General features: G+C 45.5%; 3 protein-coding genes across 3 annotated transcripts; 1 reads left to right on the top strand and 2 right to left on the bottom strand.

Annotated features, from left to right (window-relative positions):
- The first annotated feature begins 18,323 nt into the window (after positions 1-18,323).
- Positions 18,324-39,246, top strand: Tmem192 (transmembrane protein 192). Its single transcript, XM_006987550.4, has 6 exons — positions 18,324-18,475; positions 25,351-25,497; positions 27,836-28,100; positions 31,788-31,922; positions 33,111-33,213; positions 36,640-39,246. Exons 1-6 carry the CDS (start codon positions 18,449-18,451, stop codon positions 36,761-36,763), a joined length of 801 nt encoding a protein of 266 aa, XP_006987612.1. The 5' UTR covers positions 18,324-18,448; the 3' UTR covers positions 36,764-39,246.
- A 4,194-nt stretch (positions 39,247-43,440) lies between these two features.
- Trim75 (tripartite motif containing 75) lies at positions 43,441-44,943 on the bottom strand. The gene has a single exon (XM_006987560.4). It carries the CDS (start codon positions 44,842-44,844, stop codon positions 43,441-43,443), a length of 1,404 nt encoding a protein of 467 aa, XP_006987622.1. The 5' UTR covers positions 44,845-44,943.
- Positions 44,944-57,513: 12,570 nt separating this feature from the next.
- LOC102906544 (E3 SUMO-protein ligase TRIM60) lies at positions 57,514-58,917 on the bottom strand. Its single transcript, XM_016006059.3, has one exon. It carries the CDS (start codon positions 58,915-58,917, stop codon positions 57,514-57,516), a length of 1,404 nt encoding a protein of 467 aa, XP_015861545.1.
- Positions 58,918-71,576: the final 12,659 nt, after the last annotated feature.

Raw genomic sequence — 71,576 nt, 5'->3', positions numbered from 1 at the left:
AGAGTACTGTGAATTCAAGACCAGACAGAGTTCTGTGCAAGGTCAAGGCTAGCTTGGGCTGTCTGACAAGACACTGTCTCAAAAAGAATAACTGGGGTAAGGGATTCAGTGGGAGGGGACAGACAGGAAGGGCGATCGAAGAAGGAAGGAATAAGAACAAAGGAGAGTGACATATATGTATAAAGAGGCCACGCTGAAACACTGGATGTTAACCTTAAAATCTAATAAAAGACCCTTATTCCTTTTTAAAAAAGATATCATTATTACTCCTTAAGATAGACCCATGTTATGTCCTTCAATAGCAAAGTATTTGCCTAGTGTGTGCCCTAGTACCATGGTAGTGGGAGTGGGTGTGGGGCGTGGGTGTGGGAGTTGGGGCAGGTGTGAGAATACCTCAAATTTTAAAGCAGATAGGCTTGGTTAGTTATCTCTGTCTCTCCATTGTCTCCTTTGAAGCTGAAGTGTGGAAACTTGTTTTTTTTTTTTTTTTTTTCTCGCTAGTCAGTTCTAAGGTATGTTACCTTAAATGCCTTATCTGAATGCCCCAGGACCATCATGCCTCTGTAAGAATCCCGTGGGTGGAGAGCTGGAACCTCTCAGACTAAAGTAAGTGATGAAACGTCTCATGACCTGAAAGGCCCGGAACAGAGCCTGATTTTATTCAGTGTGAGGGCAAAGCCGCTTGAGCATTTTGAACAAAGGAACATCCTAATTTGATTTTCGCTTCTCACGGATCACTGTGACTAATGTATAGAAAACAGGCTGGCATGAGAATTGGGACTGAAACAAAGAAATCACTAACAAAGCCACTGAAATACCCAGGAGCGCTGGGCACTGCGGCACGGGCTGTCATCCCAGCCCTTGGCGCTGCAGGCAGAGGTTCAGGCCAGCCTGGGCTGTGTGAGAACTTGGCAAAATAAACCACAAGCAAACAACCAAACAGAACTAGCCCAGGTAAGAAGTGGTAATGGCCCGGGCTAGGGTGATAGTCGAGGGGGAGGGGGAAGGGAATCAATTTTTGATGTATCTCATGACTAGAGCCAATCGGACGATGTGGCTTGGATATAGGCTAGCTCCAAGTTTGTTGACCTTCAGAGCTGTTAGAAAAGTTTTTGCTTTTCTGGTTTTCACCAAAAAAAAAAAAAACCAAACAAACAAAAAACATTTATAGTCACATAGTTCACAGATTTTTCCAAATATTTTGAAATTATGTGTTAGATGTGGGTCAACTTTGGGGTGACAACGGTTTTTTTGTTCTTTTAACAAACTCACTAACGCATTGTAAGTGGTCATTAGGTCCTAAAACTTGAACATGCAAAGAACCACCTAGGTGCTGGGATGCATAGGGAAACACACGTTGCTGGGCCTCAAATCAAGTCTCGATCAGGGGTGGTACACAGCTGTAATCCTTGCACTTGGGAGGCAGGATCTGCAGGAAGCTCGGGACTTCAAAGTCAGTCTCAGCAAGGGAGTAAGATCCAGGCCAGCCCGGCCTGTGTGAGACACTGTCACAAAAGAAAACCCCACTACCACCTCCTCCTCCATCTCCGCCTCCTCCCCACTCCCTTTCTCCACCCCCCCACCCCACCCCCCACCCTGCCTGCCCTCTCCTTCAAGAAAGAAAGAATACCAAGTTTCTAAACTGAGGAATTCTGAAGCAGAACCCAAGAATTCCTGTCTCTGACAAATTTCCAAGCAGTGCAGCTGCTGCTGCTCTTGTTCCTGCTGGACCAAAGTCTTGGAGAATGAAGTTTGAGGGGAGACAGCTTGTCATGGCATGTCAGCAGGTCACACCACCCCTGGGAAGTCAGGATGGAGAGAGCAAAGGGCGACTTTTCTATCCAATGAAATGGAGGAATCCGCAGGAAAGAAGGACAGAAAGCAAGGGGCTGAGACATGGTCCAGCAGTGAAGAGCACTTAGTGCTCTCGCAGAGGACCAGGGTTCAGTGTCAGCACCCACACGGCATCTCACAACCTTCTGTAACTCCAGCTCTAGGACATGCGATACCTCTTCTGACCTCCCCCAGTTCCTGTGTGTATGTGATGTGCATTCACACTCAAGAACACACATACATATTAGATATATAAAAGTAGAAAGTTGAAGGATTTTTGTGTTTTTTTTTTAGTCATTTGGAGCAACAGAAACTAGCTAACTCTTCCCCCTAAACCATAGAAACTGCAGAAATGTGAGCCCCAGCCCTACACTAAATATAAACACCATGTTTCAAATCTTGCAAATCACTTCCCTTTCCTTCCTCTTTTGGAAACAGATGACAGGAAATCTTAAACATTGTTTCAAAAGTAGATGGAGCAAGCAAGTGTTTATAATATGAGAGTCCAAACAATTCTGCTCTCGATTTTTCTTGTCACTGTTATCTAATTATGAAGGGTAAGTATTTGAAAAGCTCTTCAGGATTGCTCTGGGTGGGGCTGGGGATAGCTTGCTTGTTAACTCATTAAGGGCATTTGCTGCTCTTTCAGAGGACTTGGGTTTGATTCCCAGCACCCACAAAGGGCAGATCACAACTGCCTGCATCTCCAGGTCTAGGGGATCCAACACCCTCTTCTGGATGTCACTGGTACACACACACACACACACACACACACACACACACACACACACACACACACAGAGTCTCTAAAACAGGTAAGGATATCTAGAGATATCTTGCAGGCAGGACAAATTGTAGGTTGAAGGTTTTGTGGCTGGTGTTCAAATCCCTCCACCAAAAGCCTTGCCTGGTTACAGAAGACGGGCCACTTCAGGCTCCCTATCCCCCATGACTAGGAGTCTTTGCTGAGGTCACCCTTATGGATTCCTGGGAGTTTCCATTACACTAGATTTCTACCTCGACCCTGAAATGCCTTCCAATTCCAGTAATCTCAGTACTCTCTCCCTCCAGCCCCTACCTGATCCCATCTGTTCCCATCCCCACCTGCCCCTAGTCCACCTGCAAAATCTGTTCTAGTTTCCATTCCCAGAGAGATCCATGCATCCCCCTTGAGCCATCTTGTTACTTAGCCTCTCTGGGTCTGTGGATTATAGCATGCTTATCCTTTACTTTACAGCTAATGTCCACTTATAAGTGAGTACATACCATGTTTGTCTTTCTGGTCTGGGTTACCTCACTCAGGATGATCTTTTCTAGTTTCATGCATTTGCCTGCATGGTGTCATTTTTTTTTAACAGATGAATAATACTCCATTGTGCAAATGTGTCACATTTTCTTTATCCATCCTTTGGTTGAGAGACATCTAGGTTTGTTTCCAGTTTCTGGCTACTGTGAATGAAGCTGAAATGAACATGGTTGAGCAAATATCCTTGTGGTATGATTGAGCATCCTTTGGGTATATGCCCAAGATTGCTAAAGCTTGGTCTTGAGCTAGATTGAGTCCCAATTTTCTGAAAAACTGCCATATTAATTTCCAAAGTGACTGTACAACTTTGCACTCTCACCAGCAACGAAGGAGTGTTCCCCTTGCTCCACATCCTCTCCAGCATGAGCTGTCACTTGTGGTTTTGATCTTAGCCATTCTGACAGGTGTAAGATGTAATCTCAGAGTCATTTTGATTTGCATTTCCCTGATGGCTAAGGAAGTTGAACATCTCCATAAGTGTTTCTCAGCCATTTGAGATTCCTCTGTTGAGAATTCTGTTTAGATCTGTACCCCATTTTAAATTGGATTATTCAGTTTGTTAATGTCTAGTTTCTTGAGTTCTTTATGTGTTTTTGGAGATCAGGCCTCTTTCAGATGTGGAGCTGGTGAAGATCTTTCCCATTCTATAAGCTTGTTTTTTCTATTGACAGTGTCCTTTGCCTTACAGAAGCTTTTCAGTTTCATGAGGTCCCATTTATTGTGAGTTTTAGTGCCTGCACAATCAATGTTCTGTTCAGGAAGTTGTGTCCTGGGCCTGTACATTCAAGGCTATTCCCCACTTTCTCTTCTATCAGGTTCAATGCATCTGTTTTTATGTTGAGGTCTTTGGTCCACTTGGCCTTGAGTTTTGTGCAGGGTGATAGACATGGATTGTGGTTCTCCTTTCTTGGGAATCATTGGCCACTGGTCCATGAAGGGGGAGAGAGCAGAAGTGAATGAACAGAGTCGGGTCAGGAGGCATGTGAGTCAATGGAGACAGCTCTCTGGGGAGACAGTTTAAGTGTTACCACTCCACTTTATTCTAGAAAGACAGAGGGACACAAAGGCTGGGGAACAGTGGCCGGGGTGTCACCTAATTCACCTTAAACAGCGCGTTCCTATCATCAAGCTCCTAGTACAAGTCTTAGTTACCACATGGGCAGTGGGGGCGGGGGGGGGGGGGGCGAGCTCTAACAGGGAACAATGCCAAGGGTCACACTAGAGATAAACCGGCCTCCAGGCTTAGGGACAGCTTTCAGATAAGGTCAGGCCTCCAGACCTAGAGATATTCTCCAAATAAGGGCAGGTAGAGAGCAGGATGTCTCACTGGGGAAGAAGTCATCCACGTTGCCAAGCTTGGAGAGAGCTGTCAGGCATGGTAGACTGCGACCTTTGACCAGCAGGCCCTCCCAACATGGACCTGCTTGCGTTCTTCTACATGCCAACATCCAGTTACACCAGCACCATTTGTCGAAAAAGCCTTCTTCTTTCCATCGTATATTTCTGGCTTCTTTACCAAAACTCAGATGTCCATGGGTGGGTGGAATTATGTCTGAGTCTTAGATGTTATTCCATTGATCAACCTATCTGTTTTTATGTCAACACCATGTCGTTTTTATTACTATAGTTCTGTAGTACTGCGTGGAGTCAGGGATGGTGATTCCTCCAGAAGTTCTTTTATTGTACAGGATTGTTTTAGCTATCCTGGATTTTTGTTCGCCCATATGAAGTTGAGTATTGTTCCTACTAGGTCTGTAAAGAATTGTTTTGGTAAAAGGCGAAAGATTTATACGATCTGAAGAGAAACCAGAGTATGGCCGGGCGGTGGTGGCGCACGCCTTTAATCCCAGCACTCGGGAGGCAGAGCCAGGCGGATCTCTGTGAGTTCGAGGCCAGCCTGGGCTACCAAGTGAGCTCCAGGAAAGGCGCAAAGCTACGCAGAGAAACCCTGTCTCGAAAAACCAAAAAAAAAAAAAAAAAAAAAAAAAAAGAATTGTTTTGGAATTTTGATGAGGATTGCATTGAATCTGTAGATTGCTTTTGGTAAGATGGCCATTTTTTACTATGTTAATTCTGCTGATCAATGAGCATGGGAGATCTTTCCATCTTCTGATATCTTCTTCATTTTTTTTCTTCAAAGACTTAAAGTTCTTGTCATATAGGTCTTTCCCTTTCTTGGTCAGAGTTACACTAAGATGTTTTATATTACTTGTGGCTATTGTGAAGGGTGTTGTTTTCCTGATTTTTTTCTCAGCCTGTTTGTCATTTGTGTATAGAAAGGTTATTGATTTTCTTGAATTAATCTTGTATCCAGCCACCTTCATGAAGGTGTTTATCAGCTGTAGAAGTTCTCTGGTAAAATTTTTGGGGTCACTTACACATACTACCATATCATCTACAAGTAGTGATACTTTGACTTCTTCCTTTCCAATTTGTATCCCCTTGATCTCCTTTTGCTGCCTTATTGCTCTAGCTAGAACTTCAAGTACTATATTGAATAGATATGAAGAAAGTGGACAGCCTTTTCTTGTTCTTAATTTTAGTGGATTTCCTTTGAGTTTCTCTCCATTTAATTTGATGTTGACTATAGGCTTGCTGTAAATTGCCTGATCTCTCCAAGACTTTTATCATGAAGGGGTGTTGGATTTTGTCAAAGGCTTTTTCAGCATCTAATGGGATGATTGCATGTTTTTTTCTTTAAGTTTGTTTATGTGGTGAATTACATTGACAGATTTTCATTGAACTATCCTTGTATCTCTGAGATCAATCCTATTTGATCATGGCGGATGATCTTTTTGATGTGCTCTTGGATTCAGATTGCCTGTATTTCATTGAATTTTTTGCATCTGTGTTCATGGGGTAAATTGGTCTGTTTATTCTCTTTCTTTGTTGAATCTTTGTGGTTTTGGGATAACAGGGTGACTGTGGATTCATAAAATAAATTTGGCGATATTCTTTCTATTTCTATTTTGTGGAATAATTTGAGGAGTATTGGTATTAGCTCTCCTTTGAAAGTCTGGTAGAATTCTGCTCTAAAATCATCTAGCCCTGGGCTTTTTGTTTGGAAAACTTCTAATGACTGTTCTATTTCATTAAGGGTTATAGGTCTATTTAAATTGTTTTTCTGATCTTAATTTAACTTTGGTAAGTGGTATCTATCAAGAAAATTATCCATTTATTTTAGATTTTCCAATTTTGTGGAGTACAAGTTTTTGACACATGACCTAATGAATCTTTGGATTTCTTCTGTATCTGTTGTTACATTCCCTTTTTTATGTCTGATTTGTTGATTTGGATGCTCTCTCTCTGCCTTTTGGTTAGTTTGGATAAGGGTTTGTCTATCTTGTTGATTTTCTCAAAGAACCAACTCTTTGTTTCACTGATTCTTTGTGTTGTTCTCTTTATTTCTATTTTATTGATTTCAGCCCTCAATTTGATTATTTCCTGTCATCTACTCCTCTTCGGTGACTTTGCTTCTTTTTGTTCTAGAGCTTTCACGTGTGCTGTTAAGTTGCTAGTATGAGATCTCTCATTCTTTATGAAGACATTCAGTGCTGTAAACTTTCCTGTTAGAATAGCTCTCATGGTGTCCCATAAGTTTGAATATATTATGCATTCATTTTCATTGAATTCTAGGAAGTTTTTAATTTCTTTCTTTATTTTTTCTTTGACCCAGTAGTCATTCACAGAGAGTTGTTCAGTTTCCCTGAGTTTGTAGGTTTTCTGTTGTTTCTTTTGTTGAAATCCAGCTTTAATTCATGGTGGTCTGATAGGATACAGGGGATTATTTCAGTTTTCTTGTATCTGTTGAGACTTGCTTTGTGACTAAGTATGTGGTTAGTTTTGAAGGAAGTTCAGTGAGGTGCTGAGAGGAAGGTGTATTCTTTTGAGTTTGGGTGAAATGTTCTGTAGTTATCTGTTAGGTCTATTTGATTCATCATGTTTGTTAGTTCCATTATTTCTGTTTAGTTTTTGTCTGGATAACACCTGTCCATTGGGGTGTTGAAGTCTCCAACTATTAATGTGTGAGGTTTGATGTGTGATTTAAGCTTTAGTAATGTTTCTTTTACAAATGTGAGTGCTTTTGTGTTTGGGGCATAGATGTTGAGAATTAAGACATCATCTTGGTGGATTTGTGATCTGCTAGAGCATGTGAAGGGGCCAGTCCTGCTGACCTAAAACAGCAGGGTCTCCATGATACAGGGCAACAACAGGATATCCCCAGTGAGAGCCCATTATCAGTGATGTAGCAGAAATCAAATGCCTCAAGCCAGATCAGTGACTCGTGGTCATGAACACTTGCAGTAAAGATGAATAGACTAAAGGGTAAAATGTGTGACTCAATGGGCCATACTGCAGCTTCCAAGACAAAATTCTTCTTCTTCTTCTTCTTCTTCTTCTTCTTCTTCTTCTTCTTCTTCTTCTTCTTCTTCTTCTTCTTCTTCTTCTTCTCCTCCTCCTCCTCCTCCTCCTCCTCCTCCTCCTCCTCCTCCTCCTCCTCCTCCTCCTTCCTCCTCCTCCTCCTCCTTTTCTTCTTTTAGTTCTTCACTTTGTTAGTTTGTTTGGTTTGTTTTTTGGGTTTTCTTTTACATTTGATTTTAATTTGGAGAGGAGTTTTCAAGGACAAAGGGCAGATTCAAGGAGACAGGGAAATAAGTGGGATCAGAATGCATGATACGAAACCCACAAAGAATCAATTAAATGTTAAAAAAAAAAAAGTCATCTAAGATTTCTCTATAAAGGCAGTATCGGTCGAAGAAAATGTTAAATCCAAAAAATTCTTAACACAAAACATCCAGGAAATCTGGGACACCGTGAAAAGACCAAACCTAACAATAATGGGGATGGAAGGAGGAGAAGAACCCCAGCTCAAAGGCCTTTAATCCTAGTACTCGGGAGGCAGAAGCAGGTGGATCTCTGAATTCGAAGCCAGCCTGGTCTACAAAAGGAGTTCCAGGACAGCCAGGGCTATGTAGGGAGACTATGTTTCAAAAACAAGCAAACAAAGCACACACACACACACACACACACACACACACACACACACACACACACACACACCTAAAGAGTGTGTGTCATAATTAAACCTATTATTTTGCCTGGCATGGTGATGTATACCTATAATTCCAACACTTGGGAGGGTGAAGCGGGAGGCTTGATACAAGTTTGATGCCAGCCTGCATCATACAGTAAGGTTGTTTGTTTGTGTGTGTGTGTGTGTGTGTGTGTGTGTGTGTGTGTGTGTTTCAGTTTGAGTTATATAGTGAGACTCTGTAGCTAGAGTTTTCCTGCCTTGCCCACAGTCAGGACAAATCTTTGTCACCTGCCAGTCCCACAGCCGCTCAGACCCAACCAAGTAAACACAGAGACTTATATTGCTTACAAACTATATGGCCGTGACAGGCTTCTTGCTAACTGTTCTTATAGCTTAAATTAATCCATTTCCATAAATCTATACCCTGCCATGTGGCTCGTGGCTTACCGGCATCTTTTCATGCTGCTTGTCCTGGCAGCAGCTGGCAGTGACTCCTTCTGCCTTCCTGTTCTTTCTTTTCTCCTCTCTGTTAGTCCCGCCTATACTTCCTGCCTAACCACTGGCCAATCAGTATTTTATTTATTGACCAATCAGAGCAACACATTTGCCATAGAGAACATCCCACAGCAAGACTCTATCTCAAAAAAGCAAAGCAGAGGGCTGGAGAGATGCTCAGTGGTTAAGAGCACTGGCTGCTCTCCCAGAGGACTGGGGTTTGGTTCCCAGCATCCCTATGGTTGTACACAAACAGACCAGGACTCCAGTTTAAGGGGATCCAACCACCTCTTCTGGTCTCCATGAGTACCAGGCTACACAGAGTGCATGGATATACATACAGACAAAAACTACTCACATACATATAGTTAAATAAATCTTAAAAAAAAAAAAATCACCCAAGATGGACATGGTGGTACACACCTTAAGTCACAGCACTGGGGAGGCAGAGGCAGGTGGATCTCTGTGAATTTGAGGTCAGCCTGGTCTATATAATGAGTTCCAGTACAGCCAGCACTACCTGTCTCAAAAAATAACAAATAAAAAAATAACATATCAAATAGCAATAAAAATTGCTTCATACAATTACTATGTGCTAATAAAAACACAAAGTCTAGGAAGACAACTCTATCAGTAAAGGGCCTGAACTTGGTCCCCAGAACCCACATAAAAATGCTAGACATGGTGGCATGCACTATAAACTCAATACTTGGGGACACAGAGGCAGGAGAATCCTGGGTCTCGTGTGCCAGCCAGTCTAGACTAATTGGTAAGCTTCAGTCCAAGTTGTCCTCTGACCTACATATACACACACAGACACAAACACACATTTTAAAAATATGAAGAAAAATCACTTTTTCTATTGGTGTGATAAAACAATATGACCAAGACAACATATAGAAGGAAGGGTTTCTACAGGGCTTACAGTTCCAGAAGGGTGGCAGCAGGCAGGCGGACGAAGCATTGGAACAGCTGCAGAGAGCTCACATGCAGATTCACAAACAGGAAACAGAGAGAGAGAGCACCCTGGGAATGGTGCTTGTCTTCTGAAACCTCAAAGTCAGTCCCCAGTGACACACCTCCTCCAACAAGGCCACGCCTCCTAATCCTTCCCGAACAATTCCACCAACTGCTGACCTAATATTCAAACATGAGCTTGTGGGGGCCATTCTCAGTATATCACCACACCTTCTCAGAGGTGGAGAAAGCCCAGGATGTGGCTGTCACATGAGCTCACACTTTGCTAGAGCTCTGAGTGTTCAAAGCGTCTACTTTATCCGAGTCTGGCTTTCTTTTCTGCAAAATGAGTGTAATGTCCCTTACTTTTATATCAGCACTTGATATTAGTGTGTGTACAATGAACATCAACTCTCTTTTCCGGTTCTTCTTGTTAAAGGGAAAGTCAAAGACCTAGACTTTCTTTTTTCAAAGCCATGGTTAAAGAATTTTGGTCGCTCTCCCTAGCTTCATGCTTCTGCACCCTCACAGTAAGACCTGGCAGACACAGTGACTGCTAATAGGGTACTCAAAAGTCTGGCCTTGGCGACCTGGTGATGGTGAGATCGGGACCAATAGTTGAAGTCTCCCCCTCTTAAGGGGTGTGATGTACAGCTCACTATATTGCACAGAGTGGTCTCTTTTAGACTTAAATGATCCTCCTGCCTCAGCTTCCCCATTGCCTGGGCTTTTGAATCTGTGTTACTCTGTCCCTTGGAACGCTTACATTTTTTAATTCCGTCTTCCGGTGTAGTCGTGAGGCTGCAATTCCAGCACTTGGCAGGCAGAGGAAGGAGGATCGCCCAAGTTTGAGGCCAGCTTTGTCTGCATAGTGAGTTCCGCGCCAGACAGGGCTACATAGCAGAAAGATTGAAATTGATTAAATTCTGTCGATAGACGTTTGGGTGTATTTACCTCCTATAGCTAAGCGCGACACTAAATTCTTCTCGAAGCATAGCTCGCTTCGCTTTCTTAGGAGTCATTCAAAAGCCTCTTCAAATATACCACCAAAAGGAAGCCTGAACATCCATCTCAAAGGCTTAAGCCAGAAATGGAAATTTTGATAGAGTTTACAGCGGTGTTATCTGCGTCCGACTAACAGGGGAACAGCGCCACTCAGTGGGAAGAGTGGAAACTGCACCACTAAACAGCAGCAGGCTCAGGGCAAATTTAATACTGTCTTTGCTTCAGGCAAGTCACGTCCTGGAAGCTTACACGTAGTTCTCAGTCCCAAATGACACCATGTAAATCACAGCCTTCCCTAGCTCCATGGCTGGAATCCAGGGAGCAGCTACTGGTGTGGTGGAGGGGCGCAGAGCTCTATAGGAGGCGATGTAAAGAGGTGGAGAAACTGTATCATCGCAGGGCCTGGGAGATGATAGTTCAGCTGGAAGGGTCAGAGGACCTGAGTTGGATCTGCCGACCCACGTGGGCGGGAGAGACCTGGTCCCAGAGGTTGTCCTCTAATCTCGACATGTGCACCATGACACTCTTATGACTCCTCCACCTCACCCCACACGTGCACCATAATTTTAAAAAAAAGTAAAACAGTTTTTGTTTCTCTGTGTAGCATCCCTGGCTTGTGGACCAGGTTGGCCTTGAACTCACAGAGATCTGCCTGCCTCTGCCTCCTGAGTGCTGGGATTAAAGGCGTGTGCCACCAGGCCAGGCAAGAAAAATGTTTTCAAAAATACAAAGAGTTCCAGGAAAGTCGCAGAGCTAGACAGAGAAACCCTGTCTCAAAAAAACCAAAAAACAAGCAAACAAACAAAACCAAAGAGGAAGGAAAAGAACAGAACACTCACAGTGTGAGTACACACACACACACACACACACACACACACACACACACACACACACACACACACACACGAAAGTAAAAGGTGACCTGTTGGGAAAAGTAAGGGACCAGAAGAGGCGGGAGGGGAGCGAGCTAGTGGGAAGCTGTGATCTAATACATTACGTTCGTGCACAAAAATGTCATAATGACACATCATTATGCACAATTAATATATAATCAAAGAAAAAAGAAGAGTTCTTTGTAGAGGAGAAGTATTTTGGAGGAGTGGGAGGGGTTTGGTGACACACAACTGCAATCCCAGAACTTTCTGGGGAGGTGGAGGCAGGAGGATCAGAAGTTCAGTGTTACCCTTGGCCACAGAATCAGGCGGAGTCCAACCTGGGCTACACGAGACCCTGTCTCAACAAATGTAAAATATATCTATCTATCTATATCTATATCTATATCTATATCTATATCTATATCTATATCTATATCTACATCATCTACATCTACATCTACATCTACATCTAATCTATCTATCTATCTATCTATCTATCTATATATATATATATATACATATATTGAGAGAGAGAGAGACTGTGTGTGTGTGTGTGTGTGTGTGTGTGTGTGTGTGTAAGCTATTTGGGGAAGAGTTAGGGCATCGAGGAATTGCTCAGACAACAAACTGTGAGCTACACACCTATGCTGAAAATAAGGAGAAATGTTCCTTTGGGTTTTGAGCAAATGAGAGAAACATGGAGGAGAGAAAAGGACAGAGCCAGCGAGACAGAAGCGAGAGAAGGCTCCACATTCCATCCCTCCGGAAATTCTACAGAATCAATAACCATCTGGTGTAGACTGGCCTCTTGCAGGAGAGTAACGGCAGGAGGGAAATGTGGGCTCCTTCTGAAGGTTTCTTCCTCAGCGCTCTCTGCTCACCCTCTGCTGTGAGGTGGTGGGTGACCATGATGAGCCACAGGACACTCGCCAGCCTCGCCCATGAGCCTCCATTTCTCAGCCTCCTAGGCTCTAGGTTGCATAACTGGATGATTGTGGTGATTAATCTTGAGTGTCAACTTGATGGGACTTAGAGTCACCATGGAAACAACCTCTGGGGATGTGTAGAGGAAGCTTTCAGACTAGACGGAGATAGAAAGAAGACCTACCGTAAACATGGGCAGCACCACTCCATGGCCCGGGATCTTGAACTGAATAGAAAGAGCAAAGGACCTGAGGACAGCACTCACCCCCTGTGACCTGTGACCTGTGACCTGTGACCTGAGCACAGCACTCACCCCCTGTGACCTGAGCACCAGCTCCATCCCTGTGACCTGAGCACCAGCTCCATCCCTGTGACCTGAGCACCAGCTCCATCCCAGTGACCTGAGCATCAGCTCCATCCCTGTGACCTGAGCACCAGCTCCATCCCTGTGACCTGAACACCAGCTCCATACCTGTGACCTGAGCACCAGCTCCATCCCTGTGACCTGAGCACAGCACTCACCCCCTGTGACCTGGGTACCAGCTCCATCCCTGTGACCTGAGCACCAGCTCCATCCCTGTGACCTGAGCACCAGCTCCATCCCTGTGACCTGAGCACCAGCTCCATCCCTGTGACCTGAGTACCAGCTGCATCCCTGTGACCCAGGCACCAGCTCCATCCCTGTGACCTGAACACCAGCTCCATACCTGTGACCTGAGCACCAGCTCCATCCCTGTGACCTGGGCACCAGCTCCATCCCTGTGACCTGAGCACAACACTCACCCCCTGTGACCTGAGCACCAGCTCCATCCCTGTGACCTGAGCACCAGCTCCATCCCTGTGACCTGAGCATCAGCTCCATCCCTGTGACCTGAGCATCAGCTCCATCCCTGTGACCTGAGCACCAGCTCCATCCCTGTGACCTGAACACCAGCTCCATCCCTGTGACCTGAGCACCAGCTCCATCCCTGTGACCTGAGCATCAGCTCCATCCCTGTGACCTGAGCATCAGCTCCATCCCTGTGACCTGAGCACCAGCTCCATCCCTGTGACCTGAACACCAGCTCCATCCCTGTGACCTGGGCACCAGCTCCATCCCTGTGACCTGAGCACAGCACTCACCCCCTGTGACCTGAGCACCAGCTGCATCCTAGTGACCTGAGCACCAGCTCCATCCTCCTGTGCTTTCTGATTGGAGACAATGTAACAGACTGCCTGGAACTCCTGCTGTCTGAGTATCCTCCACAATGGACTGTGCACATGAACTGTGAACCTAAACCCTTCTTCTTCAAGTTGCTTTTGCCTGACAGTCTGTCCCCAAACAAGAAAACAATCGATGCATTGACCAAAGGCTGGATCTCAGATTGCAGGCCTGTGACTGTCCAAAAGCCTGCATGGAGGTAGGGCTGTAAGACAGGTGTGAGAGTGATCACCCCATCTCAAGGACTGATGAGCCAAAACTTCATTATGCCATTTGCTAAAGCAATGCACTGAATTTAACACCGCACCATCTGAACTTCTGCCAGGGAGAATCATCTAATCAGAGAGATTGAGCAGAGTGGTTTTTGCCTGCTTGGGATGATGCTGAACTTAATCAAAAGGCATTTATTAAGTACTTAATTGCACTCAGTGCAGTTCTGGATGCCCAGAAAGAGCATTGCGTGCACCTGGCCCCTCCTCCCTAGCAATACATAATATGGAGAAGTCGAGAGACTGGGTGGAGGGGGCAGGAAGGAAGCCAGAATTTCATGAGTTCCTCAAGTGTAGCAATCTTACGCAAAGGAAGAGATTTCTTTTTCAGCGTTGGAGATTGAAGCCACTCTACCTCAAGCCCGTGAGGCAAGCATCTACCACTAATCTGTCAGCCCTCACCCTCCCTTTATAAATATCATTTTGTCCGTTTTACAGATAAGGAAAAGTGCTGGATTGCAAATTCTAGCTGAGTTTGTCGATTCCAAGGTTCTTCACTCAACATTGGTTTGCCCTGGAAAAAGGGCAGATTGACCAGAAAACAGGTGCTCAGAATAAAAGGCTTCTTTCAAACTGCAAGACATGGCTGAGGAGGTGGCTAGGCCAGGAAAAGTACTTGCCGTACAAGCTGATGGCCTGAATTTGGTCGCTGGAACCCACGGTGGAAGAAGAAAAACTGCTGTGAGTTGTTCTCTGACCTCCACACACTGTGTATCGTGCATATACCCATGCGCTCACACATTCATGAGTGCACACACACACACACACACACACACACACACACACTAATGATAGCAAATACAGATGATAATGAACTATGCAATAAGCTAGCACAGCGGCTCATGCCCATAGTCCGAGTGCCTGTGTGATAGAAACAGAAACATCTGGAGTCCAAGGTCATCCTCTCAACTGCATAGCACATTCAAGGCCAACCTGAACTTCATGAGACTCCATTTGAAAAAGAAAAGAAAAATCGAAAGAGAGAACAAAATAAAGAGAAAGATGCCATGCTGTGGCGGCATCTGTCTCTAATCCCAGCACTCAGGGGGTAGAGGCAGGTGGATCTCTGAGTTTGAGGCCAGCCTGGGCTACAGATCGAGTTCCCAGACAGCCAAGGCTGCTACACAGAGAAACGCTGTATTGAAAAACCAAAAGAAAGAAAGAAAGAAAGAAAGAAAGAAAGAAAGAAAGAAAGAAAGAAAGAAAGAAAGAAAGAAAGAAAATGAAGGAAGAAAGAAAGAAAGAGAAAAAAGGGAAAGATGGTAATGAGAGAGAGAGAGAAAGGGAAAGAAAGAGGAAGGGAGGGAAGGAGGGAAGGAGGGAGGGAGGAGGTAGCGGCCCAGGTCTGTAATCTTAGCACTGGGGAGATGGAAGTGGGAGGATCAGGAGGTCAAGGTCGTCTCTGGCTACAGAATGAATTGGAGGGCAGCCTTGGCTACACAAGACGAGGCCTCCAAAAACAAAAGAAAAAAGTCCAACAGTGTGGTGGTATTGTGTTCCCCAAAATATTGTGCACTCTAATAAACTTATCTGGGGTCAGAGACAGAACAGCCACAATATTAAACATAGAGGTTAGGCAGTGGTAGCACATGCCTTTAATCCTAGCATTCCAGAGGCAGAAATTTGTCTGGATCTCAGTGAGTTCAAGGCCACAAGGATACAGCCAAGCATGGTGACACACACCTTTAATCCCAGAAAGTGAGCCTTTAATCCCAGGGAGTGATGGCAGAAAGCAGAAAGATATATAAGGCATGAGGACCAGAAACTAGAAGCATTTGGCTGGTTAAGCTTTTAGGTTTTGAGCAGCAGTTCAGCTGAGAACCATTCTGGATGAGGACTCAGAGGCTTCCAGTCTGAGGAAACAGGATCAGCTGAGGAACTGCTGAGGTGAGGAAGCTGTGGCTTGTTCTGCTTCTCTGATCTTCCAGCATTCACCCCAATAACTGGCCTCAGGTTTGATTTTATTAATAAGAACTTTTAAGATTCCTGCTTCACAACAGCTAAACTAGAACTCTGGATTTAAGTTTTCTTATTTTTAAAATGTATTCAAATGTTTGTCTTACTTGTTATTATTCTGTGGGGTGGGGATACCCATGGCAGGCTTCTAGAAGGTCAGAGGATAACATTGTGGAGTAGCAGGTTCTCTCCTGCTCCCTTTACAGGGGTTTTGGGGATTGAACTCAAGGCCTCAGGTGAGGCTAGCAAAGCATGCACCTTCTTCTGCTGAGCCACTACGGCCTAACTTTCCTCATCCTTATGAATAAAGAATAAAAGTCAAAGATGGGCGATGGTGGCGCACGCCTTTAGTCCCTGCACTAGGGAGGCAGAGGCAGGCGGATCTCTGTGAGTTCGAGGCCAACCTGGGCTACAGAGTAAATCTAGGACAGCCAGGGCTACACAGAGAAAAAAATGTCTTGAAAACGAGACAAAACAAAAGAATAAAAAATAAAGGAGAGAGAGAAGAGATTCTTCAGGAGTGGAGGAATTGGTAAGTGACACATGCTCTGGTAAGTATGTGATCCTAAACTCATTGCACACACACACACACCACACACACACACTCTCACCACACACACCACACTCACATACACACACCACACACACCACACTCACATACACACACCACACACACTCACACCTACACACACACACATCACACTCACACACACACATTCTCACCACACACACACACACTCACACCTACACACACACCACATTCACACACACACATCACACACCACACTCACACACACACACACACACCACACACACACACACACACACACATCACAGATGTGAAAGCAGAAATGGGACTACTTGGGGAAAGGACCCCTCCTTCAGTGGGAGAAGACAAGAGAAGGCATGGGTGATACTATGATCAGAATATATTATACACATGTATGAAAATGTCATAATGAAACCTATTATTACATACAATTAACAGACTCCAGTAAAAGCTTTTTTTTTTTTTTTTTAAGAATAAAGGCCAATTAAAACTAAGGAAGAATGCTTTGAGGTCTTGGGGGTTATTTCTTTCCAGTGCCTGCAGAGAGAGGCCTCAGAGGGAGAGAAGGAAGCAACATGCTTCAGCTAGTTTTTCCAGGACATGTAGAGGCATTCTTTCCGATGGACAAGTCCAGTCGGCGTCAATGACACCTTTGCCCTCCAATTCTTCTTCACCCACAGTCCTTGAGAACTCTTCCTCTTTATTTCTTCATGAGATAGTCTCACAGAACCCAGGCTTGCCTCTAACTCATTAAAACCCTGGCCTGGAACCCATGATCCTCCTGCCTCTACCAAGTCCTAGGGCTAGAGATGTGTGCCACCAAACCCAGTTTGATTCCATAAATATAATTAAAACTCAGGTGGCAGAGGTGGCCCAGCACATAAAATGCACTAACCCAGAGGACCTGGGCTTCATTCCCAGCACCCACATGGCAGCTCACAACTGTCTCTAACTTAGGTGCCAGAGAATCCAATGACCTCTTCTGGCCTCCCTGGGCAACAGGCATGCACATGGTGCACAGATACACATGTATTCTAAAGTAAAACACTCATACACATAAAATAAAAACAATTAAAAGTAAATACTTCGTATATAAAACAAAACAACTCATCAGGTGTGACGGCACACACTCGTAATGCCAGGTGTCAGTGGGCGAAGGCCGGAGGACCGGGGATTCAAGGTCAGTTTCGGTGTACATCAAGTTCTAGGTCAGCATGAGTAACACGAGACCTTGTTTTAATAAAAAATTGAGGGCTGGCAAATGGCCCTTGCTACCAAGCCTGGGACTCATATGGTGGAAGACTCAATCTTGGACCAAGTGTGGTGGCGCACGCCTTTAATCAGAGCAGTCGGGAGACAGAGACAGGAGAATCTCTGAGAGTTCAAGGCCAGCCTGGTCTGCATGGTTGAGTTCCAGGACAGTCAGGACTTTTCAGAGAGAAAGGTGTGTTGGGGGGGGGGGGATATGGACAGAAACAAAACCCCTAAGCCCCTAAAACATCTAACTGCTTTGCTTCTTTGTGGAGACACCTGTGAATCGTGCTATAGAAACCGGAATCCTTATTCTAGTGCGGTCCCTCTACAGGTGGAGTTACGATTTTACTGCAGTCTTTTTCCAAGTCATTGCTACAAACACTGCGCCACAGAAATAACGTTTTAAAGGGAAAGCATTTGCCGATAATGTTCAAACGGCTGCACTAGAAATTCGTCCTTTAATTGCTAAATCTCTGATCCACAGATCAAGCAACCGTTTAGGGGAGATCCACCACCAACCAACCATCCCCCCAAGAAACGCTTGGGCCAGAACGACGCCCGCCCGAGCTGGAGACTGGCGGGGGAAAGGCCACGCCCCCTGACTGCTGATAGGCTGGTTTAGACGGAGGGGCGTGGCCTTGGGCCGTCGGGGCGGGGCGAGCGCAGAAGTGGGTGTGTCCGGGGCGGGGGCGCGCAGGTCCCCGAAGGTGCGACCGTCCCGGGCCCTGGGTGCCCGGGCGCCGGTGGAGAGGTCAGGCTGGCGGGGCATCGGCCCGCGACGGCGGGTCATGGCGGCGGGCGGCAGGCTGGAGGACGTGAGTGAGGCGCCGAGCCCTGTCCCCGCCATCCCCGCTTCCTGTGCTGGGCTCAGGGGGGCGGAGACTGCGGGCTGCGAGCGACCCAGAGCCGCAGCGGCCTGGACCGGAGGGGACGCTGGGTGCGCGGGGGGTGGGGAGGGTGGGGATGGGACACGACCGCGGGCCCGGGGAGCCTTTCCGGATCAAAGTCGCCGGAGGGACGCGGCCCCGTGGGCGCGAGGGTCCCTTCGGCCCGCGGCTCACGTGCACCGCGCGCGTCTTTGGTTCCGGAACTGGGAGCCTCACGTGACGCGCGCTGGCCTGACCGTCTTTCCTGAGAGAGGCCGGCAGGCCGGTGGCGGCTTGCAAGCCCCCGGCGAGCCCGACTCCTGTCTGTGGGTCCTGTGGGTCTTCCTGCGGTGGTGGATGGAGAGAGGGAGAGAGAGAGGAGACCCGGGACCTGGAGTGGCTGTGGTGCGGGGCTGAACTCCAGCATCCCTCGGGGACGACCTGTAGCTCTCATCTCCTGGAAACCCAGATTGGAGGAAAAAAACAAAAACCAGTATCATGTGCTGTTTTGAATGTAGGCATGGTCGGAACAGAAAGGTGTTTTAATCTTAGATAGATGCAAACTTAATTGTTTTTGTTTTGTTTTTCTAAAGCACGCGGTGGCCCAGTTCACCTTGTAGCCAGTGTAGAGCGATAATACAATCGCCAAAATCTTGTTTGAAAGTTTATTAAGACACTATGATTAAATGTTTATTTGAAATTGGTTGGGGGGGCACTTTGGGAGGAAACATGCGTTTGAAAATTCCTACCCTTGAGAAATACAAGGCTGACATTTCGTGAGCACACTGACCCGAGCTAATAACTAAAAACAACATCACCATGGTCTTAGTTCTAAAGTCCGTCCAGAAAAGCAAGATTCCAGACATATCAGAGCTTAGATTCTTGTGTCCGTGGTTCCTGCAGTCTTTATTTTATTTATTTTAGACTTAACTGTGTAGCCCTAGCTGGCCTGGTACTCATTATGTAGCCTAACCTGGCCTCAAATTTGCCAAACTGTTTCCAGACTCACCCTCTTTAGTGCTGGGATAGTGGGAGTGCCCCACCACACCTAGCTAGTTAAATTTTCTTGATGAAATAAATATGTTTCTAACAGTAACGCTAGAAAAAAAAAAACTAGTTTTATTTTTCAATTGAGAAAATGGAAAACTAATACATGGAAACTTAAGACTCATGTATTAAGGCAAACCCATTTTTGAAATTTTAAGAATGAGATTTCATGGACTGGCAATTATGGAGGAAATAAATATATAAGAGGAAAAGTGAATGGTTTAGAAAAACATAAGCAGCGAGTATTTCTTGGTGCTGAGCTGCCCTGGAGTTCTGGGAGACGTCCGTTTCAGGGGTACAGTCCTGATGTTTCCTTCAGCAGACAACTGGTGATGATTATTTTGCCAACAGCTAGATAGCTGAATGACTATGGACCTGAGTAGGTTGCCTGCTTTGGGTATTTTGTAGATAACAAAGCGCACATTTAATGAGCTGTGTTGCAAGCCCAGACACTCAAGTGAGTCCGTGAACTAATGGCTCATTTATACAGACCAGGGCTTGGTGCAGATTCGGGTGAGTTAACACCCAGGGCTCTGTGAGGACCCAAACGAGGGCAGCTCAGGGTGTCTGCAGTGACAGGAGTCACTTTGGAGTCTACCCTGGGGTCAGCGTGCAGCCGTCAACTTACCCAGTGTCTGTCTTTCCTTCGTACTTCTCGGGGAGAGTAGGTTGGACAAACCATCTTTGACTAACCCCAGACCAGGAGAGGGAGAGGGGAAAGAGTTAAAGATATTCCCTCAGGGTTTTTGTTTTGTTTTTTACAGGCTCACACTACATAACTCAGGCTCACAGTAATCCTTCTGCTGAAGCCTCACGTATGCTGGGGTTATAAACAAGCATGTGCCACCATACCTGGGTCCCAGAAAGGCTTAATGCAACATTGTCATCGGGTCCCCAAAGGAAGCAGTTACTGGGGGGGTGGGGGAATGAAGAGAGAGTGTTTGGGCCAAAACAATTGGTCAGTTCTTTGGTAGTAGTAATTCACTCACTTGTAAGTAGTGGACTGGGTTGGGCCTGCTTGGTAGAGTTCATTCTTCCCTAGCTTGCACATAGCCCAGAACTCAGCACCACATAAACCAGGCATGGCAGCACACATCTATCTGTAAGCCCAGCACTGAGGAGGTAAGGGCAAGAGCATCGTAAGTTCAAGGTTACCCTCGGCCCTAGGGAGCTATAGGGAATTCACAGAAGAAACGAAGGAATAATTTAAGGTTCTGAGGATGTAGCTCAGTGTTAGAGCATTTGCTTTGCATGCATGAGGTCCTTTATTATTTGTAAAAAAAAAAAAAAAAAATTAAAAAAAAACAGACTTGTAAGAAGACAGACAAAATGGGACTAATGGTGAGTAGATTGAAACTGATTCAGAAACAACACAGAAATAGGTAGAAAGAGCAAAGAGAAAATAGAACTGCTCTAATGTTCAAAAGCTTGAAGTTGACCCGCTTGTCAGGTGACGAGCTGGGAATGACCAGGAGAAGGTGGGGGTGTGGTGTGAGAGGCGGGGAGGTGGGGAGAACAGAGGAGTGGGGTAGCCATCGAAGGGGGTTCCTGAGAGCTCAGGGCGTCAGGAAGAGGGATGGGCATGGGGAAGGCTGGAAAGCAAGGCTCACATTGAGGGCCTAGGGCTGTACTAAGCATTGTTTATGAGATAACTCATTGAATCTTCCTACCCAAGACTGGGCACAGGTGCTCTTATTAGTGTCTTTTTTTTTTTTGGTTTTTCAAGACAGGGTTTCTCTGTGTAGCTTTGCGCCTTTCCTGGGACTCACTTGGTAGTTCAGGCTGGCCTCGAACTCACAGAGATGTACCTGCCTCTGCCTCCCAAGTGCAGGGATTAAAGGTGTGCACCGCCACCACCGCCCAGCCCTAATGCCTATTTTTAAGAGGAGGAACCCGCCTCCTTATGTCCTTAAGGCTGGAACGGTTGCTGGTTGGTTAAAAGTGCATATAGTTTTGCAAAGGGCCCGCCCGGTTCAATTCCCAACACCCACATCCCCTGCCTCACAACTTTCTCTAACTCCAGCTCCAAGAGTTCTGATGCCCTCTTCTGGCCTCATTAGGCACCCCCATGCATGTGGTATGCATACATATACATAGAAAATAAAAAATAAATCTTAAAAAAAAAAACCAAAAATGCAGAAACTGAGAAACAGAGATGTGAAGTAACTTACCCACAGCCAGTAAGCAATAGGACCTGAATTTTCACTCAGTCTAACTTGGGGACCCTCCCAGAGCCACAGCTCTTACTACCTCTGGTCAGAGTTGGTCCCGCCTCCTTATGTCCTTACTGCTTCTCCCCGATGAGCAACTGATGGCCGCGAGTGAGTTGTGGAAGCCTGCAAAGATAGATGTGGAACGTACATTGATTCCTGCGCCAGTGTTTGCTGAGTGTGTGCGTAAGACAGACAAGTAAGAGGCGAGGAATTGGTAAATCCAATATAGTCTACCAGGAAAGGTGGATACATAGGAAGGCCTTGGAAAAAATAAAGAAGGGGAAAGTCATTCATGGACAGTATGACAGGGGAGTTACACATAGTGCTTTGGAAACAGAGATCGATATGGCATGCTCCAGATCTCAGGTGTCTAGGAAGGCTCCCTGGTGGGAATTGCCCTATCTGAACATATAAGCATGCTTAGACATTAGCTGAGGAGCAAACTGGCAAGGTCCCATGTTTTTCAGATAGAGAAAATGCTCAAGGAAGACAGTGTTGCGAACAGAAACAACCAGAATTGTAAGCTAGCCCTTGATACATGCTTGCTATCACAATACTCAGAGGCAAAGGCGAGTTTGCAAAGGCAAAACCACAAGTTGAGTTTAAGCTAGGGAGTTCCTGGTCAGCCAGACCTACCTAGAGAGAGCCCCTCTCAAAACACAAACAAAATCATCAGAATTGTACAGTAGATTGTGGCAAATAAAGTGGACGCTTCTAAGCGATTGAATACACAGGGCACCGTAGCAGCATTAGGTGCCCGAGTCTGAAAACTGAGCAGTACCCCAGACCTGGGTCACACTTTAGATTCCCACATGTAAATCTAGTATTGAGTTTTGACCCCAGGGCCTCACACATGTGAGCCAAGAGCTCTACCCTTGAGGTATAATCACCCCTCATATTCCTTCACTCTTTAAAAATAAGTGTGTGTGTGTGTGTGTGTGTGTGTGTGTGTGTGTGAATTTATTTTATCTATATGAATGTTAGACTGCAAGCTTCTGTGTGTGCCATATCCATGCCAGAGAAAATCAGGAGAAAGACCAGGTCCCCTGGAAGTCTGGATCTAGGGTTACAGATGGTTGTGAGCCACCATGTCGGTACTGGGAACCAAACTCAGATCCTCTAGAAAAGCAACAAGTGCTCTTAACTGTTGAGCCATGGCTCACTCCGGCCTTCATTATTCTTTTTGAGATAGGATCTCACTAACTGGCCAGCCTAGAACACACTATGTAGTCCAGGCTAGCCTTCAATGGCCCTCGATCTTATGGCCTCTGCTTCCCAAGTGCTGAGATTCTGGGCAGGTGGCACTGTCCCCGTACATACCAGTGTGCACTAAGGGTCTGAGATTGAGACGCGCCTCATTTGTATGCAGCAGAGAATGGGAAGTAATGTGACTGCAGACACAGCACCTTTAAACGTGGCTGGGATTTTTAGGTTAGCACCCAGGACTCAACTGACAGCTAGACATTTTTGTGGGGACTAATTCCTACAAACTCATGTCTCCCTAATGGTTCCACGGAGTGATGTTCCTACTGGCACTTAGAATATTTTCTGTTAAAATCAAAAGCTTGTTTTAGTCACTTTTGGAAGAAATGAGGTGGTGGGTGCTGGGGACAGACCCCAGCTTCTCAGACATGCTCGGTGAACACTGACCACTGAGCTACCCCTCCCCCCAGGCTCTCTTTAAAGCATTCTTAGTAAGGCCAATTTTCAGAGTATTGTAGAACACCAGGCAGTTTGATAATTGCATCTGTGACCTAGTGTGGTGGTGCATGCCTACAGTTCCAGTGGGTACAGGCAGGAGGATCAGGAGTTCGAGGCTAGCTTCAGCCACATAGTGAATTTGAGGCCAGCCTAGACTGTGCATGTATGCAATGTATGAACTGATCACATCTGCCTCTCACCCTTCCTCTGAGTTCACTCTTTCCCCTCAGTGGTCCCCTAACCACCTTTGTGTTCCCCTCCTCCTCCTCTTCTTTTTATATAACCCACAGAGCCTTAATTAGTTAGTGCTGTCTGCCAGTGCATGGGTGTGAGAACATCTACTTGAGTATGGTCAGTCTACCAGCAGCCATCCTCCTGAGCAAAAATGACTTTCCCTCTCTCCCTGAGCCGAGCTCTTTGGCTTGGGTGAGGCTTCCCAGTTGTGTATTTTGAAGGCTTAATGAAATAGGTTGAAGCCAGACACCGTGGCATATACTTATAATCTCAGTACATGAAGTATGGGAACTAGAGGATTGCTTTAGCACAGGAATTTGAGACCAGCCTGAGCAAAATAGGGAGACCTTATTGCGATTTAAAAAAAAATAGGTTGCTTAAATTATACCGTGTATTACTTTGTTCTGAAGTTATAGAAGTTAATGAAATAGTTGGGCATGGTGGTGTACATTTTTAATTCTGGTACTCTGGAGGCAGAGACACATGGATCTCGGTGTTTCAGGCTAGCCTGGTCTATATAGTGAGTTCTAGGACATTGAGGGCTATGTAGAAAGAGACCCTGTCTCAAAAAAAAAAAAAAAAAAAAAAAAAAAGTTCTTTCATGGCTTCCAAAGCATGAGTTGGAAGCCAGTCTGGCCCACACAGTGAGTTCAAAGTCAGCACGGGGTGTAGTGAGCGTAAGACACTGTCTCAAGCCTCACAACTTTAATCCCTATGCTCGGGAGGCAGATGAACCTCTGTGAAAGACTTTTAATAAAAGTTTTGCCAGCTGGGCCATGGTGGTTGCACACCTTTAATCCCAACACTCTGGAGGCAGAGCTCTGTGAGTTCGAGGTCATCTTGGTCTACAGAATGATATGGACAGCCAGGGACACACAGAGAAACCAAATAAATAAGATAAAATTTTCAACAGCTCATGTGGCATTACCTAAAGGGTGGTGATTTTTCAAAGTCCACTTTAGGTGGGGTTGTTCTGCCTCTGATGTGTGCAATGTCTGTGCGTGTGTGCGTGTGTGTGCGTGTGTGTGTGTGTGTGTGTGTGTGTGTGTGTGTGTGTGTGTGTGTGTGGTGTTAGGCATTGGAGCCAGGAGCTCATTTGTGTAGAGGAAGCTTTCTACCACTAATCTACACCCCAGGCCCTTGGGGTTGTTTGTTTGTTTGTTTGTTTGTTTGTTTGTTTGTTTGTTTTCTGTTTGTTTTTGCAGGGAACCAAAGCCAGGGTGTCACATATGCTGGACGAGCACTCTACTTCTGAGCTGTCTCCCCAGCTCATTTTGTCTTTGTAGAAAAAGCATTGTGCTTAGTATCCCAGGCTGGTACTTGGTTCTGGGTTACTCTGTCTTAGCCTCCCAAGTACTGAGGTCATAGTTGTGTGCCACAAACAACACAAAAATCATACAAAGTAGTTTTAAAAGTTCCAGGTGTGTCGGCTCATGCCTGGAATCCCGGCACTCAGGAGGCAGAGGCAGGTGGATCCCTGTGAGTTCAAGGCCAGCCTGGTCTACAGAGCAAGTTCCAGGATAGTCAGGGCCACATAGAGAAACCTTGTCTTGAAAAACCTAAAGAAAGAACAGAAAGAGAAACATGACCCAGAAGTCTTGCTGTAACTTGTGTGTTTTTGCCTCACAGGGTTCCTTGGAGATCCTTCAAAGTATGGATGATGACCCGCTTCTGGACACCCAGCCTCTCCCACACCACTCCTTACAGGCTCACTTTAGACCCAGATTCCACCCTCTTCCTACCGTCATCATAGCGAATCTGCTGTTGTTTATACATGTGAGTTCAGTGCTACATGTGAGTTCAGTGCAGCGCTGCTCTTTCTAAAAGCGCACCAGCGTGGAGGTGGCGAGATGGCCCAGTCATAAGATGCTTGAGGAGCTGGGTCCCCCCCTCCAACGGGAGGACTACACTCCCAACAAAGGGGAGGTGGACACAGGAGGAACCCTGGGACTCTGGCAAGCCTCATCTAATAGGAGGTGAGCCCCAGATCCTCCTGAGAGACTCCATCTCCAAAACCCAACAACAAGGCAGATGTCTCCCAAAGAACAACACCTGCATTGTCCTCTGACCCCCCAGGTGCATACACGCGTGTGCACACACAGAGGGTGTAAGCTCTTTGGGGGGGTATTTGGGATATATCTATGAACTTTTAAACTGCATATATATATATATATATATATATATATATATATATATATATATATATATATATATATAGTTGTTGTTTTGTTTTTTTGAGATAGGGTTTCTCTGTGCAGCTTTGGTGCCTGCCCTGGATCTCACTCTGTAGATCAGGGTGGCCTCAGACTCACAGAGATCTACCTGGCTGGGATATGTGTATTGTACAAATTTTTGTGCCCATACTTCAAAGAATGTATTGTAGAGATGTTTGTAAGGACATTGCTAGTGGCAATGTGATTGTCATACTAAGAAATCACAAAGTACCCGGTATTCTGAAGACGACTGTTTTTCCTCCTGCATTCCGGGCTAGCTGGTCCATGAATAGAAACACTGCCTCCAAACAGGGTAGAAGGAGAGAATCCACTCTGGAAAAATTGACCTCTGATGTCCATATTCATGCCCTAGCAAAGTGCACACACACATGCACAATAAATTCACAAAGCCAGGCTTAGTGATACATACCTGTAATTCCAGCACTTGGAAGGCAGAGGCAAGCAGTCTCTGTGAGTTTAAGGCCAGCCTGAGCTACAAATCAAGTTCAGGCCAGTCAGGGCTGTATAGTGAGACCCTGTCTCAAAAAAACCCAAAACATGCCTGTAATGTTGATGATTAGTAGGCAGAGGCAGGAAGATCAAAGTTAGAAGTCAGTCTGGGCTGTATACTAAGACCTTAGCCTTTTGATAAATTCATATGTGAATTTGTTCATTAGTGCATATGCAGATCCATGTTAATTTTAATATATTATCTATTTAATTTTAATAGTCTGTCATTCCTTTTCTAAGTTCCCCATTCATCAGACTTCATTAGAAGGTGGACTGTGCCCCAAGAGACCGGCTCTGGAGGACAGGACGGTACATTCTAGAAAGCTCTGAGTTCCGCTGACTGCTGACCCATCTCTCATGTCACAGCCGAGACTCACTGCTGCACAGCTTTCTCGTTTGACTGTGTTATGGGCCTCTGTCCAAATCAGTAGAGGCTAGCTTATGGGCCAGTGGGTGATAATGCCTTCAAGTATTTGGACATGCACATGGAATGCTTTTTTTCCCCTGTTTTTAAAGTCAAGGTCTCAACTTGTAGAATTCAGAGATCTTCTGCATATAATTTTATTAGTTCTTAAAATTGTTTTAATTTTAATTATGTGGGGAGGGGGAGTGCAGATGTCCTTGGAGGCTAGAAGAGAGAGTATCTGATCCTCCAGGCTTGACATGGGTGCTGGGGACCGAACCCTTGAGGTCCTCTGCCGGAGCTGTTTGCACTCTTAGCTGCTGAGCCATCTCTCCAGTGCTTATTAATTGCTTCTGAGATGACCAACTCCTTTTATACCTCTTTTTTTCAATAAAAGAGAAAGGCATAAAAGTTCAACATTCAGTGATCATCTCCTTAAATGGGATTTAGGGCGATTTTTATTTTCTTATTTGTGATTTTTGTCTGTGTTCTAGATTTCTTGCATTTTTCTCTTTCAAAATGGGTATGGGATCTCCCTGTATAGCCCAGGCTGACCTCGAATTCTCCAGCCTCCTGAGTATTCGGATGACAGACATATCATCTGTCTACAGCTCCCACAGTTCTTCAGAATGCCTTTGGTAAAAAGTTTTTACAGTCATTTGTCAGAGTAGGGTAGCCTAAGTCATACAGTCTTTTAGGAAGTGGTGGTTCCTGTTTCCTAAACCCATATATTTATGCTGATTTGTTATTACACTGATGTGTGAGAGTGCATGTTCACTCCTGTGTGCATGCAGGTACATGTGCCACAGCACACGCTGAAGTCAGGACAGCTTACAGGAATCAGTTCTCTTCTTCCACCTTGTAGATCCTGGAGTCACACTCAGGTTGCCAGTCTTGGGGACAGGTCCCTTGGCCCACTGAGTCATCTCGCCGGTCCTGACCGCAACCTACATATTGACTGTGAATCCTGCTGCTTTTCTTTCCCCAGGTTGTGTTTGTTACTTTGGCGTTTTTAACAGGCGTGCTGTGTTCGTATCCTAATCCGAATGAAGACAAGTGCCCAGAAAACTACACCAGCCCACTGAAAGTTCAGACAGTCGTCATCCTTGGGAAAGTTAGCCTGTGGATTCTGCATGTGCTTCTTGACCGCTACATCCACTATCACCACAGCAAAGTCAGAAGCCGCGGCTATTCCCAGATCTACCGGTCTACGAGGCGTCTCAAAACACTCCCCCTCATGGTCCACTCTTCTGGTAAGCCTTGCATCTCTCAGCTGCTCTGCAGCTTGAGTCCCAAAGGTGATAAAAGGACATGTGGAATTAGACTTTATTGATTTTATATTCAAATACAGTCTCTTTTTGAGAGTGATACATATTGTAGCCGCTATCCTGAATTTTTCTTTTGGTGGGAAGAAGGATTGAACCCAAAACTTTGGGCATGCTACGCAAGCACTCTCCGACTGAGCTGTGTCCCACCCGCCTCTTGAAGCTTTTCTTCCAGTCTGTGCTGTTTTGATTTAGGATCTCACCGTGTCTTGTAGGCTGGCACTCCTAGAACTCTCTTTTCGATCAGGCTAGCCTCCAACTAATGGCAATCCTCCTGTCTCTGCCTCCCAAGTCAGTGCTAGAATTACAAATTTTGTGTCGCCATGCTGGGCAGATGGCCTTAATTTTCATTTGAAATTTCTGTTTGCTGTGGATGTGATATGAGTGCATCCCTTTTCCAAATGTAGAATTTTCCACCTTTTTGGTACCAGCCTGCTGACTTGCTCCAGGAGGAAGGATGCTGCCTGCTGCTGTTGATATGTCGGAGGATTAGAAAGGGTCTCTGCATTTACAAGGTGGAGGCAGGAGCCCCCGGAGTTCAAGGCCAGCCTGGGCTACATGAGAGACCTTATCTTAAACAAACAAACAAACAAACAAACAAACACCTCACCCCATAAAAGGATTTTTAAAATGAAGTTTAGTGATTTTTGTGCTATAGGAAATAATGATAACAATTTGCTAGGAGATAGACAAATAAGCTATATTATTCAAAACAGAAAACTCAAAAACAGCTATGTCTTAAGCCCGGCCTCACCAGGCCTAGGCCTGCCACCTGGGAGACCGAGCAGGAGAATCATGGTATCAAGGCTTGCTTGGGCTACGGGGTGTGTGAAGGTTACCCCGGGTAACTTAGTGTCGAGGAGCAGCAATTCCAGTGCTTCTGGAAGAAGAGAGTGGAAGAGAGGAGGTGTCACCAGGGGACCAGAGCGGGCACAGCTCCCGAAAGGCCTCCGTCCTGGGTCCAGTTTGCATTCCTGTTTTATACACTAAAACGACAAGGCGATTTTCCAGAGGCATACATGGCAATCAGCAGGTTGTTAAAGACAGCAAGCCATGGTTTCAGCTGTTTCTCCAGGTCGTCATGTCCCAGGTAGCAAGGGAAGTTGTGCTTGGCATATAGGCAGGAGAAGCAGTGCTTTAAATAAGTCCCTAAATAAACCAGTGAGTCAATATCTAATGACCAACCGGTCTTTTCTACCTTATTCTACTTCATTAGTGTCTGAGGGTTCTGTTGCTGTGAAGAGACACCATGACCATGGCAACTCTTATAAAGGAAAACGTTTCATCGGGGCTGGCTTACAGGTTCAGAGGTTTAGCCCATTGTCATCATGGCGGGAAGCGTGGCAGCTCACAGGCAGACATGGTGCTGGAGAAGGAGCCTAGAGTTCTACATCCAGATTGGCAGGTAGCAGGAAGAGAGAGATACATTGGGTCTGGCTTGAGCATCTGAAACCTCAAAGCCCATCCCCAGTGACACATTCCTCCAACAAGACCACACCTACTCCAACAAGCTCACACCTCCTAATAGTACCGCTCCTGTGAGCCTATGGGGGGTATTTTCATTCAAACCATCACAATTAGTGAGACCCTACCATAAAACAAAACATAAAAATCGGATTCAGAATGCACTTGTGATGAAGTACTTGCTTATCTTGTACAAGGCCTTAGGTTGAATCCCTGGTACCCCACACATGCAGGAGACAGACAAGGAAAGTCTCATGGGTCCTGACTCAAGGCGTGATCAGTAGCAGCACACATGGTCTGGCCTGCTTCTCTCTATTGTTGTGGGGCTTTCAGAGGTTTAATATATTTAAATTGAACTGACCTAGGGACTTTTGACTCTGTCAGATTTTGTCCGTAGAAAGACCTCTTCAGTTCTACAGAATTGAAGTTTTCTTCTGTATTCTATCAGTATATTACCCTAAGCAGTGGTTCTCAACCTTCCTAATGCTGTGACCCTTTAGTAGTTCCTCATGTGATGACTCCCAACCATAGAATTATTTTTGTTGCTGCTTCCTAACTAATTTTGCTACTGTTCTGAGTCATAATGCAAATATTTTTAGAGATACAGGTTTGCCGAAGGGGTCTTGACCCACAGGTCGAGAACTGTTGTGAAGGGTAACCTATAAGCTCATCCACTCACCAGGGGTCTTAGTGGAGGTTCCTTGAAAGAACACTGTAAAGTGGGTCACCTTGACTGAGCCTCAGTGAGTGGGTAGAGGTCATTGCTTCTGGACTCTCCTGGGGATGAACGTGAGTTCTAATGGATGTGTAGCCACCATGTGACCAGAAGGTGTCACCATAACACAAAAATAAATCAGGAACTTTTTAACCACTTTACCTACCTTATATGGGACAAGAGTAAAGAATACTGTCAGTAATGATCTAGAAATAACTGTTTGTTTCAAAATCTGAAAGTAATAGTTTTGAAATTCATGAAGATTTGGTTTTTACTTTCTTAAAATCTGACTTTCAGCTAGGTATGATGCCACCTGAGCCCTTAGGAGGCTGAGGTAGGAGAAGGATCAATGAATTCAAGGCCAGCCTACACAGTGTTGAGACCCTGTGTCAATAAATATTTTTTTTTACATGTGCAGAAGAACCAAAGAAGCCAGTTTAGTATTTCTGTAAACTGAAGAAACCATTCCTTAGTTTTAAAACAAGGTCAGATTGTAGTGAGTCTTTCTCTGTCCCACCAGCCAGCTCCCAAATCATGACACAGAGACTTATTATTAATTATGAAAGCTTGGCAAATAGCTTAGGCTTGTTTCTGACTAGCTCTTACAACTTAAGTTAACCCATATCTTTGAATTTGTGTTCTTTTTCATGGCTCAGTGTAATGCCCATGCTGCGTGCTCTGCATCCTTCCTGACCCCCTTCTTCCCAGTGTCCTCTGTGCCTGGAGATCCTGCCTAGCTATTTAGAGTTCAGCTTTTTATTAAAGCAATCAGTGTACAAAAGGATTAAACATCACATTCTTTGGGTGTTGTTCCCCCCCCCCCTTTGTTTTTGTTTTTGGTGTTAGGAGCCAAACCCAAGGCTTCAAACTTCCCCAGCAAACATCTTGCCACGGAGCTAAATCTTCAAGTCCTTGAGTTTTGGAGATGAGGTCTCATGTAGTCCAGGATGGTCTCAAACTCGCTATGTAGGCTTCGTCCTCCTGCTTTTTGAATTCCAGGGTTACAAGCTGGTCCTTGATTTTATGTGGTTCTGAGGACTGAACCCAGGTTGTCATCCATGCTGGGCAAGCATTTTACAGGTCAAACTATTGCCCTCCAGATTATTTATTTATTTATTTATTTATTTTAAGAATTTACATTTCTAACCTCTTGAGCTTCCCCAACTGGGGCCAGTGGGGCAGAAGTTCCAACCCTCTAATTGCTGGTCCTTTTGGTGACTGGACCCATGCCTAGGCTACGTAGAGCCCACCCTTATTAGCATAAATGCTGTCTTGACCTTAAGGGTTTGATATAGATAACAACACAGTTCATTCTTTCATTTAGGAAATCACTTAAGGAAGTGGGATACATAAGTAAACAAACAGGTTATGGCCAGCAAACCAAAAGGAACTTGGAGACCAGCGTCCCATCTCTGCCTGTCTCCTTCCTTCCTCAGGCAACACGGCACTGCTCCTCCTCCTCTGCGTACAGCATTCCTTCCCTGAGCCCGGCAGGCTGTACCTGGAGCTGATGCTGGCCGTCCTGGCCCTGGAGCTGATCTGCTCCCTGAGCTGTCTGCTGCTGTATGCAGGTGAGAGCGGGAGCCGCTGTCCTGGGACCCTGCCTGCCTCTGTCCTGCGCACTGGGAAGCATAGCCTGTCCCTTTAGTGAGAAGCCTCCCCGTCAGCTGGGGACTCCTTTAGCACCCCCCGTCTCTCACTTCTGACCACTTCCGGTCTTCTCTCCTTTCACACTAACAGAAGAGACAACCACTACCCGTGAGTCAGTTTTCTACGTTTGTGTCATCCATAGATGGGGGATCCTTTGAGTCATGTCACGTGTCTCACAACTGCCAGTGACTCCACTCCAGGGGATCCAGTGCCTCTGGCTTCGTGAAAGCACTGGCGCATACCCTCAGACACACAGTTTACAATTTTTAAATAAGAAAGAATGTTCAGCTAACTAAAGTGAAGCTTTTTGGGAAACAAATCAACAAATGTGTTTCCTATAAGGTAGTGGTTCTCAGCTTTCCCAGTGCTGTGACCCTAATACAATTCCTCATATTGTGGTGACCACAATCATAAATTTATTTTCCTTGCTACTTCATAGCTGTAATTTTGATACTGTTATGAATTGTAAATATCTAATATGTGACCTCTGTGGAAGGGTCATTCAACCTCCAGGGGAGTCATGACCCACAGTTTGAGAACTGCTACAAAGCAACCAGAATGACCCTGGATTTATAGCCAATCCCCTGCCTTTGCCTTCCAAGCTCTGGGATTATAACCAAGTCAGCAAGCTAGGCCCTGCATGTAAATTTGGCATCTAAATTAAAAACAAAGGCCAGGCCAAGCACACACACATTTAATCTCAATATTTGTAGGGAAGACCCACATGGGTCTCTTCTGAGTTTCAGGCCATCCTTGTCTACATAGTGAGACTCTGTCTCAAGAAAAAAAATGAGTACTCACTTCATGATGTGGTCTTGAAAATGGAATGAGGTCATCCTCTAGGACACTCAAGCTGTGTTCATGTGTTGTAAATGTTATTGCTATTATTGTTACTAATGATAATCTCGACATTCCCTGTAAGTCCTTGCTTAGTTGACTGAAATGTTGTAAGTATGGTTGATAAACAATTGTATTCAGACTGTTTACTCATTATGAAATCTCTTATTATCTATGCAAAAAGAGTAACCAATTAGTATCTCTTGAATAAATGAACATAGGAATTTCTTCAGAAATAGGTAATCTGATTAAAAACGGTTTTATTGTTTCAGTGAAAGTTAGGAGATTCAATAGAGCCAAGCCACAGCCTGACGTACTTGAAGAAGAAAAAATCTCTGCTTACCCCAGCAGTGCGGCCTCTGAGACCGGCTTCAGGTAAGGCGTGAACAGGCAGTGAGAAGTCAGAAAGAATTAACTTTTTCCCTTCAGTTACCTGATGGTGCGAACCTCCGATTCTGTCTGCTGGGGCTGCCTCCAAGGAGGCAGGGTGGATCCCTAGCCAGGCAATTTAGCAAAGTCTTGACCCAAAATAATTTTTTTAAAAAGATTTATTTATTTATTATGTATACAGCATGTATGACTACAGGCCAGAAGAGGGCGCTAGATCCCATTACAGATGGTTGTGAGCCACCATGTGGTTGCTGGGAATTGAACTCAGGACCTCTGGAAGAGCAGTCAGTGCTCTTAACCTCTGAGCCATCTCTCCAGCCCCCAAAATAATTTTTTAGTCAGTTTTTAATAAAGGCTAAGAATGTAGTCAGAGGCCCTGTGTATGAGTTTCAGGGTTCATCCCTAGTCTCTCTCTGTCTGTCTCTGTCTCTCTGTCTCTGTCTCTCTCTCTCTCTCTCTCTCTCTCTCATACACACACACACACACACACACACACACACACACACACACACACACACACCCCTAGGAGACTGAGGTGGGAGGACCCTAAGTTGGAGGCCAGCAGACAGAATTTTATCTCAGGCCAGGTGGTGGTGCATGCCTTTAATCCCAGCACTCTGTGAGTTTGAGGCCAGCCTTGTCTACAGAGTGAGTTCCAGGAAAGGCACCAAAGCTACACAGAGAAACTCTGTCTCAAAAAACAAACAACAAAAAAAAGACTTTTATCTCAGAAAAGTAAGTATTTTCTTCCCATATAACTTTCCTCTGTACTGTAATGTAGGCAGTCATACCGCTTTTTGGTTTTTTTGGAAACAGATCTCACTATGTAGTCCTGGCTGGCCTTGAATTCAGAGAGCCACCTTCCTCTACCCATTAGGATCAGAGGCATACACCACAACTCTAGATCTATCATGTTTTTAAAGAGCCTTCATTACTGAATAATCAGATTGTTTATAATTGTTTCTGTTATAAATAATATTCATTCAAGAACAAAATTCTTATAAATTTTAAAATGAGCAAGTATTACTCCTAGGAAAATAGAAGTTTGTATATGAAATATAATAAATACCTTAGCTTAGCTGTGAAAACTAATTTGTATCATGATAATGTAGATTCTGAATAAGGATTTAACATAAAATTGCCATGTCATTCACTGGATTGAGAGGATAGACACGTGTGATGTGAATATGGACTTGGGGAAAGTAGGAGCTAAGCCCTGATGTTTGTTTTTTTGTTTGTCTGGGGTTTGGGGTCGGGTCTTGCTATGAGTTTGAGGCTAGACTCTTGCTTGTGATGTTGCTGTGTAGCCCAGGGTAGACACCAGACTCTTGCTTGCTGTGTTGTTCTGTAGCCCAGGGTAGACTCAGACTCTTGACTCTTCCCTTGGCTTCCTTAGTGCTGGAACTCACTATGTAGACCAGGCTAGCCTCCAACTCACAGAGATCCACCTGCCTCTTGCTTTGTTTTATGTAGTTCAGGGTGTGAGTTCCACAACAGCCAGAGTTACTTAAGAGAGAGACCCTGTATTTGAGAGAGAGAGAGAGAGAGAGAGAGAGAGAGAGAGAGAGAGAGAGAGTGTGTGTGTGTGTGTGTGTGTGTGTGTGTGTGTGTGTAGGCAGAGCTTTCCTGTCCTGACTGCCTACTCCCAAATAACCAGCAGCCACTTCCCAAATAACTGACTTGGAGACTTAATATTAGTTGTAAATGCTTGGCTGATAGCTCAGGCTTGTTACTAGCTAACTCTTACACTTAAATTAACCTATATTTTTTATCTATGCTCTGCCACATGGCTCATGGCTTGTTACCTCATTTTCTACATGGCCTGCTTCCTCAGCTGCTGGCTGGCTGGCTGGCGTCTCTCTGACTCTGCCCTTCTTCTTCCCATCATTCTCCTAGTTTGGTTGTCCCACCTATAATTCCGTCCTGGCTACGGGTCAGTCAGCTTTTTATTAAACCAATCTGAGAAACAAATCTTCACAGTGTACAAAGGGATTATTTGTATACTGTGTATATATACATGTGTATGCATGTGTATGTATGTGTGTATGTATCTGTATATACGTATCTGTGCATGTATGTATGTGTGTGTGTGTGTGTGTGTGTGTGTGTGTGTATGTATGTATGTATGTATGTATGTATGCCTGAATGTATTCTTTTATATAGTGGCTTACAGGCTGTGGTCTACGTAGGCCAGCAATGGCTGTCTCTGGACACAAAGGTCAAGGGTCTGGTAGTTGTTCAGCCTATGGGACTGGCTGTCTCAGCAGTCCTAATTTGGCTCTGGAGTCCCAGAGGAGTGCTGGAGAGCTGCCAGTTTTCAGTCCACACTGGGACCCTGAGGAAGTCAGTTCCAGCACCAGGAAGGAGGGGCTCCAGAGCAGGACAGGTGGACTTGCCAGTGAGAGTGAGGACACAAGCAGAAAGCAGAGCTTCCTCGTCCATGTCCTTTCTGAGTGCAGCCATCAGGAGGGGTGGCCCAGATTTGCAGGGTCTTCATCTCAAATGATCCCACCAAGAAGAATCCCTCCCAGGAGTGCCTAGGGCCTTGAGTTTTACTTAATCCCAGATGAAGTCAAGTTAACAACCAACATTAGCCATCATAGGCATCCCTATCAAATTAGGAGGATACTGCTTTTCGGGGCTGTGGGGTGTTGAGACAGGCTCTCACTTTCTATCCCTGGCTGTCCTGGAAGTTGCTAGGTAGACCAGGCTGGCCTCGAACTCACAGGGATCTGCCTGCCTCTGTTTCCTGAGTGCTGGGATGAAAGGCATGCACCACATGTTGACTTTACATGTTTTTAAAATTATTTTTATTTTTCTTTCCTTATTTATTTTTGGTTTTTCAAGACAGTGTTTCTCTGTGTAACACTGGCTGTCCTGGATCTCAGAGATCCAACTGCTTCAGAATACTGGGATTAAAGGCTGGGCCACCATCACCTGGCTCACATGTTGACTTTAAATTGTAAAACTTTTTTCTTTCTTTTTTTTTTTTTCAGGACAGTGTTTCTCTGTGTATCCCTCGCTGTCCTGGAACTCAATCTGTAGACCATTGTGACTTCAAATTCACAGATATCCACCTGCCTCTGCCTCCCAAGTGCTGTGATTAAAAGGATGTGACACTACCACCCAGTTTAAATTATAAAAATTTTAGCAACTTTTTTGGGCAAAAAAAAAAAAAACCTAAAAATAAGTAAAAGTAAAGGCAATATGTACAAAACAGATTGATTTCCAGAGTGGAAGTCACTAAGTCTGTTCATGAAAGACTGATTTTGGAATATCCCTGGTGCATAAAACCCAAGGGAAAATACTGGGCACAGTGTGCCTTACTGAATACCACTGAGGACTCATTTGAAATGATACCAAAGAATGTTGGTGAATTTGTGTAACCTGTTTATGTCTTGACTTCTGCAGGACTATATCACACCTAGAAGAAATTGTTGAAAAGCAAGGAGACATAATAGCATATCTGAAGCGACACAATGCCCTCCTGAGTAAGCGGTTGCTGGAACTGGCCTCTCAGCCAGCTAGAACATGAGAGGCTCCTGGGCACGACAGCTGAGGAGTCCACGTCACTTCAGACCACCCGGCTGCCACGGACGGGACCTGCAGCCTTTGCCGAAGTCGCAGTGTGTGCTGGGAACGTGAGCCCCTGGGTGGTTAAAGCAGTCTGGAAAACTTGAGAATGTTTTGCATTGTTTGAAGTAATTTAACTTCTTGACTTTTCTGGAATCCAAGCTATGGTTTAAGAACCCTGGAATAATTTGGCTGTTTGTAAAGCAAGTGTGACTTGACAATCTGCTGTAAACGTGGTTTCAAAACTAGTGAGATCTTGCCACAATTAAGCTGCTGAGAGAAGGCATTATTTCCTGTGGTTGATGTTTGCTTCTGAAGAGGCCCCCATGCATTTTATATGTGTGTGGGCATCTTGGACGAGAGAAAAGTCAGATAACTGGGTTTTTGTTTGCTTGCTTATTTTCAGGTGCTGGGGATCAAACCCAGATGCCTCACACATAATAAGCAAATGCTCTGCCACTAAGTCAGCTTTTACAAAGAATTTCCTTCAGCCAGTCGTGGTGACTCACACCTGTAATCCCAGCACCTGAAGAGCTGAGGCAGGGGCATCACCACTAGCTTGAGGTCGGTCCATTGCCCAGTCCATAGAATGAGACCTTGCTCCAAAAGCACAAAACAGTTTCCTCCTTATAGGACCCATCTCACAGGACATACGCTGTGCCATTTCTGCAGTGTGTTGTCGAGAAATAGAATGCCAAGAACTCCTGGGGCAATGGGAGCCCAAGTGGTGACGTGGTGACACCTGTAACACGGTGAGACCTTCCATGGGCCAGAGTTGAGAGACTCGGGAAATAATCTGCTGCTTTCACTTGAGTTTGCCCTTCCTCAAGGAGTTGCCATGTATCTCTCTCTTACACTGTGATTTAACCAGTCGTTTAATTAGCTGAGTGTGGTGGCTCAGACCTGTCATCCTACTCCTTGCGAGGCAGACATAGGAAGGTCAAGACTGACCAGGTCCACAGAATGAGTTTCAGGCCAGCCGGGGCTGCAAAGAGATCCCATCCCCCGTAAACAAACAAACAAACAAACAAATAAATAAATAAATAAATAAATAAATAAATAAAAATGTGTTACAGTAGAGGAATAAGACCGTCTGTGGGTTACATTTGACCAAATGGTGCTGGTGAAATGGCTCTGTAGGAAAAGTACTAGTTATACAAGCCTGGTGACCTGAGTTTGGTCCCAGGAACCGTTGGTGGAGGAGAAGCCAATCCTGAAAGTTGTCCTCTGGCCTTTAAACTCTCAACAAGACGCTCTTGTGTGTGCACCGACACATGTCACACGCACACCACACAAATACACACAATACTACAGTTTTTCATTGTCCAAATAGGAAAAAGATTCTTGTTGGTCTTGGATTATAGTTCAGAATTGTGATGGGATTCAAATGTCAAGTCGATTTCTCTCTAGGTATTATTAAACAGATTAATTCCTGCAATAAAAATGAAGTGTTTTCATGTGGCAATACTTCTCCTAGAGCTCCTTTTGATCAATTGGTACCTTTGTTTTTGGTTTTTGAGATAGGACCTCATGTCACTAGGGCTGGCCTTGGAATCTCTTGCTTCCATCTCCCAGTTAGTGAGATCATGAGTGTCAGGTCTCTCTGCCTAAAATTAGAAAGACTTTTCCCTGAGGGCTTATGAGTGTGATCTCTGTTCTGCAGGTTGCAGTCTGTAGCCCTGCAGAATTATAACATAATTATATCGGGATATGATGGATGCAACCTAATAGGCAAGGACTGCATTCAATCCTACAAACTCTTGCTTGTGAACAGTAAATTCCTGTTTCCTTTAGATACAGCCACTGCAGGGGCATTCTAGAAGTTTTCCTGCCCCAAGATAAACATATACATGCCTTCTGCCAGTAATATGGTGGAGTCCCCAAACAGTAGTAACATTCACATATTGAAACCACATCATACTTAACAGTTGTCAGGGGCTGGAAAGATGGCTCAGTGGGCAGGTACGCAGACGGAGCCTGCAGAAGATGGAGTTCAGTTCCCAGACCCAGCTTGCCGTTCCTTTTGACTATGAATGAAATTGGTGCCTATCCCAGATCTGTGACCTTTCATAACTCTCTTGTGACATGAACCCCAAATCCTTTGCTCATCCTTCTCCTGGGATACTCTTGTGATTTTTTTTTGTTGTTGTTGTTGTTGTTGTTGTTCTTAAGGCAAGGTCTCAGGTAGCCCAGGCTGGCCTCGAACTCCCTCTGTACTCATGAATGACCTTGAACTTGTGATCCTTCTCCCTGCATCTCTCACGTGCTGCGATTGCGGGCGTCCCTGTCTCTGTCCCCTTTGTGGAATAGGAATTGAGCTCTGTCCTTCGTGCATGCCACCAGCCGAGCTGTATCTCCAGCTCCTTTGTTCTTCTCCCTTTTTTGTAAATCTTTAACATGCTTATTTTTAATTTAATGACTTTAATAAAATTATTGTATAGTGTACCTACACAGAATAGAACTCCTTAAAATATACATTTTTTTATTAAATCTTATTCTTTTTCTTTTAAATAGGTTTTTAATTTTACTGTGTATAAATGTTTTGCCTGCTTATGTGCCTGTGTAGTGTGTGTGCCTGGTGCCTGTGGATACTAGAAGAGAGCATCAGATCACCTAGAACTGGGGTTACAGGTGGTTGGGGGCCATCATGTGAGTGCTGGGAATGAAACCCAGGTCCTTTGGAGGAGCATCCAGCATGGTAACCACTGAGCCATAACTCTGGCCCCAGGGCATCTGATTCTGATCACCTCAGCTTCCTTCTTCTCCAAACATTTATATTTTCACTCAGCAGTCAGAGATCTTTCTTCCTTGCACATTGTTGTTTTATGTTATGTGTGTGGGTGTTTTGCCTGCATGTATGTCCATGGACCATGTGCATATCTGCTGCCTGAGAAGGCCGGAAGAGGGCATTCAACACATTGGAACTGACGTTACTGAGGGGTGGGTCACCATGGGGTGACAAGGCATCAAACCTGGATCCTCTAGAAGAGCAGCCAGTACCCTCTAACCACCGAGCCATCTGTCTAGCCCGAGTTCTAAACCACAAATTAGGTCATGTGACTGCGCACACACTTCCTTCTCTAATCCGAAGGGCTGACAGTGAAGGTCCTTCGGAAATCAACTCCTCTCCCGACTCCACGCTTCTCCCTAGTTCTCTGCTGGCGCTGCTTTGCTCCTGCTTCGGTGGTTCGGACTGCCAGGCACGGTACACCTCAGGGCCTTTGCGCCTGCTGTTCCCTTGGCCTGGAGTGATCAGCTCTCCCATAGTCTTCATCCCCTCTGTGTCGTTGAATGAGGGAGTCGCACTCCCCGGAGCAGTGGCTCATCGGTGCCTGTCATCGTAGCACTTGGGCAGCCAGGGCAGGAAGATCAAGTCTGGGGCTGTCTCGGTGACACACGGAGTTCAAGGGCGGCCGGGGCTGCAGGACACCCCATCTCAGTCACAGCCACCTGCAGCCTCGGTGTTGGGTGTGCGGCTCAGGGGCATAGTGTTTGCCTAGAGTAGTCAACCTCGAAGCTGCATTCTATCCCAGCACCCCAAATCAGTCGTCAGTCAAAACCACAGCCTCCTCCGAATGCTGGCGCGGCGCGTGCTCACCTTCAGGGCTGTAGCAGTCCCCAGCACCCACGGCAAGTGGCTCACAACTGCCTGCCTACCTCCAGCTCCAGGGGAGCTCACACTCCGTTGGCCCGGCACATGCAGATTCCTAAACGCAGGCATGCACGCACACAGCTGAATCTCTTTTGTAACGAGAGAAATTCACAGGGAGCAGCTGGGCATGGCGGCTCATCTCAGTAACCGCAAATACCCAGGAAGCTGGAACAGGACTGCTTCAGATCTGGGGCTAGCCTTTGCTAGAGCGAGAGAGACCCCGTCTCAAAAACAAAAAGTTGTAACTGAATACTCTTCTAGCCCAGCCTTGTGGTCCAGGCCTGTCATGTCAGCATGTGGAGAATCAAGAGTGTGGATCGCCCTCCGCTATACAGGGAATCAGAGGACAGGCTGGAACAACAAAAGACGCTATCGTATGCTAACTGAAAATGTGACTGATTCACCTCTGCCCATCTGACAGCACCAAGCTGGAGGCAGAGCCCGTACTACTGGGGCCATTGGGGCAGAGGGCAGATCCAGACTAGAACACCAGTGTACAGAGTGCTGCTACTGATGATATCATTGGGGAGGCCCTGGGGTCCTTTAATGAGGAAGAGTATACATTTTAAAAATTAATTTTATGCATCTGAGTGTTTTGCCTGTATATATGTATGCGTGTGCACCTGTACGTGCCTAATCCCCGAGGCCAGAAGAGGGCATCCGATTTCCTGGAACCCACAAGGTTTAAGGAGAGAACCGACTCCAGCACATTGTCCTGTGTCTTCCACTTGACTGTCGTGGTACAGGTGCCCACCCATAAACACACACAATAAATGTAATTTTGATGAAAGGTCCCTTCTGGACCTGAGAAACAGCTCAGTTGGTAGACTGCTAGCCTGTTATGCGTGAAGCCCTGGGTTCTGTTCTCCACGGTGCATACAGCTGGGGATGGTAGCACATGCCTATAATTCCAGCACTTGGGAGGTGGAGGGAGGAAGTGCAAAAAGCCACCACCACCCCTACCCCCCAAAAGCAAAAAACCAGATTCTCCTTCTGTCTCCTATGTGCAGAAATACAGCCACGAGCCACCAAGCCTGGACATTTAAGAATTAAGTGAAGGGAGCTGAAGAGATCATTCTCAGTTAAGAGCACCAGCTGCTCTTCCAGAGGTCCTGAGTTCAATTCCCAGCAACTTTATGGTGGCTCACAACCATCTCTAGTGAGCTCTGATGCCCTCTTCAGGCATAAAGGCATACATGCAGATAGAGCACTCGTACATAAAATAAATCTTAAAAAAAAAAAAAAAAAAAAAAGATTAAGTAAAAAACTATGAGAAGATAACTCCAGACCATGAGAAACAACCTTTACATATAGAATCATTTTTCTTTTATTAAAAATAAATTTAATGGATAAAAACGGTACATTAAAAGGAACCTCGTCACATTTCAACATGTGTATATTTGTAGTGTTTAACTATCAGGTGATAACGATCTTTTCACACACTTGTCTCCCTTTCTGGTGACAACTTCCCAAATGCTTTCCTGAAGCTTTTTGAAACAGAAAGTCCATTATCACTGTCTGTAATCACCCCACTTTGCAAACGGACAAGGTACTTTGTGTTTGCTCTCACTGTAACTTGGTGTCATTTAGTAGTCCCTTCCTCTCTCCCTTGTTCAATGTGAGGGCCTGAGATGGCTCCCCAGGTAAAAGGGCTGGCCATGCAACTGTTACCTAAACACCAAATGCAATCCTGGGACATATGATGAAGAAGAGAAGTGTCTCCTGACCGCCACACTCTATGTCTGTGGCTGTCGCACTCTCTCTCTCTCACACACACACAATTTTAAAAAATTGCTTTAAAAACCCACAAAATTTATCGAGACATAAAGGCATTTGCCTGCAATCCCAGCTACTGGAGAAGTGGGGAGTTGGGGCGAAGTGTGAGAATAACAAATTCAGGATTAGCCTGGACAACTTAACAAGACCACATCAGAATCAGACGTAGTTGATTCAGTGTGGAGCACTTTCATAGCATGCTCAAGGCCCTGAACCCAATCCCTAGTACTGGACCTGGAAGAGAGAGAGGGAGAGAGGGAGGGAGAGGGGGAGGGAGGGAGGGAGGGAGGGGAGAAGGAAATGGGGGAAGACAGAGGGTAACACTGATGATTTGATGACTAAAATGACAACCCGGGAACATTTTTCAACTTTAGAACTCTGCTATTGTTAATCCAGTTCCTTATTAATATTTAAAATGTTTCTGAGATTATAAGGAAACTAGGCTATCTTCAAATACAAATTTCAAAGGCTGGGTATCTGTGGGACAGAGGTTGGACGGTCAGGAATCCAACGTCAGCCAAGGTGAGCCTCTACTATGTATCAAGTTTGAGACTAGCCTAGACTACATAAGACCCTCTCAGATATAAAATAAATACATTCTTAAAACTCCTGTCTCTTTCTGAGGTGGGCTGGGCTGGCGATGCAAGGCTGCTAGGCCAGCCCCTTGGGAGTGCTGAGCCAGGATGGGCTGCAGAGTTCGTTGCGTCCAGCCCGGTTGACTCACCAAGACTCTCTCACAGATGGAAAGGTTGAAGTCTAGAGCTCGATGGTGGATCCTTGGCTAGGCATGGGGTTTAAGAGCAAAACTTTCGTCCGATTAAGACTTAGAGGTTTAAAAATGCATCTGTTGCCTGACATGTTGATCCATGCCTGTAAACCCAGAGTACAGGAAGCTGAGATAAGGTTGTGTACAGTAGCCAGACTGGTCAGCATATCCAGTTCCAGGCCAGTCAGGGCTAGCAAGAACTTGCCTCAAAAATAAAATAAAATAAAAATAAAAATATAATAATAATAATAATAATAATAATAATAATAATAATAATGTAGGGCTGAGAAGATCACACCTATAATCCTAGCACGAGGTAGTTTAGAGGAGCACAAATTCAAAGTTCTTCTCAGCTGTGTAACAACCTTGGGGCCAACCTGGGTTGGGGGCAAGGGAGTATTGCCCATGAGCAAACTTGTTCTAGTTAAGGCTACCCTGTGAGTTTTCACTCAGCATCTGTGGCAGAGCAGAGTCTAAGAGGTTCTGAATTATTTCCTACGTAGAAATAAGGGCAAACAGGCTCCGCAAAAGTGTCCCTGATAGTACAGATGTGAGATTTCTCAGGCATCCTATAAAAGGAGACCTCTCCCAGCTCATAGTCCAGGAAAATGCCAATGACTCTGGGCCTTGTGGCTTTCAGCTGAGAACCCTTTGGGTCTCCTGAGACCTCGAAACAGTCACCCTTCCAGACAATCCTCCAGCACCCGGGAGGGATCAAGGACTGCCTTGCCCCAGTGGACAGATTGGCTTTGCAGATCCCAACAGCCCACTCGGACTTCTCTCCTACCTTTACCGCCCAGAAATGTCTCCCAGAACTAAAATTTGGAAACCCCAATACAGCATGGCTCTTGGTAAACCTTTTTAAAAAATCAGGAACACGTTGTTTTTTCTTTGAAAATGTAACACATTTTTTATCCTCAGAAACAAGCAGGTTTTGATGGGCTGTGTCCGGGTCTAGAGTTACTTGAACTGTAAATTGCTGTACAATTTTCTGTAGCGCTGAATACTGGAGAGGAAAGTTGTATGCTTCTCTTCTTAACTGAGGTGAAAAGATGTCTGGGTTACTCAGACTCTCGTAATCCTTGTAGAAATTCTTGACTGTCGACAGCAGATCTACTTCTGAGGACTTTTTGCCCGCCAACGCGAGTTTCAGGAGACTTTTGAGTGTAGAAGTCCGTTTTTCAAATGCCTCTATGTTTTTGCTCAGTTTCTGCCTGACACCCTTCTCCTCCTCTTTTAGCCTGGAGAAAGCGGCCTGCTGTTCCCGATCTAAACACCGGTTGAGCCGCTCAAATTCAGAGTTCAGTTCACACCTCTGGGCTTCTGCCTGCTCCCTCAAGGCCTGGGTCCCACCGTCTTGAATGCGTCTTAACTCTTCAGCCTGTTTCATTTCCCTCTTCAGAAGCTTGCTTAAGCCCCAAAGCCTTTCTCTGTGGTGAGAGGCAGCCCGTGCAATGGATGTTACCTGATGGCTGTTGTGGCTCTCTGGCCCGATGCACCGGTCACACAGCAGCTGCAGATCATCTTCACAGAAGAGGGTCAAGACCTGGTTGTGCCTCTCACAGCTGGTTTTGGTCTCCTCACTCTGGCTTGCCCTGTTTTGGAACTGCTGGACCATTTTAACCATCTCCCCAAGCTGAGCATTGCTTGTGATGTTCTGCTTTTGGCAATAATGTCTACAGACGGGACAGGGCACGACTTCCCGGCCCCGGCCCCTACAGAAGTTATAGATACAAGAGTGACAGAAGTTGTGTCCACATTCTGTGGTGTCTGGTTCGGTCAGAACATCCAGACAGATGTGGCACTTGGTCTCTCCCTGGAGTCTGGCCACGTTAAATGCCCGTGACATCTGGCTGGAGAGAAAGGTCTGGACCTGGGTGGGCTGTCTTCTGAAAGTTGGCTCTGGGGTACTCTGCAGGGACAAGTGGACTCACTTGTCCTGCCGTTTTCACAGTCCCTCCTGGAATGAGCTGTGGCTCCACTGATGCCTCCCGGGCTGCCTACAGTGGTAGAAGCCTTGAGTCCTTCGTGTTTTTAAGACTCGGAGTTGCCGCTGCCAACGAGGTCCTTTGCATGGGCCCACAGCTCAAGTGGATGGCTACTCTTCTGGACTCTGGCAACTCACAGATGGGTTGAGCAAAAAGAAATTTCTTTAAAAAAAATAAATAAGAAGTTACTTCAGATGGTCCCAGGTCCCACTCAGTACCTGACTCCCGTTAAACTTAGGTGAGTGGTATCACACATCCCAGTCTGCCATTCCCAAGCCTGGAACACTGAGCTATAGCCCCTCTGACCACTTGGCACCACAGCCCATCTGTTTACCAGTCCCTCCAGCCAGGGCTGACAGAGCCCGGGGTAGACTGACAATAAACAATGCGTGAGGCAGCCTCGATTAAATGTCCCTCCCTGTAACCCGAGATCCTCTGGCTTCCACCTCCCAAGTGCTGAAATTAGAAAACTGGGGTCACAGGAGTCCTGATGGGGATCGAACTCGGGGCCTCATGGAGGCTGGGCAAACACTTTACAAACTGAGCTATATCCCTAGCCCATATATTTTTGTTGTTTGGTTTTGTTATTGTTTTGATTTGTTTTGTTTTCTTGAGCAAGGTCTCACACTGTGCAGCTCAGGCTGTCCTGGAACTCACTCTGTAGATCAGACTGGCCCTCGAATTCACAGAGAGCCCCCACGTCTGCCTCTGAGTGCTGGGCTGAAAGGTGTGTATTCAGTGTGGATCTTTTGACACAGTCTCCTCCTGTAGCAAGGGATGGCCTGGGACTCCCCCGTGTACACATACAGCCTAGGCTGGCCTTGAACTGGAAACAATGCTCTTTGTTTCCGGCTCCTAAATGCTGGGGCTACAGCCAAGTAGTATCGGGTGGGGGCTTTTGTTTTAATGTTGCCAGAGATGAAATCCAGCTTGGGGGAAGTAGGAGTTACATCCAGAATGCAGTTACATCCCAACCACCAACCAAACTTTTGGAATCGGGCAAATAAGGACAGTCTTGCTATAACCTTTCACCTTTCCCTACTCTTTCTAAAAGAAAAAAAAAATCATACCAAGTTTGATTTTCATTTTTTACATTTGTTTCTTTATAATTGAATGTACCACAGAAGACCTTATGAAATAAAACCCCAGAAGACAGATAACCTTAGAACACACACAAATTCAATAAAAATAAAGCCCTGCAGGGTGTGGTGAGATGCACCTTTAATATTAGGTAGAGATGCAGACAAAGGCCATCCTGCTTCAAGGTCCTCTTCTGATACATAGCTGAATTCGAGGCCAGCCTACCTCAAAACACTAACTGCCAGGGGGAAAAGGAGCTTGCTATCAAGCCTGATGACCTGAGTTTGATCCTAGGGACCCACATTTTGTCCTGGGACCAACACACCACATGTGTACCAGGGCACACATATACCCACCTGATCAAATAAATGTAATTAAACAGAACAAGCAAGCCTACACTTGCTTTTTCAGTGTTCACTCTGTGGTTTTCTTTTAGACAGGTTCTCACTAGCCCCTGCTTCCTTGCCTGAAGCTTACAGTGTAAACCAAGTTGGCCTCTGCCTCCACAGTGCTGATATTAAAATGCATGTCACCTGGGCTGGAGAGACGGCTTAGAGTTTAAGAGCACTGGCTGCTCTTCCTGAGGACCTAGCTTCGTTTCCCAGCACCCACACGGCAGCTCACAATTATCTGTAACTCCAGTTCCAGGGGATCCAACACCCTTCACACAGACATACAAGCAAGCAAAATACCAATGCACACACACACACAAAATCATCAAAAAAAATAAAAAAATAAAATGAAAAAACAAAAGGTATGTGTCACCATGCCCAGCCTCAGTGTTTACTATTAAAATATCACTACTTGGAGGATGTAGCTTCATAGAGGGGAAAAAATTGTAAGGGTAACCTTGGCTATTTACAGAACTTGAGGCTAACCTGGACTGCTTGAAACCCTGTCACTCCCCCAACCCAAGCAAAAAATGGTGGGTCCAAATGTAATATCAGGACTTACGAGGCAAAGGCCGAAGGATGGAAGCAAATTCAACCTTGTGTTCACATAGTGTCCCTGACCAGTCAGGCCAACAGAGGAGACCTTGTCCCCAACACCAAACCACAAAAGATGTTTAAGAAGCCCATGAGAAGAGAATACCTTCAAGTGGATAAGGTGCTTGCTTCGGAGCCTAATGATTTGAGTTCAACCCCTAGGACTCACATAAAAAAAAAGGACTCTTAGAAGTTATTCTGATTTCCATGTGTGTGCAGTCCTTAAGTCACCAAGCATGGGGAACAGGATGCTGGGGATGCAGGTCCGTGGTGGAGCCTTGGCCTAGCATGTACAAAGCTCTGGGCCCCCCATTCCAGCACCTAAGAAATTCATTGTTTGAGACAGAATTCCTCTATGTTGTCCCAATCTCATGCAACTCCTTGCATAGCCCAGGCTTGTCTGGATGCTGGGATTACAGGCAGATGGCCCCCAGTCCACTTGATATATTACCTCACATCCTCCCGAAGAGTCAGGGGAGGCCTTCCTAACCAAACAGAAGTAGTAACAGCAGAATGTGGGCATGCTGCTTCTGCCCCAAGCTGGACCTGGCTCCCCAGCTCCTTTCTGTTCTCCCCCAGTTCAGATGTCATTCATCCAGGTTCCCCTTTTATCCCTGAGGTGGAATCATCAGTGTGCTGGCTAGTTTTATGTCAATGTAGCACAAGCTAGAGTCGTCAGAAAGGAGGGGGCCTCAATTGAGAAAATGCCTCCATAAGATCCAGCTGTAAGGCATTTTCTTAATTAGTGATGGGTGGGAGAGGGCCCAGACCATGATGGGTGGTGCCATCCCTGGGCAGGTGGGTCCTGGATTCTATCAGAAAGCAGGTTGAGCAAGCCATGAGGTCAAGTAAGCAGCACTCCTCCATGACCCCTGCATCGGCTCCTGCCTCCAGGTTCCTGCCCCATGTGAGTTCCTGTCCTGACTTCCTTCAATGATGAATTGTGATATGGAAGCATAAGTCAAATAAACCCTTTCCTCCCCAAGTTGCTTTTGGCCATGGTTTATTAGAGCGACAGAAACCCTAAGATAATTAGACATCCATTTTGTCAAAAATAACCCTCTCTGTGTTCAGATCTGTTTCTTCACTAACTATCCAAACAGCAATAGATCCTGTCTCATCGTCAAATTCATAAGCAATCAGTTCAAGGCCTGACTTCTGGTAGGCACCAGTTCAACATGTCTTAACCTAGCATGGTCACCATGATCATACAGGCCTGGAAAGCCAGTACTTGGGAGACTGAGGCAGGGGGGATCATAAGCTTGAACACAACTAGGCTGTCTCAAAACTAAATGGTTGAATACAAATTTGTTGAATTTGACTTGGTGAATTAGGTTTTTGCGTTCTATGGGTTGTGTGACCTAGGACAAGTCACTAGCTTCTTACAGGCTTTATTCTGCCCTTTGTAGGTGACCAGAACAATTACACTCAGAGAAACGAAGAATCGAGAATGTTCAGGCTCTGCGGACATTAGCACCGTATCCATAAGCACCATTACTAGGACTCTGATCAAACCCCCAACCCGTCTCTCCTCCCAGCTTCGAACAGAAACCATGCCTCTCTGTAACATCTGGGAAGAGGGTTCTAGACTCACTTCACAGCACCCCCAAGTCTGCCAGATGCAGTCATTAGTCCTTTCTGACCCCATGAGGATGTCTTTTCAGTAACGTGATGCCGAAAGCCGCAACAGAGAGCGTAAGATTGAAAGAGCCCGATCTGTTCAGGTTCCCTGGAGAGGCAGAGCTCCCCCTTGACACAGAGGAACCTCAGAAAACCCCAGGTCCTATTTCAACCCGGCCTCCACCTCCCACTTCACCTCAGCTCCCCGCTTGCTTTGAGCAATCGGCTCTGGGCAGCCTCTCTCGGCAGCAGAAGCTATGCCCGGGGCTTTCCACACACATTTGTGCCCAAGAGACCAGCAGGGAAAACTGCACCCAGACGAAAGCAGGGTTTCCTGGGCGTGGGAGGCAGGGAATAAAGAAGTTGGTGAGTTTTCTTCTAGGAGTTCTTGTCTAACCTAGAAGTTGTGTTCTTCCAACCCCACTAGGATTACAGGCAGGTTTATGCAATGCCGGGAATCAAACCGTGGCTTCTTCTATAGGTACACGCTGCTAGGCAAGCATTTTACCAATTGAGGTGCATCCCTCTAAGAAATAAACGTGCTGCATGCCTTTAATCCCAGCAGAAGGCAGATCCCCGAGTTCCAGAATGTCCAGGGCTACACAGAGAAACCCTGTCTTGGGGAGGGGGTAGGATGTAAATGCTAAAGCCAGGCATGGTGGCCCACAACTTTAATCCCAGCCCTCGGGAGGCAGAGACAGGAGGATCTCTGTGAGTTCAAGGCTCTAGGCCATCTAGAGCTATGTAGTGAGACCCTCTCTCAGAACAAACAAGTGTTAAGTGTTAATAGTAAAACCAGCAATTGGGAGCTGCTTTTGTGGAGGGCCCTGAGTCCTCCTTTGAGGGCATAGGTATGTAAATGAAGAAAAGGAAGTTGCCTTCTCTATCTTCCTTTTCTATCTGTCTGTCCTTTTTTTTTTTTTTTTTTTTTTTTTTTTTTGGCTCAGGGCATAAATATAAATCTTTGCTCTAAACGTGCAAAGATCACCTTGGATGCCAGGAAGAACAAACCCAAGACAGAAGCCCCCCAACTCACACACATGCCACATGAGGACCATACCTTTCATGAAGGTGAGGCTGCACCCTGGAGCTTGAGTGATCATCTTCCAAGAGCCAGATTCGATCCCTCAAGAGCGACAGTGAGGAGGGCCTGTGACCATATCACGCAACCAAGGCTGAGATGAACCATCCAGACGCACTTCAGCCAGGACCAATAAATTAGAATGCCTGTGCCCCACCCTAATTTTGCCAGTACTTAAACCTGGAGCTCACACCCCCGGGTGATGAGCCAGCACTTTGCCAACTCAGTTATATGCTCAGACCCACGTAGTGGAGTTAATTTATTGAGCCTTGTAGCAGAAGGATGGCCTTGAAATCTGGATTCTTCTGCCTCCACCTTTCTAGGAACTGGAGTTAAACTCTACCACCCCCGGCTTCAATCTCCATCCCTATTCTTCAGCTTTACTGGTCTCTTTCATTTGTATATGGTGGACACTTAGTGGGACCAGCCTGCTGGGCCTTCCTAGGTCAGGTTTTTCTTCTGAAAACCTAGGTGGCAACAGCTGAACATTTCTCTCTAGCTGGGATTGTTCAAGCAGTCAGACTGTTTGCACCTGTGTGCTGAAGGGGGTCTTGTTTACACCTGTAGCTGACATCGCCACATTCACAGTTCCAGAAACAAAATCAAGGTTCATCATGGAGCTCAAGACCGCACTTGCTCCCCCCTCACCGGCTCATTCACCACCACCACCCCTGCTCCGCCCCCGCCCCCCTCGCTTCCCGGAGCAGCATTGGCCTCTGAGCTCTAGCAAAACTCCTTAGCTGTTAGGCATCTGTCCATGGCCTCATTCCTTTACTCAAGAGCCCGGTGGGCCCCTCCACACTGTCCTTAAAAGTCACACCCTTCTCCAAGGACACGTGGGTTGACTGACTGACCCCCCGCCCCCCATGGCATGTGTCACTGTGGGGAGTGTACTTGGCTTCATTTAGGTTCTACTGAGGCACCGGCAGATCACAGATCACTAGCCCGGGGCAGACCTTATGAAGGAAGGAGAACATAAGAGGTAGGGACGGGAAGAGGTGTCTCTTCCAGAGAGGCTGAGTGAGGGGCAAGTTCACAGATCTAGCCGACCTCAGATGTAAAACATTTGGAGGAAGCTAGGCTTGACGTTTATGCTGTAGAATCCCAGTGCTCAGCAGGCTGAGGCAGCAGTCCTGCTGAGAGGCCCAGGCCAGTGTGGCGACCAACCTCAGAAGAACAAAAACAGAAGCAAGGAAAACATGTGGAGGCGTGTAAAGTCACAGGCTCCTCACATGTGCTTTATTGGCAGGCTGGCTCTGACTTTCCTGTCATTTACATTGCATTTGTTATTAGAAGTCATGTTGAAATGTCTTAGAAGGTTGTTAGACAATCTACGCAAATCCTTCCTTTGTGTAGCCGACCTGACTTCGAGCTCCGGCTCTTCCCACTTGCTGGGATAGAAACCCTGGCTTCACGCCTCTTTCACTCTGTCATTTTACCCAAGGGCCTCGTGGATCCACAGATCTGAGTACTGGGGGGAGGTCCTGCACTCAATTCCTTGGGAACCCCTCTAGATCACTCTAGATCTCACAGTCTGGAAGTGGCTTCTCGGTTCTTCGTGGAAGCCCAGAATACTAACCTCCATAACCCGTAGCTAACAGAAATGACTGGTCACCTGCCTCTTACATCAGTCAGTGTTGAGTGATTCTCCCCCACCCCCACCCCTATGTCACCGACTCTGGTTAGTTCCAGCTCATTCCTCTCTAAACTTCCTCATTTCCTTTTAAAACATCTTATCACAGAAATCACTGCCGTGAAGCGTACTTGTAATTCCAGCTGCTCGGGAGACAGGAAGATCCTTAGTTCAAGGAGAGAGAGAGAGAGAGGCAGCTTGTTTCCGAAATGAAACAAGGGTGGGATCGATGACTCAGTGAATAAAGACGCTCACCAGCAAAGCCTGATGGAGGCATCTGATCCCGGGAACGCACATCAAGGTGAAGGAAAGAACTGCCTCCACGAGACTGGCTTTGAACTCATGATAACTTAGATCAGCATGTGCTTAAGAGTATGCCACAAAATGTTCATGGGCAAACATTAGCTAGACCATGGAATCTATCTGAACGATAAACAGGAGCTCTGCATATCTTGAAATGTTCTGTAAATTTATTTTGCTTAATTTTTAAACAAATAATTTTATAGAAAGAAGCACAATGTGGTCTCACTGTCTTTAGCTAACAGATCATTTCGGAGACACAAGGCTGAAAATGCACAAATTTCTCTCTCGTCTTTTACTTATTTATTTTTAACTTTCTTGCTGTGTAGCCTGTGCTAGCCTAGTAATCAAAATCCTGCTGCCTCAGCCTTTGGAGTACTAAAGGTCACAGCGATGAGTCACTGTGGCTGGCCTGGCTGTGGATGTACCGGTAGAAATGTCTGCAGAGCCCAGACTCAACGGTGAGAGATGAGCCCGTGTTGGGATGACGGATGATGGGACTGGCTTTAGAGAAAAAGTGGCCTCTCTCTCTCTCCCTTTCTTTTTGGGTGCGTCGGGGGAAGGGGACAGATGGGTCTCATGTCTTCTGGGCAGACCTAGAGTTTACGTACTTCAGGATGACCTTGACCTTCCTTCCAGTCCTCCTGCTCCATCTGTCTATTGCTGAGATTATGCGCATGCACCATCACATCTGTCTGATGGATCGCTAGAGACTGAACCCAGTGTCTCCTGAGTGCTAGACAAGCACATTACCAAACGCTCCACATCCTCAGCACCCAAACCACTGTTTAGCTACACGTATTTCAAACACCTGATACCTTAGAATTCCTTCACACATCAGCTGGATACCTATAATTTAATTCATTTTGACACTACCAGGAAAAAGTTAGATCCCACCAAGAACGCAGACCCAGAAGAGCCCCACTAGGGATGTTCATTATAAATCCACACCTCTTATGCTGACCAACCAGCTATATGTCATCTGTGGGTTTTGGTGATCTCCTACTGTGTAACTTCTAGGACAGACACTCGTGGGGGTTACGTTAGCAGCGGTGAGGCCTGTCTTAGCTAGGGAATCACTTCACTTACACTTCCTGGGTCATGATACAGGTCACTGGAGTTAGCACAGAGCTTTATTTACTGATCCATGTCACTTTTTTTTTGTCTGTTTGAAACAGTCACCCAGGCTGACCTGGAACTCTGAGCGATCTTCCTCCCTCGACCTCCCGAGTGCCAGGGCAGGATGCCTGCGCTGCCCTACCTGGCCTTTCGTTCTGCTTCTGATCTATGTCCATGGGTCCTAGTTCCCTTAAAAATATCAACAACAGGCAGACCTGTCTGTGGTGAATGACTAGGAGGTGGTGAGAGGGAATGTTCATGTTTTGTCTTCTGTCCCAGATGGTGGGTGTGTTAACTTTTCCCGATGGGAAGTGAACTGATACATCTTCAACCCAGACAGGCAAAGAATTCATCTTACCCAAGTCTTGCTTAGAAAACCAATTAGTCGGATGGGAGTTATAGGCAGAGCACATGCAACCCATGAGCAAATACACCACCAAAAAGAATAAGTCAACCAAAAAAAAAAAAAAAAAAGCTGGGTGGCGGCGGCGGCGCATGCCTTTAATCCCAGCACTTGGGAGGCAGAGGCAGGCGGATCTCTGTGAGTTCGAGGCCAGCCTGGGCTACCAAGTGAGTTCCAGGAAAGGCGCAAAGCTACACAGAGAAACCCTGTCTTGAAAAACAAAAACAAAACAAAAGAATAAGTCATCATTCCAGCAACGGTTAATCACTGGTAGACACCGGAATGCAGCAGGGTCTCGTGGGTTTACAGAGTTGCCCTGAGGTTTTCATGTGACCACGTGAGTCCCCGCCCCCACCAAGAGAGAACATTCATGGGCTGTGTCTTATGGTCTCCTGGAGGTAACCCTGATTGCTTTGATTTTCACACAGCAATGGCCACATCATGCTTAAAGGCCACTTTCACAGTATTGCATGCTGGGGTGTTTTGTATAGATCAATTTGTGAACACAAAATACATTATGTGCTTTAACTTTTTTACATTTTATTTATGTGTATGTCTGTGAGTATGTGCAGGAGTGGTGCAGATACCTTCGGAGGCCAAAGGTTGTCTTCTATGATCTGTACATGCACAACATGGAATGTGTGTGCCCTCATACCACACACATTTATATGAGACCCTGCATGAAACAATGCTCCAGGCACAAGTCTGGGTGGAGGTTGGACTGGAACAAGCCATGCATGATGATTCATGTAATCTCAGCAAATGGGAGTCAGAGGCAGGAGGGTCATCACATGCTCAAGGCCAGCCTGGCCTACAGAGCAAATCCAAACTTGCTACACTTGTAACTCTAGTAAGACCTGATCTAAGAAAAAAAAAGTGTTCATGTGTGTGCGTGCATTTGTTTTATCTTTTTGAGTCACAAGAACATTAGAGCTTAAAAGAAAAGCTTGGGGAACAGGTGAGATGTAAATCATGGATGACTACCTGGAGGAGGCAAATGGAGGCAAGAAAGAAGCCACATCACTGAAGCTATCGTGAAGATCAGATTCATGGCTGGCAAGCAGCCAAATAATGGGGAGGGACATTTTAAAAATCAGCATAAGGAAGCCCAAAACATTGGAAGGGCTGGGGGAGGATCCAAACTATTAGGGAAAGCTTGCTTACAATATAGAAGAAATGAAGTTACACTTTTCTGAATAATTCAGAAAATTGGACAGACTTACAACCCTATAGTCTTGTAAGCTTTCACCTGTGTATAGTTTTTTTTTTTTTTTTTAAGAAGAGGAGTTAAGGTTTAATTAAGATATTTTAAGGGACCCGAAAGATGGTTTGGTGGTTAAGAATGCTCACTGCTCTTCCAGGAGGACTCCAATTTGGTTCCCAGCACCTTCCTCTGGTGGCTCATACTCGCCTGTAATTACAGCTCCAGAGGATCTGCCACACACGTCTACTAGGCTCTATACACACACAGGTGCACACACCCAAACACACATTCATGCACATGGACACACACACATAGTGTTAAAAGGCACTCAGAAGTGACACAGACTTCTCAAGGAAGTCAGATAACATAAGACATGCCAAGTTTGGTTTTGAGCCCCTGAAATGAGAGGTGTCCATATAAACTTCTTGTTTTCAGACAGCATCTTCTGTGTATCCCAGGCTGTGCTGGAACTTGCAGCAATCCCCCTGCTTCTGTCTAAGTGCTGGATTTAGATGTGGCGGCAGCATGTCCAACCCATATGCTTGCCACAAATTTTTTTTTTTTTTTTTTTTTTTTGGTTTTTTGAGACCACGTTTCTCTGTGTAGCCTTGGCTGTTCTGGAATTTGCTTTGTTGACCAGCAGGCTGGCCTCGAACTCACAGAGATCCACCTGCCTCTGCCTCCTGAGTGCTGGGATTTAAGGTGTGCGCCACCACTGCCCAGCACAAATACATTTCTTAATATTTACCTATGAGGTAAATATGGACAGAAAACAAGAGCCTGACATATTTGCCCTTTTTTAAAATTGTACTTTTATTTAGCTTCCTATGTAGACCAAGCTGGCCTCTAACTCAGAAATCTACTTGCCTCTGCTTCCCAGACGCTGGCATGTTTGTCTCTTTAATAAACATTTCCCCCCCATCAAAGTCTTACATATGTATCGAGACATGAAGAATTCATTTGACCACAGCTAATTTATCACGGAAGACCTGAGTCTGAGGTCACCACCAAAGTTCATCAGGTACCAGAATTACCAACACTTTCTGACATACTTCACTCTCCAACTGCAGGATCGAAATATTTATCCAAACAATTACAAGTGGGTTTTCTATCTCTTTTTTTGGAGACTGGGTCTCACGTAGCCCAGGATGACTTGGAACTGGCTGTGTGTCTGAGGACGGTCTCCAACTTTGGATCCTCCTGCCTCCAACTCCCTGAGTGCTGGGAATAGAGGCTTTTTATTTTTTTGTAGGTATTGTATTTTATAGGGTGTTGCTCTATAGCCCAGATTGGTCTGTAACCCACAATCCTCTTGCCTCTGCTTCTGAAGCACTGGGATTATGGGCCTGTACCACCACAGGCTAACCGAAGCTTAAGAGACGGCTCAGTTGTTAAAGAGCCGGCTTCGAAAGCACAAGGAGCAGAGTTCAATCTCTAGAAGACACATAAAAATGACAGGTATTGTAGTCCACATCTGTCATCCCAAAGCTGGGAAGGGAGAGACAGTGTACCTGGGACTCGTTGGCTAGCCACTCTAGTCTAACTATGCAAGCAGCTGCAGACCAGTAAGTGCCTCAAAGGAGGTGAACAGAATCACTGGGGATGACAGCTGAGGTTGTCCTCTGGCTTCTACAAGCACGCACACACGTATAAGCGCACATCCCCCCGACCCCCCACCGACCCGCAGTAAAAACCTACTTCAGAGAACAAAATATGGGGAAAGAAGAGGCCCTGACTGAACCAGTTAGGGCAAGAAAACAGTGACGCAAGTGAGAGATGCTGCTGCCTCATCTGGGAGACAAACGGAGGATGAAATGGACTGGCCTATGGGGACGGAGGTTTCACTCACTGAAATAATCACTGTAAGTTAAGATGCGAGAGGAGTGCATGCCCTGTGTGAGCATGAGCGACAGAGAAGATGGGTTAAAAACAACCAACAGGAGCTAGGGTGTAGCTCAGGCATAGAGTGCTTGGCTACCTGGTGCCCTGGGTCCAATCCTCAGTACAGGGGGTAGAAAACAAGAGGTCAAAGTTTTGTTAGGTTAGATGGCATCCCAGCACTTAGGACGCTGAGGAGAGTGCTTCAAGTTGGCCAAACTAGCTACAGAGGGAGAGCCTGTCTCAAAAATAAAAGGCTGGTAAGGTGGTTCAGAGGGCAAAGGCACCTGCCATCAGGTCTGAAGACCTGAGTTTGCTATCTAGAACGGTTTTGGGGAGGAGAGACCCAACCCCCCCTCCCCGGAAATGAATTCTCTGACCACCCGAGTGTGCTGTGACGTTCTGCAAGCCCCAATGCACAAATAAATGTAAAATAAAAACAACTCTCGTGTGCACATGCCTCTTCTCCCAGAGATTAAGAGGCAAAGGCAGGAAAATCAGGAGGTCAAGGTCATCATCAACCATTAGTGAGTTAGATGCCAATGTCTTAGCTATATGAAACTGTCTCCAAAACAGACAAAATGAAACAGAAGGCTAGGGAGATGACCCAGTGAGAACAGTGCTCACTCTGATCCCCAGAGCTGACATAGAGTCAGCCAGTAATGTGAATCTGTAATCCCGGGAGATAGGAGGCAGACAGGATTCCCAGAAACTCACCAAACAAGAGACCCCCCCCCCCCCCCACACACACCTCAAACAAGGAAGAAGGTGGTCCTTTCCACTCTGCATATGCACAGCAGCACATCCTTGCCCGTCCTCCCACACAAGAACACACACACACACATCGTATGTACATACCAAAAAGTAAAAAGGGAGGTGTAGCCATCTACTTCAGACAGCCTGATCTTAGAAAAAAAAATTTTTAAAAAGGACGACAACTAACTCATTCTACAACTTCCAGGAAGCTGACAGGTCCTAGGCTGGTCATGGCTTCCTGTTGTCTGTCTTCCTGTGGCTACTTCAATCTCCCACACGCTTTGATGGGCAGGTGTGTGTCATACTTGTGGCAACCACCATGTCTCTTAGAGTTACTGAAAACAACAGAGAACAATGCAGTCTGGTTTTCAGTGGCTAAATTTAGAAGATGTGTTTTTGTTCATTTTGTTTACTTATGAGCTTAAATACACTGGCTAAATTAACTTAAGAACTAAGACCCTTCGTCTGTACTAGCCCGAGATTTTAAGAGGTTCAGAATCTGTTTCTGTACAGAAATAAGGCCAAACGGTGCTGGTAAAAGAATTAGTGAAAGTGTAGAGAAGAGACCTGTCGTTCATATTATAGAAGGAGAGCTCACCCAATTCATAATCCAAAAAGATGCCGATCACGCTGGGCGGCACCACGGGCAGAAGCTCCGTTCTTTCAGGCCCATACGTGACATAGCCGCTCTCACTGTGTCTTCCAATTGCCCAGAAGCCCTCAGCAACCGAGGGCTGATTGCTCCAGTCCCCAGGAAGGCAGTCTTGACACACCCCCAGTGTCCACATGGGCTTGTTTCCCACTTTTACCTCCCAGTAACAACGACCCGAATGAAATCCTTGACACCCCAGGAGAGCGGGCCAGAGGCGAAATCTCCGAGGGCTAACACTAACATGTTCTCCTTGTCTTGCTTCTCCATAAAACACAGATTTCCCATCCTTAGAAATAACAAGCTGAGGGTGTGCTGTGTCAAGATCAAAAGTCACATCTATTTGAAATTGCTTGATGATTCTGTCCAGGCCAGAATACTGCGGAGGGAGACTGAGACCATATTGCTTTGCCCTGAATGACCAGGGTTCGGGGCGCCTCAGGTGTTTTAAGCTGTGGTAGGTTCTCGGAACACAAGTCAGGAGTGTGACATCTGACTGAACATCCTCGGCCTCCGCTTTCTTCAACAGATCTTCTAATGTGGAAATATGGTCTGACAGAGCCCCAACGTATTTCTTCAGTTCTGACAAAGCCACCAACTCCTCAATATGTATCTTGTTTACAAGCGCCTCGTGCTCATTCCGCAGAAACAGTTTGACTTGCTCAAATTCAACACTTATCTCTTTGTTTTTATTCCTAAACTTCTTCCTTAGTTCAAGAGCTCTTCTGTGCTGCTGAGCCAGTACTTTTTCGGCCTCTTTCACTTTGCATTGCAAAGGCTCAATGTGGCCTTCTAGAATTCTCCTGTGTTGAGAGGCAGCTCTCTTCACAGGGCAGGTGTGATGTGTCTCGTGTTCTTCGGAGAAGCTACACTGGATACATAAGACTTCCAGATCCTGCGCACAGAACAGGGCCAGAGGCTGATTGTGCTTCTGACACACGGTGCATTTTTCCGGCTTCCTATGTTTCCTCTGGGTCCTCTGCAGGTCTTTAATGATATCGACCAAGTTCTGGATCTGGGGGTTCTTGTAGAATCTTCTCTGTGGAAAGCTAATCTGGCAGACAGGGCAGGGGAAGGTGTCATTTAGACCTTTCCAGAACAAACAGATGCAGGACAGGCAGAAGTTGTGCCCACAGGGAATGGTCACTGCGTTTTTAAAAAGATCGAAGCAAAGGAAACAGGCACACTTGTCCTGCAAGTCTACAAGGGCTGTGGAGAAAGCCATTGGCCTGTAAGCGAAGTCAGCGGAGAAGGTCTCTTAGCAGGGCTTGCCTCCCAGGAACTCAAGACACTGTGAGCCGTGGGTGTCCTCCCAAGTCTTTGCAGAATGACCAGCTGCAGGTTTTCACTGGCCTGGTAGGGTGATGGTCGTCAGGGACATTTAACCAAAGTGCCTTAAGGCAGTTCAGAAGTTGAGAGGAATTCAAAGCCTGTCGCTGTCTCAGAGGCTAAGGCGTGAGCGTTCGAAAGCACTCACAGGGGTGATGAACCTCACACTCCTGTGGATGAGGAAAAACATGGTTTTAATTTGTTTTTTTTATAATTTTCAATTATGTGCATGTAAACATTAGTGCAGGTGCCCAGGGAGGCCAGCGGCATTGGATCTCCCTGGAGCTAGAGTTTTAGACGGTTGTGAGGCCAACAAAGCATGCCCAGATGGGAAGAGGAGAGACAGCAAGATGGGTAAATGGGTCAAGGTACCTGAGGCCAACCATGATGGCCTGAGGTCTATCCCCAGAACCCCATGATGGAAAGAAGGAACGAGTCTATAAACTGTTGCCCAGCTACCACGTGTGGGCTATGGTATGCACTTGGGTACACACACACACACACACACACACCAAAAACACTACTTAAATAAAGATAGGAGGGAACCAACTCCTTAAAGTTGTCCTCTGACCTCCAAATGCATCCACACACATTATGCGTGGACCAGCATGTAAACATTATGTGTGTGTGTGTGTGTGTGTGTGTGTGTGTGTGTGTGTGTGTATGACTATTTTGGAGAAATCTACACCCATGCTCTTGGTGGCTTTGCTTTCTTCCTGAACACATCTTTCCTCCCCTTAACATTAAAAAAGAAAATCTATATTTAAAAAAAAAAAAAACCCAAACCTCAAGGCCAAGGTTGAAGCTTAGCAGATTGAGTGCTCACTCTGCAGGCTGGATTTGATCTGGATTTGATCCCAAGTACAGCATATATGCGTAAACACCTGTAATTGCAGCACTTGGAGTGGGAGCTAAGGGATGGTAAATCAAAGGCCAGCCCGGGCTAAACTGAGAGAACTTGTCTCAAAGTAAAGCAAAATACAACTCACTACATCACCAACCAACCAACCAACCAACCAACCAACCACAGTCCACAGTTCATGGTCATTCTAGACTACATAGGGAATTTGGGGTCAGCTTGCGATACATGACACCTTGCCTCAAAAATAGACAGAAAGACAGACAGGTTGCGATACTAGCTGGCATTGATGATACTGAAATACTGGGCTCACTGTCATTTTAGGTACTCACACATTTCTGTGCAGACTTCAAAATTATATTGAGTCTGGCGGCGGTGGCACACGCCTTTAATCCTGGCACTTGGGAGGCAGAGGCAGGCAGATCTCTGAGTTCAAGGCCAGTCTGGTCTACTGAGCAACTTCCCAGACAGCCAAGGCTACACAGAGAAACCCTGTCTTGAAAAACCTAAAAAACAAAACAAAGCCAACAAACAAAACAACTAGAATGTCCAGTTCATGCTGTAAATTCTTGTCTATACAGCCCAACATTTCTAACAGCTTCCTTTCATGCCCAACACTCTAGATGCAGAGACAGGCAGATTCCCCTGAGTTCCAGGCCAGCCAGGATACTAAGTGTGATATGGTCTCAAAAACAAGACCAACCACCTACTCCACCACCCAGGCCCACCGAGGCCATCATCCTCCACCTAACCAGCTGGCACTGGTACCATCAGCAACCTCTAGAGGCACAGGTTCCACCTACAGCAGCTGGAAGAATAGCAGCCCCTATAGGCACAAGTACCACTTACACCGTTTGGAAGAACAGACCCACTCCGCTGCACAATCCCAGCTACCCCAGCATCCTCCCTGTGAGCAGCCCTTTCAAACATCAGCAGACCCCATAGACACAAGCATCCCACACACCAGTTGGAAGAACAGGCACAGGCAAAATCTACACCAGTTGGAAGAACAGACCCCATGGGCACAAGTAAAGCCCAGACCAGCCATAAGAACAGGATGATACGCTGGGTCTGGCCACTCAAACCCCCACAACCCCTAGCTGAGATGACCCCTACTCAACCAGACAACAGGCCAATCACCAGAATCCTTGGCCATTCAGGACAAAAGACAGTAAAGGGAACAGACAATAAAGGAACAAAATACTCAACCAACAAGACATCAACACCTGTACCTATAATTATCCCAAACCCAGATGGGTAAATGACAGTGTAAGAATACATTCAACAACATAAAGGGTAATATGGCACCAACAGAACCCAATGGTCCTACAACAGCAAGACCAGAACATCCCAATGCAGATGAAGCAGAAGAATACGACCTTAAAATAAACTTTACAAAGATGATAGAGGCCCTTAAAGAGGAAATGAAAATTTTCCTTAAAGAAATCAAGGAAAAATCAAAGAAATTTGGAAGAAACCAATAAATCCCTTAAAGAAAGCCAAGAAAAAAACAAACAGGTGAAGGACTTTCAAAACTTGAAAACTGAAATAGTGGCAATAAAAAAAAAAAAACACAAACCAAGAGAATTCTAGAAATGGAAACTATGGGCAAACGAACACAACAGAATACAAGAGATGGAAGAGAGAATCTCAGGCACTGAAGATACAATCGGGGGAATAGCTTCAACAGTCAAAGAAAATGTTAAATCCAACAAATCCTTAACACAAAACACCCAGGAAATCTGGGACACCATGAAAAGACCAAACCTGAGGATAGCAGGAATAGGCGAATTCTAGCTCAAAAGCACAAAAAATATATTCAACAAAATCATAGAATAAAACTTGCCCAACCTAAAGAAAGACATGCCTATGAAGGTACAAAAAGCTTACAGAACACCAAATAGACTGAACAAAAAAAAAAAAAAAAACCACAAAGTCCCCTTGCCACATAAAAAGAAAATACTAAACATACAGAATAAAGAAAAAAAATATTAAGAACTGCAAAGGAAAAAGGCCAAGTAACATATAAAGGGAGACCCATCAGAATAACACCTGACCACATATATTATTAAAAATGGGCTACAGTCTAAAGAGAATTCTCCACAGAAAAATCTCAATTGGCCAAAAGAAATTTAAGGAATTGCTCAACATCCTTAGCTATCAGGGAAATGTAAATCAAAATGACTCTGAGATACCATCTTACACCTGTCAGAATAGCTAAGATAAAAAACACTGATAACAGCTTAAGTTGGGAAGGATGTGGAGCAAGGGGAACACTACTCCACTGCTGGTGCGAGTGCAAACTTATACAGCACTTTGGAAATCAGTATGGTGGTTTCTCAGAAAATTGGGAATCAATCTCCCTCAAGACCCAGCTATACCACTTTTAGGCATATAGCCAAAGGATGCTCAATCATACCACAAGGACACTTGCTCAAGTATGTTCATAGTAGTGTTATTCGTAATAGCCAGAACCTGGAAACAATCTAGATGTTCCTCAACTGAAGAATGGATAAAGAAAATGTGGTACATATACACAATGGAGTACTACTCAGCAGTAAAAAAAACAACAACAACAACAACAAAAAAAAAAAAACCAATGACATTATGAAATTTACAGGCAAATGGATGGAAAAAAATCATCCTGAGTGAGGTAACCCAGACTAAGAAAGACAAACACATTATATACTCACTCATAAGTGCATACTAGATGTAAAGCAAAGGGTAACCAGGCTACAATCCACAGCCCTAGAGAAAGTAGGTAACAAGGAGGACCCTAAGAGGGATGCATGGATTGCCCTGGGAAGGAGAAATAGATGAGATCTCTTGGGTAAACTAGGGGCAGGACAGAAGGGGAGACCAACAAAAGAGATATCTTGATAAAGGGGACCATTTCGGGGTTAGGGAGAAACCTGGTGCTAGGGAAATTCCAGGAATCCACAAGGATGACCCCAGCTAAGACTCCTAGCAATAGTGGAGAGGGTGCCTGAACTGGCCTTCCACTATAGGAGGTGTGGGGAAACTGTGGCTCAGGTAGGCAAAATAAATTTTAAAATTTAATTAAAAACAACAACAACAACAACAACAGAAAACCAACCAACCAGCTAAAAAGGGTGTATTAATTTGGACAGGCTGGGCAACGAGATGGCTGAGTGAGTAAAGGTGTTTTCAGGCAGATGATGAACAGGACCACCTGAATTCAATCCCCAAGACCCACCAGAAAGCTCTTAGGAGAAACTCTACAAAGATGTCTTTTGACCCCCACCCCCATATGCCCATACCCCACCCGCCCCCACACACATCTCACAGATACAATAATAACGTGGTTTTGTTTTGTTTTTAAAGTTGTACAGGCTAGCCTTGAATTCATTATGTGTAATTCAAGCAGGCCTTAAACTTTGGATCCTCTTGCCTCAGCTTCCCAAGGAGTTGGGATCTGACCTGTAGGCCTGCACAAGGATCCAGAAGCCATCGTGTCTTTTTTGATGAATTAACAATTACTTCTGAGACCAAGTCTCACTATGTATTCCTGGCTGGCCTGAAACTTGTTATGCAGACTAGGCTGGCCTCCAACTTCCAGAGATACATTGCCTCTGCCTCCAAGGGGTGGGATATAAGGCATGGGCCACCATGTTCGATTTGATTCCGTTTTTCTTAAAAGAGGCTTCAGAATATCTAAAGAGACCACACAGCACACAATTTGCGCTCCTATGGTTTCCACGCTTAGCTATGCCCCCATCCACCCCAGTTTACCTGTACCGGGCACGGGCACGCGGGCAGCCCTACAACCAGGCAGAGCACAGGGCAGAACGCACAGACCTGTCAATTGCAGAGAGATTAGATATCTGGAAGTGGGAGGGGAAAGGACCCGCGCATGCCCAAATGGTCCTGGATGAAGGGGAGCACCTGTTTTGATGACGAGGTCCTTGTTTGCATTAACAACCCCCGCCCCCACTTAAAGAAAATAGTTGTCTTCTGGTCCCCGCAAGCATCATGGTATGTACCTGCCCACACGCGTGACTCACACAAGCAGGATAACCAAGTTTTTTGTTTTGTTGAAATAATTCTGTAGCTCAGGCAGGCTCTTACCCTTTAGATTTCCCTGCCTCAGCTTACCCACTAGGGATACGTGGCTCTGAAACACGGATCAAAAGATGATCCTGTGTTTCTTTTCTTAATACTTTAAATTTTATTTTTGTGTATGGGGTAGTTTCCCTATGTGTATGTCTGTACGCCGTGTGCATGAAGTCCCTGCAGAAGCTAGAAGAGGATATAGGGCCTCTGGGACTGCAGTGACAGACGGTTTGGGGCTACCATGTGGATGGTAGGAATTGAACTCTTGTCTCCAATAACAACAACAAATTACTACTACTACTACTACTACTACTACTACTACTACTACTACTACTACTACTACTATTACTACTACTACTATTACTACTACAGCTCACAGGCCCTCATTGGATATCTTGAAATAGCCAGAAGATACAATTCTGAACCTTCCCAACACAAACAAATGATAAGGGTCTGGGGATACAGTTCATATGGTAGAGTGCTTGCCTTGAAGGGGTAAAGGTCTGGTTTGATCTCCAGCAGAGGAAAAAAAAAAAGCATGCTTGGTGCAATCTGATCCTTACACATGGACACTGAAATGTCATGTTGTATACTGTAAGTTTTGTGCAATTACTACATGTCAGTCAGGAAGATCAAGTGCTGTTAAGAGTGCTGGCCACTCTTTCAGGGAAACAAGAGTTCAATTCCCCATGACCTGTGACAGGTAGCTCACAAATGCTTGTAACTCAAGCTCCAAGGGATCTAACACCCTCTGGACTCCTAGAGCAACACGCGCACACACACAAATCTAAATAAATAAAGCATCAGTTTAAGAAGAAAGAGGAGTCAAGCCGGTGGTGGCTGGGCCCGCAGCTGCAGAGGATGTGGGATGAGGCGCGTCCACAATCAACATTTTAATGATTTGAAGGGAGCCCTTGGTGATCTAGATGAGACCTGCCAACTCTTGTCCAAAATAGATACCGCTGGACACCTTCTAGAAGCTCCTAAAGCTTGGAGAACATGTCAGAGCCACAAGTCCAAAAAGACGAGCCTCCATTGTTAATAATTGTCACTTTCGGCTCTCAGTGTAACACAAGGAAAGACACCTGGGAAGAAGGAATCTCAGTTAAGGCATTACCTCTATCTGATTAGTCTGTGGGGGCATTTTCTTGATTACTAATCGATGTAGGAGACAACCCTACATCAATTGGAACTTAGTGATTAGTTACTCAGTGGCAGTGAGACAGTGTCTCATTGGGATTGCCTCACCAGGCTGTCTTCTGACCACTTGAGGGGTCACAGCACTCGCCTATTCACATTCACAGACATTGCACACCCTGGCACACACAATAAAATAAAATTTAAAACCAAGCAAAGGGGCTAGAGAGATAATTCAGTGGCTAAGAGTGCTTACAACTCTTGCAGAGGACACAGGTTTGGTTTCTGGGACCTACATAGGGTGGCTCACAACTCCAGTTTGTGGGGATCCAACACATCTTCTGGACTCTGTAGGCTCCTTGCACTCATGTGGTACACATAAATTTGTACAGACACATACACATAAATGAAAAAACTCCTTCAAAAAAAGACAGGACAAAGCAAAATAAGTGGGTAAGGTGCTGGCTGCCAAGCCTGGTGATGCCAATTTAATCACCAGGACCCACAGAGTGGAAACAGAACTGATGCCTGCAAGTTGTCCTCTGATCTCCACAGCAGAACACGGTGCTGACCCACAGACTCAAATAGATAAATGGAAGTGTACCTTTCAACTTGTAAAATTATTTTAAAGGGACCAGTAAGGCAAGGAGCTAAACTCCATTCCAATTCCAGAGGTGTCTAAGCACTGTTTTTCATTTGTTTTTGAGACAGGGTCTCCCTCCATTGCCGAGGCTGGTCTTGAACTCCGATCCTCTTGGCTGAGATTGTTAGTGTGCTTCATGGTGCTGAGCTCTGTGATGGAATGTTTAAAAGGAAAGTTAAAGTTTTGAAATGAGTTGGAGCTCACAGAGTCAGAGACATGAACAACATTTCAAAGCCCTGGTAAAAGCCAGGGGAGTGATTTCTGCTAGCTGCCAGCTAAGGACATTACCGTTCCATTCTTTTTTTTTTTTTTTGGTTTTTTCGACACAGGGTTTCTCTGTGTAGCTTTGCGCCTTTCCTGGGACTCACTTGGTAGCCCAGGCTGGCCTCGAACTCATAGAAATCCGCCTGGCTCTGCCTCCTGAGTGCTGGGTTTAAAGGCATGTGCCACCACCACCCAGCTATCATTCCATTCTTACACAAAGACTTGAGAAGACACTTCTAGTTGTGAGATTCAAATAGAGCGATTTGAGGGGATCTGCAGGAAGTGATTGCAGGACCTCCCAGCAATATTCAAATCCAGGGATACATACAAGGCTCTTATATAAAATGACAGTGGCTGGGGCTGGTGGTACAGGAGAAGTCCCATCATTCTTGAGGCAGAGACCGGTGGATCTGGATCTTTGTGAGCTCAACATCTGCTTTGGCTACATATTGGCATTCCAGACCAGCCAGAGTTACATGGCAAGACCTTGTCTCAAAAATAATATAAAGAGAGTGATTTGGACATGATAGCTCATGTTTATCAGCTAGATTCATTCAGTTGAAGTTTTTTCTAGTGTTCAGGTGAGACATGGATGTGTTGGTGTTGAGTGTGTAGTGCAGAAAATAATTACTCAGACCAGGAGCTCCTGGTGCCTTTTATTACTAATAAAGGGCACAAGTCCATTATTCCTTGAGTTGGATAGTAACTGAGAGAGCAACCACAGATGTTCAGTATTACCACCATGGACTTGTCCTACCAGCCAACTGATAACAGTAACCCCTTAGACTTCTAAAATTACTGGAGAGCAAACAATAAAGGATTGTATGGAGTGTACTCAGATTTTAGTTAATAATATTAAAAGTAGGTCATGAACCAGCCTGCCTTCATCTTGGGCTTAAAAGCCATCTTATAGTCAAGGCAAACCAGGTTCATTCCTGTTTATGATTAAACCTCTGTTTCTCAAGGACTGGGCTATGTCCCACCTGTAACTTGAACTACAAATGGTTCTGGAATGCCTGTTCCAGGAAATGGCAACCATGTTTTTGTTTCACTGTCTTTCAACCCTACCTTTGTTTCCAAAGGTTAAGACTACCTTGTTATGACCACCTGTTGTTATGATGCCCTTGTTATGACCGCCTTACAATCATGTCCTTGTTTCAGGAGGTCATTATTGACTAACTTGTTATGCTTATGTTCTGCACCTGTAACCCTACCTATTTTGCCCACCAAAACCCCTATTTGGAAACCCCCTACCCCTGAGCTATTAAAAACCTTGTCTTCCTCACATCCAGTGATGATCTCTTGAACCCCACTTTTAGGGAGCAGCAGCCCATGTATATGAATTAAAAAGCCTAATTTAATTAGGTTGGCCATGATGATTTGGGTTGGAGGTAGTCTTCCTCCTGCAGTCTTTGGGATTCACATAGGAAGGAAGTAGGGTGAGTGAGGACGAGGACTTAAGTATTAGATCAAGTCTGAAGAAAGAAAATGTTAAGATGGGCAAAGCACCTCAGAAGGGAAGACTGAGACATTGTTAGCAGCTGGGCATTCTAAGGATTGTTAAAGCCGTGGAAGGTAATAAATAGTTAAGAAGAAAAAGGGGGAGGGGAAAAGGATGAAAGAGCAAAGAGAGGGCTAAGAGGGGTGGGGTATGAAAGGAAAAGTGTCAGCCCAGGACCCCCCAAGACCAAGTTCTCAGCACAAAGGAGATTTATTTGCCCCAGAGGGAGAGAGGACAGGAAGTAAGAGACAGAGATGGGAGGTAAAGGATGAGGGAGAAGGGAGAAAGAACGAGAAAAAGGGAGCAGGGATATTGTCCTGGGGGTGGGGCACAGCCACAAAGGACTGCCTCTGGATAGAGAGGAGACAGACATAGCCCATCGGCAAATGGCGGTTTATCAAAGTAAAGGGGGAACTTCCGAGTTAGGATGAGGTGTTTGATTTTAAATTGGGAATGTTAATTAGGTGAGCCAAAGAGGGTTTTTGATTGCTGGGCTTTAATACTTTGATAGCTGGACTTTGGTAGTCAGGCTCAGGAGGAGAAAGGGGCCAAATAAGGCAATAGACCTTGGTGGCTAGCTTTAGGGATGTAATCTAATGGTTTTTAGCAAGGCAGAGGGAACTGGGGAGGAGGGCAAGGCCTGCCAGAGCCATGCTCACCACACTCAAGCTGGTCAGAGTCCCTTCGGAGTATATGAGATGTGACTAAAGGCAAAGAATATGCTTTAAAATGAATTGGATGAAGAAACAGAAACAGACCTAAAAACTAACTGAACAATATACAAACAGAAGGAAAACCACCTTGAGATGTATATGCAAGAGCTAAAGGTGAATAATAGAAAATAAGAGATAACAGAAGAGGTATGGAATGAAATGCTGGCACAGCTGAGCTGAGTTAAAAGGTGAAATTGTCCGATCCTCCCGACTCTAGTATGTTCTATTTGGTGTTGGGGAGGGTCATTAATCTCTGGCAGCCTCAGTGTTCTTGGGGATCTCTGTAGCTGAGGGAACTAGAGGCCTGCTTCACAGGTGTTCTCCAGTCCTGAAGCATTCTCTGATCTCCAGGGGTTTTGTGGTTTTGTTTTAATTTTTGAGACAGTGTCTTATACTGTAGACTAAACTGGCCTGGACATCACTGTGTAGCCCAGATCTTGAACTTACAGTGACCCTCCTGTCTTTGCCTCTCAAGTGCTGTGGTCCTAGGTGGGCACCATCATGCCCAGCTTGTGATACCTGTCCTTATGGGAGAGAGCTTACTTCACCTACAATAACCCTCCTGGAGGTGGTTCTCTGCTGGGAGCCATCCCTGGCTGCGGATGGGTCCTGCAGAGGATGTACAGAGTTGGCGGGGAAGGAAGTGAGCCAGGCCATGGTGGTTGGGAGAATCTTGCAGCCTGACTGAGTAGCAGCCAGACTGTTTATTTATACAGAATTTAGTTAGCAGGGATACATTCATGATGTTCCAAAACACAGATCATATCATTTTTGGTTTTGGACATGTGTTTCACTTCCTTTTGCTCATCTTTTAGTCATCATTAATAAACTATGACAGAACAGAGTTATTATTTCCAATCATTTCCCTCAAGTTTTGACATCATTAATAAAAAGAGTTATCATTCTTACTCATAAAACCTCATAACCCAGTTTTTGAGAATCTAGAGGCATATGACAGCCTGTGCTCAGGCTGGTTGTTTTGGTTGCTTCAAGGACACTAGATCAAAACAAAATTTTCAACCACCCTGGACATTTTGCATGTCCCAAGTAGTGTATTATTAACTCTTAGTGGTCAGAGTGACCAGGAAAAATTCTCAGGCTAAAGCTGCTGCAGTTATTACTCAAATTCTGGCACAATACAATCAATGTTCACATTTATATCTTTATTGAATTTGTCCATGTGTCTAATACTGGCATTCTGTTGTTCCTTGGCCATATGACATTATAGTGGCTCTACATGAGCTAACTTCTAAAAGAGGGAGGTCCTAACACCTCATACTTTTATCATCTTTCCACTCCATACTTTCCTCATCAATATGTCTCTGTGTAGGGCAGAGTTGTATGCCACGTAATTATCTGGATGTACAGTGGAAAGAGGCTTCTTGTAATCTGAACTGTGGACCATTCCTCTACCCCACAGAATCTTGTTGACCTTTTTCATTTTGCTTTGTTTTGAATATCTTGTTCCTGTGTAAGTACAGGGACATGTGTTTCAAGAATATCTCATAGCCTCATGAAGAGACCTCTGGTTTCTTCTTTATGTGTCACAACCTCCAAGGCATAAGGAAGACCTTCAAGTAGATAAGGATATCTCCCTCAAAGTGGGGGGTGGGCATAGTACGTTCAGGACTTTGCTGGGTAACCTTAGAAGCAGCATTCCTTGGAGAAAGCATAAATGATTCATAAGGAGTTTTCCATCCATCCAACATCTCCCAATTGTACAAATATTAAGAGTGCCCCAAGTATGTAACAGGTGGAGATGGACACCAAAGGTGCATGGCGGCCAGCATGTGGCTCAGCTCTGCTGGGTCTTTGTCAAGCAGCTGTGTTGGCTTTGTGACTTCTGCCATTCCATTCAGTATGGCTGCGCCAGTTCCCTTTCTTCCAGGTTGTCCGGAGGTTTTTTTCCTTCCTCCCTCCCTCCCTGCTTCCTTCTTTCATATCCCTCTTCCTTCTTTTATACCCCTCTTTCTTGGGGGTATATCCAATCCTAATAACTGACAATTATTAGATAATAGCTAATCCAATTCTCTACACTGGTCAAATCCCCAATCTTTTTGTTTTAAAGATTTATTTATTTATTATGTATACGGTGTTCTGCCTGCAGCCCAGAAGAGATCAACAGATCTCATTATAGATGTTGTGAGCCACCATGTGGTTGCTGGGAATTGAACTCAGGACCCCTGGAAGAGCAGCCAGTGCTCTAACCTCTGGCATCTCTCCAGCACCCCAACCTCCTTGAAGTTTTGAGACAGGTTTTCACCAAGTTGCCCAGGCTAGCCTTAAACTGAAAGTCACTCTGTAGTAGAGGCATGCCTTGAACTCCCCCCTCCCCCTCTCTCTCTTTCTCTCTCTCTCTCTCCCCTCCAAAGTCTCACTCTGTAGCCTTGGCTCATTAGGCATCTACTTGGCTCTACCTCCTGAGTACTGAGATTACAGGTGCCCACCACCACACATCCCTGCATCTATTTTTAGAAGCAGGTGCTCACTAGGTCCTTTCTGCAGCTGCCTCTGTTCCCGTGACACCAAAGGCTCTGATACTCAGGGCTACAGGGAGAGCCACTCAAGGCACTCCTTGGTACAGTAGAGTGGATAGTTCCAGGCCAGCCTCCACATCTTGAACTCTGACCTGGCCAGAGGAGGGAACTAAAATTTTCATAATACTGACTTGAGTGGTTTGGAAGCAGGCAACTTATATGAGCAAGAGGAAGAGGGGCAACCTGTGACACATGTAATTTACCCCAAAAATGAAAGGGAGGGAACTGGATTTAAAGAGTTGAAACAGGAGCCATCTTTGTGCATGGTGGCACACACCTTTGATCCCAGCATTTGGGAAGCAGAGGCAGGGCGATCTCTGTGAGTCTGAGGTCAGCCTGGTCTACAGAGCAAGTTCCAGGACAGCCAAGGGCTATACAGAGGAACCCTGTCTCTGTGTAGAAACTAGGGGGGGGGGAGTAGAAACAGACTGGAACAGAGGACCATATTTTTATCTGATTGGAAACCTAATTTTACTAAAATATGCACAACCTAAGTTTAAGAGGCACCGTTTTGTGGTACCTGACTGTAGTCCTGGCACTTGGGAGGTGGAGGCAAGAGTACCAGAAATTCAGTGTCTGTTTTGGCTACATGAACGCTCAGCAGCTGTAATTAATCCCAGGAGACCTGCACAAGACTGGGCTGCTGGGTCACAAAGAAAGGGAAGGGCTCATAAGGCCTTCCTTCTGTGGAAGCCTGTATAAGAGGTTAAAGGATTCCTAGAGGATTGAGATTTTCTTGAGGCTCCAATAGGCACACTCTCACCTACACTCCTGTAACTCCAATTAAGATCACTGGGTGCAATCTTTTCTTTGGTCTTTCTGGAGTG

Source organism: Peromyscus maniculatus, chromosome 17 (assembly GCF_049852395.1).
Source record: "Peromyscus maniculatus bairdii isolate BWxNUB_F1_BW_parent chromosome 17, HU_Pman_BW_mat_3.1, whole genome shotgun sequence".
NCBI lineage: Eukaryota > Metazoa > Chordata > Mammalia > Rodentia > Cricetidae > Peromyscus > Peromyscus maniculatus.
This window is presented reverse-complemented; position numbering and strand designations above follow the sequence as displayed.

Bases quoted from the DNA above. Each gene is read 5' to 3' on its own strand.
- Trim75 (XM_006987560.4), bottom strand. From the start codon at position 44,844: ATGTCACGGGCATTTAACGTGGCCAGACTCCAGGGAGAGACCAAGTGC.
- Tmem192 (XM_006987550.4), top strand. From the start codon at position 18,449: ATGGCGGCGGGCGGCAGGCTGGAGGAC. The intron at 25,498-27,835 runs GTGAGTTCAGTG...TTCTTTCCCCAG, and splicing joins ATCTGCTGTTGTTTATACAT to GTTGTGTTTGTTACTTTGGC. The intron at 31,923-33,110 runs GTGAGAGCGGGA...TTATTGTTTCAG, and splicing joins CTGTCTGCTGCTGTATGCAG to TGAAAGTTAGGAGATTCAAT.
- LOC102906544 (XM_016006059.3), bottom strand. From the start codon at position 58,917: ATGGCTTTCTCCACAGCCCTTGTAGACTTGCAGGACAAGTGTGCCTGT.